General features: G+C 47.5%; 1 protein-coding gene across 1 annotated transcript; it reads right to left on the reverse strand.

The window, feature by feature from the left end:
• Nucleotides 1-14,689: 14,689 nt before the first annotated feature.
• On the reverse strand, nt 14,690-59,031 carry LOC149337312 (uncharacterized). Its single transcript, XM_089554856.1, has 11 exons — nt 58,785-59,031; nt 55,819-56,170; nt 54,410-54,590; nt 51,952-52,263; nt 37,416-37,661; nt 33,055-33,228; nt 30,784-30,899; nt 21,808-22,054; nt 19,647-20,192; nt 17,489-17,677; nt 14,690-14,761 (listed from the first exon to the last, which is right to left on the reverse strand). The coding sequence occupies exons 1-11, from the start codon at nt 59,029-59,031 to the stop codon at nt 14,690-14,692; spliced, it is 2,682 nt and encodes an 893-aa protein (XP_089410982.1).
• Between the last annotated feature and the right edge of the window lie 1,917 nt (nt 59,032-60,948).

Here is a 60,948-nt window from a genome sequence, read left to right on the forward strand (position 1 = left end):
CGAATTCCACCTAATCTCACAAAATCTTGGTATGAGCCAGGCGGTGGAGCATCTTAAGTAAAAGTATACGGAGCGCAAAGAACAGAGACAGGAAAGAAATCACAAACAACAGGACTGGCGCTGAACTAATGAATGAAATTTTATTTAAAACAGCAGAGCTTTAAATACAGACAGGCCATCACATGCCAAGTAGAAAGTGAATCGGCATAAGATTGTTTAACCAGCATCAAATCCACTGTTATCACAGAGGGCGTGACCAACATACAGCCCGAAACGCACGGGAAGGCATCTGTAGCTGCTAAAAAAGCGGATGACTCATGAAAAATAATCCAGCAAGAAATCAGAGACAGAGGATAAGACACGGAAGTCATTAAACGTAGAAAACGCGGAGTCAAACGAGTAAAAGCAAACAAACGAAATAACACCCGAAGAGACCCCCAGAAACAACAGAAGAAGTAGTAAAAACGTAGCAAAAGCAATGACAATGAAGTGAGAGAAAAGAGTGCGAGAAAACAAGGCAAAGAGTGAAAGAAATCCTAAAAGCACAAAGGCGGGGCTAGCCAATGCTACCGTCCAGAAGCCCTATTTCTTTCTTGGATAAGGCGATGAATGGCTTGTTAATGAACTATTCACCTCCCCTGGATGTGAGCCAGGCCTCGATCATCTCCCCCTTGCGTTGGTCCCTCGCTCTGGCCCTAATTTCGGACTTCCCAAACAGAGGCTCGCACTTGAAGTCGCAGTCCGATCCGCAGTCGTACTCGCAATAGTACTTCCTGCATTTCTTGCAGTGGTCCGACAGATGTCTGCCCGCATTACCATTCACAGACCATCCATGTTCCGCTAAACGTTCATTTAAGCATATGCCAGTCTTTTCTCTATGTAGGAACCAGCACAGAGAACCGGAATCTCGCACACAACTTCCGTAGTACATTTCATGGATTGCATTGCATGTTTTGTCCTGAAATCTTCACACTCTTTTCTCTTGGTCACCATTCTGCAAATGGTTGACAGCTTGCACGGCTCAGAAAGCACTAGACTAATCTTGTACCTGCTGCCTATTTCCTTTAGATTTTGCGAGAGCTTATGATGATACGGAACGACGCTCACAGGACTCCTATCTTGCTGCCTAACATGCTGTTTCTTGGGCTTGAGCTTTTGCAGGATGCCTTATGATAGACTTGAAATCACATTTGTTGATACCATGCACCCCTCAAACGCCTCACTCGGCCCTCAAAGCTTTCCTATGCACAATGCTCACAGGTTTTTCTCAAGGCTGACTGCAAGCTATTGGTAACAATCGCCCGTTTAACAAGTTTAGATTGGGCACAATGATAAGGAAGGGGGGCTTTTCTTGAGCGAGTGCTATATAATAAACAGGTGCGGCGTTCAGAAAAGTATATGATAAAAATCTAGGAACTGGATGTGGCTGTTCTGAATTGGCTCAGAAGTAAAAGTATGGCCATCAGATTTATCTTCCAGAAGGCTCATAATTTCTGGAATATCCAGTGCGCTTTCAACAATCATGAAAAATCGTCCACATACCGGAACAACTTAGCCACGCCCAAGCCAGAAAGGTGCTGTGCTATTCGTTGGTCCATCACTTCGAGATAGATGTTGCATAGGACAGATGCCAGGGACGACCCAATGCATATACCATCTTTCTGGCCATAGTACTTACCGTCGACGTGTAAGAACATGTATTAGGATGGCAAGTTAGGCGAGTTGGTGATGTTCTTTTTAGAGGACAAAACACAAGGCGATCAACGACGCAAGACGAAGAAAAGTCCACAGCACAGCCCATGTTTTATGCACTTTTTTCAGCCTTGGTGCATGTTCGCGTTTAGTTTTTTTTTTTTTCCTGCAAAATGAATGTCAGATGATGCTTGGTAAGAAATAACGGCTCACGAGGGAAATGAGAGAGTCTCTGCCTAAATAGAAACAGTAGCTTACAAGTGTAGAGGTGAGGGTTAATTGGTTGTTCATGCCAGCAACACAGCGCTAAAGGCACGGACGACGACACAGAGCAGGCGCACATGGTGCTTTCTCAGGCCCGTACCACTGAGTCGGAGCTAGCGCCATGTGTGCGCGTTTTTTCCCCGGTCCGTACGTTTTGCGCATGGCCGCAGAGCCTGAACAATCGGTTCTTTTAGGCACTTTGCGAACCTTGTGTATGCAGAATGACCTCAGTGCGTTTACAACGATTTAAAGTAACTGATAAGAACCAGTTAATGAGGTAATTGATAAGAACGCATTTTAAAGTATTCATTTCTAATTTCAATAAGTAAACGGGAATTCGCGATTTCGCGCAAGCGGCATGCTGTTTCCAGTCAGCACTAGAGACCGCACTTTTCAGGTCACCGGGCATTATGACTTTAAGAAATCTGCCCAAGGGGCGACATGAATACCTAATACATTTTAGAACAATCACTCGATTCTGGATGTATACCCGAAGACTGGAAAACAGCTCATGTTCTGCCAATACATAAATCTGGTGATAACACTGTCTTCAGTAACTACTGACCTATCTCGCTAACATCAGTTAGTTGCAAACTTCTTGAACATATTCTATACACTCACATTATGACCCATCTCAATCGAAATAATTTGCTTGCAAAGAACCAGCATGGTTTTCGCCCAAAGCTCTCATGCCAAACACAGCTTTATGAGTTGGTAACTGACCTTCATAATTCATAGCACCTTTCTCATTATGTAGATGGTATTTTTATTGATTTTTCAAAAGCCTTCGATCGTGTACCTCATAAACGACTAACACTGAAAATACGCAGCATCGAACTCGACGGCAATACAACTCGATGGCTTGAACAATTTTTAACAAATCGTTCTCAAGCGGTTAAATAAATGACAATATTTCCAGCCTAACCCTTTTCAAGTCTGGCATCCCTCAAGGGTCAGTAATAGGACCGCTTTTATTTTTAATATATATTAAAGATATAGCACTAAATATCAATTCGACAGTTCGCCTTTTTGCCGACGACTGTGTAATTTACAGAGACATATCTAGTCCTAACGACGTCATAGCTTTGCAATCTGACCTGAACAAGCTAACAGAGTGGTGCGAGAAATGGCAGATGCAAATAAATAGAGAAAAGACTAAACATTTGAAATTCACTTCTTTTTCAAAATCACAACCTAACACTTAAGTAATAAATGACAGCATAGTAGACTCAGTTTCATCGGTTAAATACCTCGGCATTCTGCTAAATTCTAGCTTAACATGGACAGACCAGATCGGAAATATTACATCTAAAGCACAAATAAAACTTGGCTTTCTGAAGCGGCGCCTATATCTAGCCGACAGGGACACCAGGCTTCAAGCATTCAATTCTCTTGTTCGCCCATCACTGGAATATGCGTCAATCATCTGGCATCCCTACCAAACCACCCTCACCAATATACTTGAAGCCGTCCAGAATAAAGCCGTCCGATTCATCATATCTTCGTACTCGAGATTTCAAAGCGTTTCATCTTTGAAGCAAGAGCTCAACATGCCGCCCCTCGCAATGCGCAGAAAATTTGCCAGATTATCTTTTTTTCACACTCTCTTTCACAGCAGTACATCATTTGCCCGGTCGCACATCTTACCGCCACCTCATACTTCACGCCGCACCGATCATATCAACAAAGTTAACCCCATCTTCGCTCATACGGAAAAGTACAAGAATTCGCCTTTAACCTTGTCAATAAAAGAATGGAATGAGTTGCCCTCCAGTATCGCTACCATAACCCAGTTTTCCTTATTTCAATCGGCATTGCTAACATATCTGGAATCCCAGCGCGTTCAGTAACCAGATTTTCTTTTATATCACTTACTTGAAAACTAGTATGTTCTCTTTCTTTGTTATTTGTGCATTTTTTTGTAACAGTTTTTGCGTTGTGTTCTTTCTCAAAATGACGTATTAACTACCTAAAGTGCTTTTTTGCCTTTGGAAATTGTGCTCTCATTTGTCCCCCCCCCCCCCCATGTAATGCCCCCAGTGGGCCCTTAGGGTATTTGAATAATAAATAAATAATAATAAATAAATTGAGGCTCTTAAAACTACCGTGTACGCCTACTGCCGGAGCATATTTCGTGAAACAAATCTGTTTTCGCACTAAGGAACTTTCAACAAACTGCCAAAGTGAGCAGCGAGGGGCGTATAATGTTTTTCGTACATGTATAGTCTTTTATGTACAATTTTAGACGCCTCTATTAGAAAAAAACGCCGACTTAAAAGCTATTTTTATGTGTACTCCGGGTGTCACGAAGGCAAAGTGAGATAAGGAAAAAATGGCTAGCAGCTAAGCATTAACAAGCATGAAATATTGGGCGAAAGCAGTTTTTTTCTGGTGGACAGCACCGCCACGTGCCTAAAAGCGCGATCTAGGTGTCCACTCCCCCATCGAGCCAGTTATGTGTGTCTTGAACTTTTTCATCAGTACCAGTTTACCTAAAGTAGGCCGGCAGCCTTTATACTCAGTGCGCATTTCTGGACCAGTGTGTTTAGTTCCAACAAGAATTCTTCTAGTGCAGTGTTTCTACAACAAGGTTGTCCACATCAACGCATGCAGTCCACATCTCTTTGTCACTACCACGTCGTAAATCAAAGTCGCAATTATTAGCTACATAGAAGTATTAGTGAATGAAGAGACGATGTGCAATGCGCAGCGAGAGAGTGCCTTGCAGATTAACGCGAGGCGTGTTCTACTGCGGCAGTAGCCTGGTGCTCTCACGCAGCGGCCTGCAAAGCTGATCTGTCGTGCCACCGGATTAGATTTTGTCAGAGTGGCGGATATTTATTTGATTTATTTTTTATTTATCCCCTTCACTTGACACAAACTAATTAGCACCACAATCATACAAGCACCCAGTAATCTGCGGGGGGTTTACTCATCGAAATAGTGCTTTCACACTCTAATTACTAAACATTCACAAGGATGCTGGAGAGGTTACGTGTTGGAAAAAAACCAGCGCGAAAGAAGAACGCGACAGAAGCAAGGGAACACCGACAAGCGCTATCCGTGTTCCCTTGCTTCCATCGCGTTCTTTTTTTCGCGCTGATTTGTTTTTTTTTTTCAAACTTACGGGGTATGGCTTCCTTAGACACTTCTCTGCCTTCCCAAGCTTCGAAAAGCTTTCGTCAAGTTGTGAGCAATCTAAATGAACGTATGTTGACTTTGGTTAAAGATTCACGAAATAACTGAGGATCGGCAAAAAATAACAAACATGAAGAATACACAATGCGAATCAATATCACTTGCGCTTGCGCAGTATAATCATATAGCTGCAGGGAGCATTCTGGGCTCAAGTTGTGCTCTAAGGCTTTCGCGATAGAGAAAGCAGTGAAAATACACCTTTCGTTCTTTTGAAACCGTCTGTTCTTCAAAAAAAGATAACAGGTTTTTTTTTTCTTATTTCGGCCTTTTCTTCTGCGCAGAAGCGACAACATACCTCTGTTTGTGCATCCTACAGATGCACAAACAGCCAGTGGAATGCCGAAAAGGATGATGACAGCTAAAACAGAGGATAAGGCATCTCGAGAAACCAGGTCTTCAGTTCATGTCTGCGATTATAAGGTTCTTATAGTTGTAGCTTCAATAACCTTCCTTTCTTGTTTGCTTCGTACTGCTCCCTATTCCTAGTCGTCGGCGAAAAAGCGTATCCTCCTGGGGGATTTGCTACTTTATTGCTTACAACGAAGAAAACACTACTAGCGCACATTTTGTGGCTTCGATTTCGGGGCACGATAATACTCCTCAAACAATAACCCTTTCTGTACTCGATCTCCTCCCTCATAAATATGGAGTATAGAGTAGACCATAGAATATAAGGGGCGTTGTCCTGTGGCCCTATATCGGAGCTGCTTATTTCGCTGCGCCGTAGCAAAATTACTATAGTGCAACAATCCTGTAGAGGAAAAAAGAAACAAAACCGAATACCTGGTACCCACCCGCACGCCTGTTTAGGTTGTATGATTGCAGGACTTAACAGGGAGATGAAAGCAGGAAAGGGGCTCTTTTAAATTTATATAAAGAGCTAAATTGCATTGTGCGCATCGCAAAAAATAAGGACTTTAATTCTGTTACAGAAAAATAACCCTCTGTAGAAAATTCATGACGGCCACTATATGAGAAGTGAGAGGCAAATGAAATATATTTCGTGAAGGGGTTGATAAAATAGGGGACAACATTGCGTATTACTTATTTTGCGCTCGACGGTTTGTTTTTTAGTCTGAATCTTGTATTTAGTCTTGTATTCTTAAGGTTCTTTGCTGTTGCCATTGTTCCGGTGTTGGCCTGCCCGTTATTTTACTAACAACGTAGTTTGGAGAAAAAAGCACCTCGATGACCCATCGATTCTTCTAGTGTCCGGCAGGGGACAGAACTCGTTTTAATTTCCTTTGAAATAAAGGTTGGCTTCATCGTAAGATTACAGCCTATTGGTAATGTTGCTATGGCTTTACTTGCAGTCTCTGACCAATTACCTCATTCCCCCGAAACAAACATGACAGAACACTGCTTCGCATTCGTAACAGACGATGGGAGCTTTCAGCGTGTTGTTTCGGGCACCAAAGAGGACGCTAGTAAAGTACAGGCTCAAGTCTACACTCTTACTTAAAATATCAATTGATTGATATGGTGCCTTGCATTCATATCACCGCATGACAGCGAATAAAGCAGCCGGTTTTAACTGTTGACTCGCCTCAACAAGAGCAACTAGAAAGCTGGTATCCCATCAACTTCCCACCGATTGCCCGACGGGTCACTTTGGGTTTTCAACGCCTGACGTTGCACTGCCAGCGATGATTTCTCGACGAAATGCTAGCCTATATATAATTTAAAACCATCTGCACTAAAACCGGTTCTAAATACGGCGGTGGAACTACGGCTACGTGAATGCATACGCAGCAACAAATTTTCTCCAATATCTACTGTACTTGTTTTCGTGTCTAATGCGCAAATATTTTTGGTTGTGTGTGGGTATGCAGGTATTTATTGTGAAGACTCCAAGGGAAATAAATTTATCTGATCAGTCTCTCCTCCTTCGACTTGTATTTCCTCCCGCGTACTCACTGGATAAGCTGCCCAATTTTTCCTTTTTTTTTTACAATCACGAAAGATGAGCTCTCATTACAAACGATTTAGCATAACGGAAACGAGCACTGCAAGCATGAATGAAAAAAAAAAAGTCTGATCCCGAATGAAAGGCGATTTTTGCAGTGCTGTGAGAGTGTTGTGATTTTTATTAAAGATTAACCGGGAAGTAGCTTCCACCTTTTTTTTTTCAGCGAGAGCAGTATGGACCTCTACTGTTGTATGCAGCGGCCCCGCCGCGGTGGCCCAGTGGTTACGGCGCTCGGCTGCTGACCCGAAAGACGCGGGTTCGATCCCGGCCGCGGCGGCTGAATTTCAATGAAGGCGAAATTCTAGAGGCCCGTGTACTGTGCGATGTCAGTGCATTTTAAAGAACCCCGGGTGGTTGAAATTTCCGGATCCCTTCCCTACGGCGTCTCTCATAGCCTCAGTCGCTTTGGGACGTTAAACCCCAATAAACCAAACCAAACCAAACCAAACCAGAATTTTGATATCTTTGCTAGCCATGCTGTCACGTGGTATGCATTGCCTGCCCACTCGGCTCAATCTTTTTCACTGCTACCAACTGCAGGCACCGTCATAGAGCGGGTAGTGCAACTGATGCACTCTGTGACACGAGCGCTGCGCTACTTTCGTCGCTGCATGAGTCCAGGAACAAAACAAGAAGCTCGAAACACACGTGACCAGACGCACGTAGAGTTCTGAAAACGCTTCGTTGACCCATAGCTGGCCAGATGTTTCCTCGGATAACTACGTTCCTGTGGACCACAAAATCGCAGAACCGCGTGCTCTGACGAAGATGTTAAACACCAACTAGGAGCACTCCCGTAGAGCCAGGTATCTTATTCATGTGGCCGACGTGCCACCAGCTGTCGTGGTTACTTCAACCACGATTAGTTATACCCCGTCCCTAAATTTGATAGTTGGCAGCAAGGGTCTTGACGAGGATTAAATAACCGCCCTAGATAGCCTGGAAAGAGCCGCTGCAGGCTCTGCTTTGCACAAGCAGGTGCGCTTAACGCAGTTTTATAAGAAATAAACGCCACATTTAGTGGTCTTAGTATTTTTGGCTGTTATACGGAGAGTCGACTTACAACGAACATCGGATATAACGAACGGAATTCGAGTGCCCGTGAGGTTCGTTATAAATGGGCTTGCCTGTAGTTTCAAACGGCCGGAAAAACCTTTTACACGCTTCAAACATGGACGTCACGCGTTGGGTCGTCCTTCGCGCCAAGGAGGCGTTTGCGCCGCCGTGGTCAGTGGTCTGTTGCCGGTGCGAGCAACGAGAAATATTCAGCAACAAAATGATCTTTTTGGCGTGATGCTGTGTATATCTTTTTCGGGGGGGGGGGGGGGGGGGCATACTTCAGCAGTCTCTTAAAAAAAAACATTGAGACCATGCACTTCACTATAACATATCTGTCTACGATGAAAGACTCCGGAATTCCATGCGAGCGCTTCTTGTGTATAGGACCACTTAGCGTGCTGAAAACCCGCATTATGGATGAACACGCAGAACTGCCGCGTTCAACCAGGTCAATATTTAGAGAACAGTGCTCTTTACCGCAAGAGAAATACGCTCTGCATGTTCAACTTCCTGACTGGTTCCGGAATCTTGATGTGCTGGCGGAGTAAGGGAGTCATGGTGGCGTAGGACTTATACCGAGATCTCTGAATTCGACGAGATCAAGCAAGGCACGTGGAGGGACAAAAAGGTTCCTAATATTCCATAGAACAAATATAACAGAAGCATCGGAGATAGCCAAGTCGCCTAAAGCATCTCTAAACGGAGCTTTTCTGTTGCGCCGCCACTGGTACAAATCCAGCTCGGAGAATGGACACCCTTTTGGTTGTTCTTTTTACTGCGTCATCAGTATGGCCTCATTCCCAAAAATAACCGCACTGTGTTCGAAAGGGCGGGAGGGTGGGGGGCGTGTGCGTGTGTGCGCGTGCGCACGTTCGTGTCGCCTACGCCCTTGATGCACACCACACCCATGTGGGCGCACATCCGGGTACTCGCTGGTAAAAATGCACTTTGAACAACCTTCACCGTCCCCCAAACTCCCATCGCCCACCTATGAGGCGGATTGTTTGACTAACTTTCTGCCGCCCCCTGCTACGCTTGCCGTCTCTTGGAATCCACTCTGTTAATCTTAAAGACCATCGGTTATCTTGCATGCGCATTACATACCCTGGTCAGGCTCATTTCTTCCTCTTGATTTCGACCAGGATGTCATTAACCCGCGTTTGTTTCCTCACACACTCCGCCCGCGTCCGATCTTGTAGTGTTACACCTATCATTATTCGTTCCATAGCTCAGTGCATTGTCCGTAAGCTGAACCTTCTTTGTTAGCCACCACGTTTCGGCCCCATAGCTGAGTACCGGTAAGATACAGCTGTTGATTTTATTGAGGGATATCGGTAAACTGTCATTCCTGATCTGAGAGATCCTGCCATATGCACTCCACCCCATTCGTATTCTTCTAGTTATTTCCCTCTCATGACCCGGATCAGCGGTCACTACCTAGCCTAAGTAGACATATTCCCTTACTACTGCCAGCCCCTCGCTACCGAGTGCGAACTGCTGTTCTATTGCTAGACTGTTGAACATTACTTTGTTTTTTTTTTTGCATGTTAATTTTTAGGCCCATCGTTCTGCTCTGCATGTCTCCATGCTTTGAAGTTCTTGTACTGAGTGACTTATCAAGGCAATGTCATCAGCAAATCGCATATCCCCAACTGTTCCCAATTCAGGCAACACCTCCTGTAAACAGGCGAATAGCATTGGCGAGATCCGGTATCCCTGACTGACACCCTTCCTTATTGGAATTTTATTGCTGACTTTATGGAGGACTATGGTATCTGTGCAATCGTTATAGATATCTTGCAGTATTTGCAAATAACTCTACTACACCCTGACTGCGCAATGCCTGCATGACAGTTGAAGTTTCCACTGAGATAAATGCTTTCGCAAATCAATGAAGGCTATATAAAGGGGTCGGTTATATTCTAGGCGTTTCACAATACAGTCTGTAATTTTTCAAGTTCTTGACGTGTCCTTTCTTATGAATTTTATTTTTTATTTATTTATTTTATTTTATTTATCACATACTGCGAACCAAATATGGTCCAAGCAGGAGAGGCACAGTTCAAAACACTCGGGTACAAAACTTCGGCCTTAAAAAAGAAAAAGAAAAAACATACATAACGACGAAACAAGTACTAAAAAAAGGCGACCAACGCTTATACGACGCTAAATAGGCGCAGGAAGAAAGAAGCAACACGCAGTGTCAACACAGCGCGTCACAGGCAGCGCCAACCGACGGTTGAAATTACTCAGTGGAGGCAAGCAAATGAGATAAGAATTAAGATAAGGAATTAAGATAATGTTAGCGTTTTTCCAAGCTTCTGGTACGCTCGAGGTCACAAGGCATTGCCTATACAGAGTGGCTAGCTTTTCTAGCATAACCTCCCCTTCGACCTTCAACAAATCCGCTGTTACTTGATCCTCACCAACTGCTTTCCCTCTTTTCATTGCTCCTAAGGCTAAGACCTCCAATAAGGCTAAGATTCCAATACGGAAAGATGTCAGGCAGGGAGGCACGATCTTGCCAATGCTCTTCACTGCCGCTTACAGGAGGTATTCTGGGGACTGGAATGGAAACAGTTGGGGATAAGAGTTAATAGAGAATACCTGAGTAATTTGCGATTCGCTCATGACATTGCCTTGCTAAGCCACTCAGGACAATAACTGCAAAGCATGATCAATCAGTTAGACAGACAGAACAGAACGGTGGGGCTAAGAATTAACATGCAGAAAACCAAAGTAATGTTCAACAGCCTAGCAAGGGAACAGCAGTTCGCAATTGGTAGCGAGGTGCTGGAAATAGTAAGAGAATATGTCTTCTTAGGGCAGGTAGTGACCGCAGATCCGGATCATGAGAGGGAAATAACTAGAAGAATAAGAATGGGGTGGAGCGCATATGGCAGGTTCTCTCACATCATGAATGGTAGCTTACCAATATCCCTGAAGAGAAAAGTATACAACAGCTGTATCCTGCCGGTACTCACCTATGGGGCAGAAACGTGGAGGCTAACAAAGAGGGTTCAGCTTAAGTTAAGAACAACGCAGCGAGCTATGGAAAGGAAAATGATAGGTGTAACGTTAAGAGATCGGAAGAGATCGGAAGAGGGCGAAGTGGGTGAGGGAACAAAGGCGAGTTAATGACATCTTAGTTGAAATCAAGAGGAATAAATGGGCTTCGGCAGGGCATGTAATGCGAAGGCAAGATAACCGCTGGTCCTTAAGGGTAACGGAGTGGATTCCAAGAGGAAGCAAACGTAGCAGGGGACGGCAGAAAGTTAGGTGGGCGGATGAGATTAAGAAGTTTGCGGGGATAGAGTGGCGGCAACTGACAAAGGACAGGGTTAATTGGAGAGACATGGGAGAGGCCTTTGTCCTGCAGTGGGTGTAGTCAAGCTGATGATGATGATGAAGGCTAAGACCACGTGACTAAGACCACGTGATTGGCCGCAGCTGCAGCCGCCACGCTAGGGTAGGCACGCCGCTGCTCCGACCGCGGTGAGCCAACCACCGCTTCACCAGATGTGGCCATGTGATTGTGCACGTGAGTCGCAGTTCGCTTAAGGAGGGGACGCCGCTTTCTCATGCAGTTTCGCCGTGGATGAGAGCGCGGCTGACAGTGTGCATGAAACGCCTGCGAGATGCTTCAGGCATGCAACCAAGCGTAGCCAAGTGTCATGGATCTTTCGCTCTATCTAACTGTGTTTAGAAGAGTCAAACCACTGCGACTGCCTTCACTACGCGGAGTGCGGAGGATTTCTCCGGGTCGGATGCAAGGCCACATCTGTGCATGCGCCGTTTCTATGGAAACCGGTTGGGCCCAGCCACAGGAGTTCGCCATGCGCCGTCGCCGCCGATGCGCCGGTCTCCTCCGCGTCGCCGCACGCGACGTCATCACTCAGCTCCTGCGCCCTACTGCGCGTGCGCCGCGCTTTTACCACGGTGGCGCGTGCAGCTGCACTTGCTTGTGAAGGTGATCGTGAGCTTGCGCTCGCTTGTCAGATGCTTAATAGATGAAGAGGTGGATTGCAAGCGTACGCACTCAGTACGGCATCAGCAAAGGTTACGAGTAGCTACGTCGACGTATCCCGAAGTCGTAACATGGTAGAAGGCCAGCCGAAACGAGAGAAGGAAGCGAGGAGGGCCTAGCTTGCGGCTGAGACACCCGAAGACCGGGTCGCTAAAAGACAACGGCAAAAAGAGGAGAAGCGACGACAACGAGCCGCGAACGAAGCCGTCACCTCGACGTCTGCTCAACAACAGCCGATGGAAACCAAGTCAGAGAGACGGACTAACCACGTGATTTGCTTCAGTGAACTGAGGAGTGCAGCGAGGCAGTTTCACCAGAAATTCACGGACAACCCTTTCGGTAGCGAGTGAGAAGGTTTTGTGTACACTCTAAGTTTAACCCAGCTAAACCATCAGCAATTTTCTTCAACGTGCGACACCGCACGCGCATTTTTGCATTTCGCCCCCATCGAAATGCGGCCCTCGAGTCCAGGCTCGAACCCGCAACCTTGGATCAGCAGCCGAGCTCCACAGCCACTCAGACATTTCTTTTATTGCGCCACTGACCCATTGTGAGGGGTTTTATTTAGTACCTGCTGTCGGACGGAGAAAACAAACGCTTTAAAAGTAAATATTGCTCTACCCACTGCGGTGGCTCAGTGTTTAGGGTGCTCTGCTACTTATTCGGTGTACCCGGGTTCGAACCCGGCGGCGTTTCGATGGAGGAAAAACGCAAAAGGCACCCGTGTGCTGTGCGGTGTCAGTGCACGTTAAAGATCTATAGTGGGTCTAAATTATTCCCCGCTCCCCCCCTCCCCCTACGGCAACCCCTTCTCTCTGACTCCCTCCTTCCTCCCTTCCCTTACGGCGCGGTTGAGAAGCCCGCTGAGAAGTGAGATTGTTACTGCGCTATTTCCTTTCCTGAAAAACCGCCGCAACAGTGTTGTTGGGGAGTTTCGCTAATGTAGCATCTATTTGTGGGACATGACGCAAAGAAAGAGAAGGTATTCGGTGTTTATAGTACTATGCACAACTAATTTCATTGCGCGTTTTATTTCTAATGATGCCCTAGGTAATAGAATACCTGGATCACCGTGTGGTATTCGCCTACGGCCGCTTAATGATTTAGAAAAGAATTTATTCCCTCATGCTGTTTCAGTTTCATGAACCGAATGATGCTGTAACGTGCAGCCGAGCTTTAGGTCCAGTGAGGAGCGGAAGAACCGTGACATAAACGCTGACACGTTGTTTTCACTAACTACTGCACATAAACCAGCCTGCTTCATAGGCTAGAATTTAAACTAGAATTAGTCATAATGACGTTTTTTTTTCGTGCCTCATGTAACCTGATTTCAACTACACGTCACAGCCATCACTCCGTTAATGAAACGAAAGGAGCGTCAAGAAGAAATTCAAATAAAATTTATTTCTTGTTCGTAGGGGAATACCACGGGGGGCTCCATGTACACCAATGTCGAAAGCATCGCTTGAAAGAAGAAAACACACAAGCCAAAATTTGGTGTTTATAGTCCTTTATGGCGTTAGATCAGTGCTAAAAATTTGATTAAAACCATACGCAAACATGTAAAGGTGGAAGAGTAATAACTCAAGATTTCACATAAACCTGAGGTACAATGCTTTAGAATTGGTGCTAGTACATTACAGAAGCGTCAATTAGGCTTCTTCCCAGACACCAGACTTCATTCAATTCTGTTTTCGCATATACTGGGAGCCATTTTCGCACTTTCTAGCGCAGACAGCTTCGGATGGGCAAACCTGCGCGCTAGATTATCTCAACTTGTCTGAAAAAAGAAGTGCCGGGTGTGCAAAAACAGTGGGGCTGAACCGCGTCCCGAACCGATTTGGAAAGGTTCCTTCGAATCGTTCCGGTTCCGGTTCAGCTCCAAGAAGGCGAAAAAAATATGGGTTGGGTTCGGTTCCGGGCGAAAACTTTGGTTCGGTTCCAGTTTCGGGTTCAGGTTAGGTTACGGTTCGACACCCTGATAGAAACAAAAGACGTGTGTTACACGCTTCACTTCTGACTGAGCAGCTATACAAATCAAACCCTTTCTGTAGAGTTCTTTCCTAAAGCCCATCTTCACTCTCGTGCTACAGCACTACATCAAGTTCGAGCCCATGAACCCCAAACTGATAGAAAGACAGTCCAGGCAACACGCCTGAGGTGCAATCTTCCCAGTTGCGAATAAGACATAGAACAGCGACAGTTGTTCTGGGAAACAGCAGTGGTTCTAGCGACGGCAAGGCAGCGCCATGCTCACGGGAGAGGCAACGATCGGATATAATTGGATGAGTCATGAGCACGGAATTGCCAAGGACAAAGAGCACGAAGGCAGCTGTGCCGTTTGGCTTTATGCGCTGATGACAAAAACCAACACACGCCAGCAAAGCGGGCACGAGTGGTGTCAAACAAAACCCCTTTCTCGGAAGAATGTAAACTGAACGTGTTCCTCGTTGTCCAGGCAGCACTGCGAGGGGCGGCATTTACCAGATTGCACATTTTTTAGGAGCATTCATGACGTCGTCGTCCTTGCAGTGGAACACAGAGGAAAAAGCCTGCGGCAAAAAGCGAACGAGAGATTGAATTCAAATCAGTGGAATACTGAGCACGGAAAGGTCTCAGAAGTACGAATTTTCATGCGGCGCTTCTCTATTAAATAACTTATTGCTTGACATGGACCATTTCCTTTAGTTTAACTTTATTTATTTTGACAAAAACCGCCGCTTGTGTAGGATAATACGCATTAACAACAGATTTTTACACTTCTTCTCTTAGATTGTTTAGCACAATTGTTAAGTTAGAAGCCTACGGCGCCGGTGGCACGTTTACCTTTCGCCGGTAACTGCCGTGTCCGTAGGGAAGTCGAGAGGGGTTAGAATGATGACAGTGGGTCGCGCGTTTCGGACGCTGTCCATGGCCATGGAAAATGGGAAATGAGACTGCGAACGGCCTTGTCAGTGTCGCGAAGGGCCGACCACCTTTTTCCGTTGAGGTTGAGGAGGACTAGCTCTCAAGTACGGGGGGAGGGGGGTCATTAGGTTCGGCGACTTCTCAAATGACTCGACTGTCCGGCTAAGTAGTGGTGCTTTGCTTACTTGCAGAAGTGACCGTGAAGCCGATGCAGCGGCTCCACGATGGGTAGCAGATGTAGCGAGATGCATATGCGAAACTGCGCGCCCTGCACTTTCCAGAGGGTGCGGGGTCCGCAGAGTCGGGTTCTCGAGCCCTGTGCTCCGCCTACTTGTATGTATGGCGTCATAGCACTGCTATTGGTCAAAATTGGGCAAGGGCAGATTTAGTAAAGCTCCACTCAATTTTCGAAGGGTCAAAACAAGCCGCAAACAAAGAGTTGACAGGAGCGCGCGAAGACTCGATCTCGGCCACTATTAAAACAGCCTTTTTTTTTAATCTACCATTTCTCGCTCTGCCTTGTATTTTAGTCACAGCCTTAATAAATCAGTTTTGTTTGTCAAGAAGTAGGAGTTGCTGCCCCAACCGGCAATGTGTTGCCTGATGAGAAGACGAAGACGTGAAGTGCTCTCGTATTGGAAACTGCCGTGTATCAATACCATCGTCATTCGTCACTCACGACGAGCAAGCGGTCATCCCAAACTGGCCATCCGGCATGTCCGAAAAAGTTAACTACAGTCGATGTTATAAAAATGCGGCCGCACGCCTATCAGCCTCGGATGGAACAGTGACCTTAGGCTAACGACGATTACTTGGATTTGCAGGTTTTAAATGGGATCTTAGTAAAGTACTACATGGCGACGAGACAGGTGTTTGTTAGTTTATTCTGTGAGTTCAGTGCCAAATAACGAAGAGTACAGTGCCAGCATTATCGCATTTCTTGAAATTCTCTCTTTGGCACGGAAACACGTTCGGAAAGAGAATCTTTTTGTCCCTTGCCTAACGCAGATGTGTTGTGTTCCTGTCATTTCGCTTTAACTCTCAGGAGTTGCTACCGGTATGGTTGGGTGGACATAAATAAAAGTGACAAAACTAAGACCACCTGAATCTCTAAACCGCATGCCATTTTCATCGAGGTTATCAACGGCGCTTTTACTCATCTTTTGTACACTTGCTTTCCGGGGATCTTTAAGGACGCCTCTCCTTCAAAGCTACCATACGCACCATACGCAAAGGTATACGCACGCAATATGTGAATGCAGAATCTATCGAAATAATGAAAATGGTAGCTCCTACATATTAAACCAGGCTTGATAATAAATTGCATGTGGCAGCCTCCGATGTGTGCAGCGGTAAGGACACCTACGGGGAAATCGACTGAATCGCGGATGACTCTCTGAAGATTGGGCCGAGTTCGGGAAGCACCACACCGTCATTGGTATTTAAACCAGTTCTGTCGAAGCTGGAATTAGTCTTTCGCTGGAAAGTATCTCTGCAATACACACTGTTCATCCTAGGACTGGCGGCCAGCCCCTTATTGACATCGTTAAGAGGCCGTGAGGCTACACTGCGGAGCACTGGATGATAGCAGTAATAAGTGTGACGAGTGGAGCATCTGGATTGCAGTGTCATGTATTGCTAAAAAAAAAAACTAAGGACGCACTTCCACTCGGCGTTGTGAAGGGAGCGGAAAAGACTATGCACAGCGGCCTACCAACGGGCATAAAAAAAATGCGATGGCTGAGTCCCTATGTCTACACGCAATTAGGCAACGCCGCTTGAAAGACGAAGAAATAAAAAATGAGTGGCATGAATATATAATACCAGCATTCTCGAATGGTCGAAGTGTTTGGAGGCAAGTGTGCTCGCCTTTCTCAGAAGCGAAAAGGATGCTGGATTGCTCAAAAGAAAACCTCAGGGAAACGAGATGCTTATGATAAAGTTAGTCCAAAACTGATTCCTGCAGAGACCTATTCCTGCGTCAGCCGTACACGGAAGTATTCTTAATTTTACCGCTTTTGATAACTACAGCAGGAGTTTGATTTGTGCCAAAGGTAGGATATGCATCATGAGGGTTTTGTGTTGCACTATACACATCTCACGGAGGTTTTAACAACCCCATTGCATACGCTGATTTGAAATATTTTGTGCTGCAATGATGTCAGGAATTTCAACATTTATGAGCTGATAACATGCGAGAGTTCTATCATTTATGGTCACGCCAGTGACCAGCAGCGAGGTAAAAAGTAAAGTACAGGGCAGAATAAAAGGTTTGCCAAACCTGACGTTCAGCTGCCAAAAAGTAGCAGAGCTTTTTGGTTGCTCTTTTTGTCGCTCATGCGAAACGAGTGCCGCGGAGCCGCGCTTCTTACCCGGGAGTTCATGAGGGCCACATTGAGACGCGCCGCCGGCGACAGCGTCCGTGCGCCGGAGGAACCACCTTCCTCTGTCGACCGCGGTGCGTGTTCGCAGTGGGCCACCGCGTAGTTGATGAAGAAGAGTTCCAGCGCATTCTTCCCGGGAAGCTCGGGGATGTTGGGGCCGTCTCGGAGCTCCGGATACTTGCGAGGCAAACATTCAAAACAGCGATCTTCAAAATAGCAGTGAGTGGAAAATTCAGGGGGGGCTTTGTTGACCTAAAGCACGGAGAGGCGAAAGCCTTAAACGCAGTGTTGCTGCTACTGTCACTGATGTGCGGTTACGGTGTTAAGCTTCGCCTCTGAGTGTGGAACGCGATAGCGTCTTGCAACGCTGCCAGGGAGTCCACAGAACGCCATCGCCCGTTCGGCTCTACGCCTTGCTTGTCGGTAAATTGGTTTTTAATGAAAGGAAATGTATCGGTCTCGCATATCTCGGTGGAAGGGAGGAAGATGGGAGTGAACGAAGACACCGTACTCACTAGACGCGGCTTTGTACATTCCAAACCATCGAGCTTGCATGGCGGAGTGGTAACCGTGCTCGTCTCGCACTCCGGAGACCCTGGTTCGATTCCCTAACTCTACGAAATTCCTTCTCGGTTTTATTTATCCGTTCTGACTAGAAAGCTTAATTAGGCTAATTGGTTAAGTAAGCATTTAACTAAAATCAGACCCTCTTAGTTGGAGCATCACTATACGATTCCTTTAATTGGTTCCATGCTTACTAGCCAAAGTACAATTGGGCCCGTTTGAAATTCGCGCACTGTGACGTCACGACCATTAACACCAATTCACAAGCGTGACATTTCTTTCGACAACTCTGCTTACAACGATGAGGCATTAAAGGATTCCTCCTTAAAAACAACAAGAGGGTTCTGACTGCTTTCAGGTCATCCTTCTCATGTCCAGCTTTCCTGGGCTTTCAGCAACTAGCATCCTCTGTTCGCCACCAGCAGAAAACACTGCGTAACATGATGGGGATAGTTTAAACTTCCAATTTTGACCAAACGTTTTAGTCGTAAGAGATACTGCGCCAACGCGGTGACTATCATGGCCGACGGTTCCTCATCGAAGCCGAATCTGACATATAGAAGTCTCGCTGCGCTTACACCTACTACTTCTCACAGCTATAAAAAGCTGAGATGGACGAACGATTCGTAATTGCCGCAGGGATTTTAAATGTACAGCGCCACGTGACTCGTGACGGCAGTCGTAGAAACTGTAGAAGCGTCTGTCGGGATTTCTTGGCCAGATCTTTTGCAAATTTCTTGGCCTGGTCTTTTGCAACATCTTCTGCTGGAAATAAATGAAATACAAGTTGGCGCTCCTAAAAGATTAAGTGTAGAAAAAAAAACAAAGAAAGTACCTAAATATGAAAAATTCGTGAGGGTGTGCAAAGCAAGCCCTGAATATCTTAAAATGACCATATCTGAAAATACATCGGCAGCATATGGCATGAACTCTTTCTGGCGTCCATGTTTCTTCATGCCCTGCTCTGCTTTTTGAAGTATGACCTGCTTAAACGCCTAGGAAGTCATTTCGCAGCATACCAATTCAGGCGGCGAGTTTTAGAAGCAGCGGGACTGCTTTCAAGTGCAAAGTAACTGGCCTGTGCTTTTTTGCTGAATGTTTGCCTACAAAAGTCGTGAAGCAGAAGCCTTAGAAAAGGCGCACTAGGTATCAAGGCAAGCAAAAATTCCAAGGGAGCCCGGTGTAGATAAGCCTGGTAACTTTTAGAATAAAAATTAGAAAACATGTCTCATGCATTGGGGCGAGAGTAATCCTGGGCGAATTCATTTCACTCGTTAATTTTTACTGCCACCTACCAAGCTGCGCCATTTCGTCACAATCCGGTGGGCTGGTTGGAATGACGTCGCAAGGTTACGTGAAATCGTGCATCTTCATCCTAGGTTGCTTCTATGGGGATTTTTTGCAGATTTTTCGTGAATGGTCAAGGACGGCGACGCCCGCCGACAGCGACGCCAGCTTTTCGGCGTCACGATTTCATTTACGCTATCACCTTAATATTTGGAGATCGTTTGATAACGTTCTTGTCGTTTTCGCTATGCACCAAATGAGCTAGAAAAAGTTTCGTTTCGCTCCAAGGCACTACCTTTTCAAGGTAGATCTTGTACAGCGCGAACAGGGGCTCCACGAGTGCTGACTCAAAGAACAGTTCATCGTGCAGACGTGGCCGCAGCTGTCGGTCACCCGTTAGGTTGACGTACTGCCCTTCTAGGCAGCGGGTCGCGTTCTCTCTTCCTTCTGCGAACATCCCACTGCTTCTTGCCTCTTGCCGAATGGCCGAGGCGTTGCGTGCTGCCGTTGAACCGCAGCTGCTGGTGACGACGCTTAGCAGGCCCCGGAAGATGTCGAAGCCGAGCACGGGCACCACCAGGGGGTCCACGCTCACCAGCATGGCCGACAGGAAGGACACCAGGCTGGGAGAGAGCAGCAGTGTGTTCCGGGCCTCGAAGTAGTCGGCACGAGGCTCGACGTGCAGCGGTGGCCACCGGTTCTCGAGGTTCTTTTCTGCCCGGTCCAGGTTGTTCCAGTAGAGGTCGTTGGTCTCTGTCTGCTGGAGGACGTACTCCTGAAGAAGTGTCGGCTTGGCCACCGTTGTGTGAGTAAGGGTGGCCACGTTTCCGGAACCGTTCGTCTGCGTTCGTAAAAGGCAGATGCTGGAATAAGATTACGCTTCATTTCTACAGTAGAGATTCTTGTCCGTGGAAAACGGTCCCCTTCATTTTTGGTGCGAAGTAACATTATTGCTCGGTTCTTCTTCCTCTCTTCAAAAATCTGCCTTCTCTGATTGAAGAAAAACACTTGCATTTCGAAGCTGTACCGCAATGCTCTACATCAGCTTATCTTCCGCAGTATTGATGAAGATTGGCAATCTGGTTAGTTCGTTAATCACGGAAAACCAAAGCAGCGAGATCAAAACGACGACGACAGAAGAAGACAAAAAGAAGTGCTGCCTCAACGTGTCCTTTGTTTTCTTCCTTGTCGTCATCGTTTTCTTTACACTGCTTAGGCTTTCCGTAATATGTTGCAAGAACAATAAGAAGGGGAAGTGTTCTTCATTGTGAGCATCAGCCAAGCTACGCTCAATGCAGGGTGAAGTCCGTTCTTGTTCATCTCCAATCAACCAACTCATCTGCCAGCTGCTGCAATCTTATCCCCAAAATCTTCATCTCATCTGTCAATCTCTCTCCTATCCCCAGCCATAATAACCTTCTCATGGAACCTACATTATTTTAAGGAACCATAGCTCATTTGCCTTCGCATTAGATGCCCTGTTCATGTCCGTTTCTTCCTCTTCTCAGATTAAAAACTGCTTCGAGTACACCGTAAATAACTGAACTATCTGATTTCGCGGCTCCTGCTACATATCTATTGGGAGCCAAATTGTCATTTTTCGGTGGACACCTCCACATGAGGCATTCGATGCGGCGGGGAGTGAAATGAGGAACAGGTACTTTAGTGCAACGGTCGGAAGTAATATCGACCACCTGGGCATCTTTAACTACCTTGCCATCGCACAGCACACGGGCGCTTTTTGTGGATTCAGCCCGGATCCTACGGCTCAGTGACAGTGCGCGTTAAACACTGAACTACCACGACAGGTTGCCGAAAAACTACATAGGTGATTGCCGGTTCTTTTTCGGGGTAGGAGAGACGGGGGGTTTCGATACGGCTTCCACACTCTCTGCTGCGATTAGTCCTCCGAAATCAGAAAAGTCAAAGTGCTTCCTCAGCTAGACGGTATGGTGTTTCCCTAAGGCATGTTAAATTGGCAAATGCGGGGATCTATTCGAATTTTCGGCCCGTTTCAGAGGAATAAACATGAAATTTCTGTTGGGTTGTCGCATGTCGACACAATGATTCTAACACTGTTTTAAGGGTCTCCGTTGCACATTTTTGAACCACCCCGCCTTACGAAGGTGTCACATAAGGATGTCGGGCATTACATGTCTATCGAAACGGTCACACAGGCAAAATAATTAATCAACAGCGCACACACATCACAGGCATGTTAGAGCTAACAAAAACGAGGAGGCATTGATGATAAAGAGAAATTCAGGGCAACTTCAGTGAACTAGTGTTCTCACCTAATATTGGCTCTGTGACTTTTCCTGAGTATGTACATCGTATGTACTCTTTCTGGGTGTGTACATCGACGAGTAACTGAAATTTTTATAAGTTATTTTTTAGGAGGGACTATAAATGTCCTCGAAAAGCGACAGTCCAGCGTGCCCACTTTTCTGCCTCACCGTCGCCGAGTCTCGCAGCCGTGCGTTTAAGGTCCCCTCGTTGACGCCGTTCAGCGCGGAGGCGTAGTAGCGCGACAGTCGCTCGGTGCTGTCCTCCGGTTCCCCGAGGAACACCACGCGCAGCGTGTCGAGCCTCTGCAGCGCCGTCCACAGCTCGGAGGCCGTCATCCACGCGGTGCCATTGCGCAACAGGGTGGCCAGCTGGTCGCGGGCGCCGTCCACCAGAGACCGCATCTCGCTTTCGTACCTGCAACAGATCGCAGGAATCTTTGCAACTGTACAGGCGCGCGCAAATAGCACAAACAGACGCGGACAGTAAATCGGACGACAGAAAATGAGGAAGCAAAATGGACGTTATGAGAAACTGATAGCTGTTCTTTTACAAGCGGAAGTGGTTCTACGTATTAACGGGTCTTGTGTAGTAAACACATCCACGATTCACTTTACTTTCTAAGCGCCCGTCCTGATAAGCACCTGGGTGCTATGCCAACCCCCAGTCAAGGCATTTTAGAATGCCATAGCATTACGGGACAGCTCATGGGACATTCACTTGCCAGCTCCACTCTCGCTAACGCCCAGCCTGTCACGCCTTTCCTCTACCTGCCAACCATCATCTCATCCCACCCCTCTCTCTGTCCCCTACGCATCAAAAGCCTCATTACGGAAAAAAGCCCGGCGCTGTGGCCTCTCCTAACATTCACTGATTGGTCGAGGCACATCGGCCAACCGTCCTCCTCACCCCTACTCCTTCCCTCCACCTGCCAACCGAGCGCAGCATGTACAAAATAACAGACACACCCGAGTTCTAGCCAGCTCCTGCGCATGCTATAGCATTATCACACGTAATGAGTGCCTAAGTGCCAACCTCATTTTTTTTTATTCCCTGCTTTGAGAAACGTTGCTTAAGTGTCTAGAGGAATACATCGACTAACTTGCTGTTGTGCCTCGCCAGAATTCCTCAGTAAAGTCTGTTAGGGGGCGCTTAGAACTTTAAAATTTTTATTTCAGCTCTACTTTTGCTAACCAAAAAAAAAAACGATTTTTCGCCATGAAAAGGACATCACATCGGTTCAAGCGGATTACTTTGAGCTAAATACGGCAAACTCCAGGACAGCCTTGAGAGACCCAGTGTTTTAAAAGTTTTTAGATTTGTTGATGCATTCGCTCTGGTTTTAAACAGCACCTCAGGGTATTACTAGCGTATTTTTTTAACCAACTTACCATTTTTTGAATGTGTCCTAATCCACTAACCCTGACGCACGAACTTCGATAATAAATAAATAAATAAATAAATAAATACCAAAAATTATCTTTTAAATGATCAAAATTCTATTCACTGACAGCCGCATACATTGGGCTTATGAAGCCCGCTTTCATGAGCCGTCACTGAAATTTCATTGAGCGCATTCGAAATCAGTAAAGACCACCATTATAAATTCACGCCGCCCCGGTGGCTCTGTGGTTATGGCGCTGGGCTGCTGACCTGACAGACGTGGATTGGAACTCGGCCGCGGTGGTCGAATTTATATGGAGACGAAATTCTAGAGGCCCGTGTACTGTGCGATGTAAGTGCACGTTAAAGAACACCAGGTGGTCGAAATTTCCGGAGCCCTTCACTACGGCTTCCCTCATGGCCTGAGTTGCTTTTAGACGCTTAACACCGACGGACCATAGACCACTGTAAATTTATGTTTCGAGAAGGCCCTAAAATTTAGAAGACGCTTGGTCGCCTAAAGCGAGCAATATGATAGCATGAGCGGAGCAGGCCGCATCTCGCGCGCCATCTTTCGGTGCTTCGACAAACTCCGCCACGTTCGTTGTTCCAGCGGCCACCTCATGCCGGTGGCACTGCGGTTTTTCAAGCGCTTTTGGGTATCTCGGACGCATTTTCTGTGTTAATTGGGCTTATCATTTGACGAAGCTAATGGGTAATTTTAATTTACTAAATATTGTTGCCGACTCTGTAGCCTACGCTGCAGCGCGAGACGCTCACACAAGACCTACTTGTATTGCACTCAACTAAAAGCTCCTGCAGCGGTCCGGCTCATGACCCGAGAGGCAGCAGTTCGAGTCCCGGCTCTATCACTTCCCTTTTAAGCGCAAATTCTTTTCTTTCCCTCCAGGTAATGTGGTTGCGGTGTCAAGGTCCTTTCGACCAATCGGAATCAGCGTCACACTGCCAGACCCCTGTTTGTGCCACAAAGGTACTTATAACATCACCTCGTTAAAAATCCTGCCAACACCCACTTCAGCGAAGATTCGTTCGATAATCACCTACACCTTCGGCTCTCGCCTATAGAAAGCAGATGCAGGTACGTGTTGATAACTGTTTCGTGCCTGTCTAATCTAGGATGACTCAATTAACTGAGGACTTCTTTTAGATGGGGTATATTGAAAGTTTATTACAGTCTGGGCTACATAGGTCTGATTAGGAGGAATACACGGCTGGGTCTGCTGCGTAGCTGTTCAAGTGGGGACGCCGTGGAATCCGAGTCGTCTGCCACTTGTATATAAGAGGGTGAGGAGGACGGCGGCCGTCGGGCCCCTGCGCTCGGCGGCTCGGCGCATCGCCTGCGGGAGTGGCTGGCTGCTTCTCCGACAGCGGAGGAAGCGGAGGGTGCGTTGCCGGTACAGCTGGCGCCATCTACAAGAGCGTCTTGTAACATCCTCCCTTTTTTGTAGCTTGCTGTCATCCAACCAGGTAATCGTGAAGTCGCTTTGGGAGCATTCTTGTTCTTTGAGGTCGTGCCAGCGTGCGAGTCACATCAGGGCGCTGCTGGGTTTCTTGCTGTTCAGTGTCATTGGTTTGGTTGTCTCCCGTTTCAGCATTTCCTTCTTCGGACTCAAGCTCTCTCTGTTCTTGTTCCTTGTTGCTGGTTGCACTCTTTGGTGGGCTTCTTATAAACACGCGGTTCCTTCTCAGAACGCTGTCTCCCCCGTTGACTTCATACGATCTGTCATCAACTCTTTTTGTCACGGTTCCTTTAGACCATGGTCCGCTTCTAATCGGTCGGACAGTCACACCTTGTCCTTCTTTCAGTGTTGGCAGGTCCTTGGCATGTTTGTCATGATAAAAGATTGTTCGTTGTCTTCTTGCCTGCCTCTTGCCGGTCACGTTTATCGTTTCGGGTTCAAGCAGCTTTGCTGTGGTCGGCAGTGTCGTTCTGGTGCGGCGACCCATGAGCAGTTGTGCCGGGCTGGCGTTTAATCCTTGCAGGGGTGTATTTCGAAAATCTAGGAATGCCAATTGCGGTTCTGACTTGCTTTCTTCCGCTTTTTTCAATAGCATTTTTGCCGTTTTTACCGCTGATTCGGCCATTCCATTCGAACGTGGATAACCTGGACTTGACGTTTTGTGTTCGAAGTTCCAGCTTTTAGCAAACCTCTCGAACTCCTCGCTCGCAAACTGGGGTCCGTTGTCGCTCACCAGAATTCTTGGAATCCCGTATCTAGCAAAGTGAGCTTTCAGCTTTAGGATCACTTGGGTTGAAGTTGTCGTCTTCAGCTGATCTACTTCCCAAAAGTTGCTGAGATAGTCGACTGTAACGAGAAAGTTTTTCCCCTTATACTCGAAGATGTCGCATCCGACTCTTTCCCACGGATAACTCGGTTCCGGATGAGGGATGAGTGTCTCTCGTTGTTGGGAATGCGCATGCTTCTGACACACTTCGCACCTTGCGATGTAATCCTTCAGTTCTGTGTTCATCCTGGGCCAGAATACACACTCGCGAGCACGCCGAAGACAGCTCTCAATTCCCATGTGCGATGCGTGAAGTTTCTCTTTGATCTCACGGCGCAGAGACAATGGGATGAGCAGTCGTAATCCCTTGTAGATGAGGTCCTCCTCCACTGTGAGTTCATCTCTGAATGGGTAGTAGACGCGCATGTCTCGCGGCACTTGGTGCTTTTCTTGTGGCCATCCTGACAATATGATTGACTTAAGCTTTTGCAGGAAGTCATCTTTCTCCGTCGCTTTGCGAATTTTTTCCAAGGTTTCCTTGCGCACTGGCAGGTAGTTCACAACGTTGATGCTTTCTAGTTCACTGTCACCGTCACGGTTGGGAAGGAATGCCCTCGACATCGTGTCAGCTAGAAGTAGTTCTTTCCCTGGTCTGTGCTCGATGTTGATGTTATATCTTTGCGTTTGCAGTATCATACCTTGCAGTCGTCTTGGCACTTGATCGAGTCTTTTTTTCATGATGGACTGAAGAGGCTTGTGATCACTGGTGATCGTTGTAGCTGTTCCGAAGGTGTACTGATGGAATTTCTGCAATGCAAATACGATCGCTAGCATTTCCTTCTCGATCTGGGCATAGCGACTTTCTGTCGGTGTTAGTGCTCTGCTGGCGAAAGATACAGGTTTTCCTTCTTGGATGAGAGCCGCTCCAAGTCCGAGGTCGCTGGAGTCACATTGTATTTCAACTGGCTTTCGCGTGTCGAAGTATGCTAGAATAGGAGCTCTTGTCACTGCATCTTTTGCCTTCTGGAACGCTTGTTCTTGTTCTTCTCCCCAGTGCCACGGTGTGTCTTTCACTGTGAGCTTCCTCAGTGGTTCCAACACTCGTGAAATTCCGGGCAGGAATCTGGACAGGTAATTGATCATTCCGCAAAACCGCTGTATGCCTTGGACATCAGTTGGTCGAGGCATTTCTTGAATTGCCTTTGTTTTCTCTGGATCCACTTTCAGTCCTTCTTTTGTCAGCACGTGTCCCATGAAGACTGTTGTGCTCATGCGAAGTTGCGTCTTGTTCTTGTTCAGACGTATTCCAGTCTGTCTGCATAGCTGCATTAGGTTTTCGAGCTTTCTGTCGTGATCTTCAAGAGCATCCTTTTCAGTTTCACCAACTCCATAGACGAGGATGTCGTCTGCTATGCACAGAACTCCGTTTAGTCCTTCAAGTGCCATTTGCAGTCTCTTCTGAAATATTTCACTGCTGACCGCTAACCCAAATGGTAGGCGCAGCCATCGATATCGGCCGTTGGGCGTTTGAAATGTGGTCTTTAGACTTGACTCTTCATCGAGGCAGCATTGCCAGTACCCTTCTCGTAGGTCTAGTTTTGAAAAGATCTTGGCTTTTGCAAGCTCTGGCAAGACGTCGTCGAGAATGGGCAATGTGTGGCGCTCTCGTTCTAACGCTTCATTTAGCGCTTGTGGGTCAATGCACACTCTCATGTCGCCATTTTTCTTCATCGCCACGACCATTCGGCTCACCCACTCGGTTGGCTCGGTGACACTTTTGATTACTCCTCTTCTCTCCATGCTTTGCAAGGTTTCTTCAAGCTGTGGTTTTATGCTGACAGGCACTCTGCAGCTTGTTATCGCTTTCGGGACTGCATCCTGTTTTTTTACCAGATGTACTGTTCCCGGCAGCGTCCCTAGTGCTTCTCCAAAGACGTCTGGGAATTTTTCCACTATGCGCTTTGTGAAGTCTTCCTCTGGAGCGTTAACTGTAGCTACCAGATCATAATCGATTGTTATGAGACCCATGGTTTCTGCTGTCTTCCTCCCAATGAGAGGTGTGAGCTCATCAGCAACAACTACGAATTCCAGGACATGCTTTTTTCCATTTTTGGCAGTGACCTCAAGCTGGGCTTTGCCTTTGGAGTAAACTTTGCTTCCGTTCCATGTCCGCAGTGTCGTTGCGCTCGCTCTCAGCTGCTGTGGCTGGACGTATTTGGCTGTAATCACATTAACTGCCGCTCCACTGTCTACTTGAAACTTTACTTTGTTTCCGTTCACTTCCAAGAGCGTGTAGACTGAGCTGGGCTTTTCGCTCTTAACTGCCAAAATGTCCCCTTCGTCGCTATCGACCTCCAGACTAGCCACTGCCCTGCTGCCTTTGCACACTGCTGCGAAGTGGTTTGGCTTTCTGCACTTAACGCACACTTGTTTCCAAGCTGGGCAGGCTGTTCTTTTGCGTTCGTGGCTCCTTCCGCAGTACTTGCATTTCGGAAGATTCGCCATCAACGGAGGTTTCCTCTCTTCTTTTAGACTTTTACTGGCATAGTTGCGACGGTGCTGCTTTTTCACAGTGTGAACTTCGCTGTTGCTTGCAGCTGATCCCTCTTTAAATGCTTTCAGTTGGTGTTTTGTAGCCTCATGAGCAAGACACACTTTGACAACTCTCTCGAGGGTTGGGTCATCGAGCTTTAGAATGTCCGCTCGCGCTCTCTCGTCGTAAATTCCACAGACGATCTGGTCGCGGATCAATTTGTCTCGTTCGTTCCCGAACCCGCAGTCGCGCGCTTTCAATTTCAGGTCGGTCAGAAAGTCATCGAACTGCTCTTCCTGTTGCTGCATTCGTGAGCGGAAGACGTATCGCGAGTACAGTTCGTTATGCTTCGGTAAGAAATGCGCGTCGAGAAGGCTTATCACATGCGTGTAGTCAAATTCTGGGTGTGGTCTTGCTCCTGTTGGTTTCCCGAAGTCCAAAGTGTTATATATGTCAAGAAGCGTGGAGCCTCCGACGGTCAAAAGAAGTGCTACTTGCCGGTCGGACGGTGCTTTGGCTGTGTTGGTTGCTTTGAGGTACAGCGTGAAGCTCTGCTTGAAGGCTCTCCATTGTTCCGCTGCGTTGCCAATGGTTTCGAATTTCGCAGGTGGCGGAATCTTCTCCATGTTGAGGCGTTGGCGGTAATTTTACACTTCTGACTCCATGTTTCGTGCCTGTCTAATCTAGGATGACTCAATTAACTGAGGACTTCTTTTAGATGGAAATTATTGAACGTTTTTTACAGTCTGGGCTACATAGGTCTGATTAGGAGGAATACACGGCTGGGTCTGCTGCGTAGCTGTTCAAGTGGGGACGCCGTGGAATCCGAGTCGTCTGCCACTTGTATATAAGAGGGTGAGGAGGACGGCGGCCGTCGGGCCCCTGCGCTCGGCGGCTCGGCGCATCGCCTGCGGGAGTGGCTGGCTGCTTCTCCGACAGCGGAGGAAGCGGAGGGTGCGTTGCCGGTACAGCTGGCGCCATCTACAAGAGCGTCTTGTAACAATAACAAAGTGATTAGAGACGCGTAACGTGGCCGTGAGCGCTTACCAAGATACGAGCGATTCAATTCCGCTGGTACGATTCCACTGGTACGAGCGATTCAATTTTGCTACATAGGAGCAAGCTTGGTGGGACATCGATAGGTGGCGGTCCTATTTGATTATTGCGCTTGTAGAACGCTCCTGCCGCGTCGCGTCTCTGGTGGTTCCGAGGACCACGGAGTCCGTGGTGCCGGACGCTTTCTCTACTCATTCTACTAGCCGGTGCATGGCCAGTTACATGTGTCACGGTTGTCTGTTTTGTTGCGCTGCGCTGGTATGTCAACAGCTGGCCGTCTTTTTTATTATAAATGCGAATGCACTACTTGTCTATGTCGACGATTTCTTGTCCGCAAAACGTGTCGGCAGCGATTTCTCCGTTAGTGTGACAGTTAAGCAATTAATTTTTTTCGTTTATATTGCCTTCAATTTACTTTTCACGGCCCCTGTACGTCGAAAAAACAAGGCTTTGTCTGAATCATTAATAATAAATAATAATAATAATCTCTTTATTTGTGTCGTAGGGTACACGGTCGACACTGGAGCCTTAATTATCGACTAAGGCTGTACAAAAACGATATGGTTAATGCCACACTGTTTCCACCCATTTCATTGCTCGCAGTGCACAAACAATCTCAAAAAAGAGTTCAAGCCTTTTTTCGTTAAGTGCAGTGGGTACCGATGACGAAAATGCCGCAAAATGAGGCAAAGCAATTAAGCACAAAAGACCGTCGCTCTGGGTGACCGATGCGCCAGTACCCTTTCCCCTGCTTTAGCGGGGAAGACACTTACGGCTTGCGCTTTTTGTCAAGCCATTGAAGAGGCAATTGGAATCCAATTCATTTATTGCTTGCTCATTGTATCTGTTTTTCTACCCGCCGCACATTGAGTCATGTCGATGGGAACAAATTTCAGCAATTTTAAGAAGCAGAGAAGGTTATCTCCGGGCCAATTTTTTAGGCATTCTTATTGAAGCGGAAAAAAAATATTTCGCTGTTTCATGCAGTGTGACTTGATTTGCATGCCTAACATGCCACGCACTAACCACAATACCCCTTGGAACATCTCGGCAGAGTGCATCTAGTGTGCGTAATAAGGTGAGCCGCTTCAGCTGTTACAACACATTGGGCCCCTTGCCGTAGTTAGTGAACGGCATCACTCGCGTTAGGTACCAAAAGTACTGCCCGGAACCCCAACCACATCACGTCTGCCTATTTCCAAGAGACGTATGTGGAATGCTCACGACAGCTGCGTATCAGAGGCTGCCCCTTCTGCATCGTGGTAACCACTATGCAGAGCTGATATATAAAGACTAAATTTGCGTTAAATTTTCACTCATGCCCATGAGTACCTTGGGGTGTGTGGAAGGTTCGCGCTTCATTTAAATGGCATCGGTGATGCAATACTTTCGTAACACACTGCCCATTCAATATATAATTTTTTCGCCTAGAGACAAGATGATTGTAAGCACTGCTATGACTAAATTACAAGACTTGTGTCAAGCTTAATTCCAAGGAACGAACGATAAAATTTCTGTCAGGGCCAAAGGATGCGCAATGCTATAAACAGTGTCACTCCACAGGAGTCACTGCGCCCTTTGGAAACGTGCATGTGTCTACACATACTGCTTCGATGTCCGCCACCCCTCTCCTGAAGAAATAACAAGATTGTAGTCTCTGCCTAAGGCATAGCGTGTTGAAATGGTCTCAGCTGCTTGAACTTAAACCTCGATATCACCAGCCGACATTCCTCTTTTCGAATCGCCACAATGACTCCAACACTTTGAACTGAATTGAGTGGGTTCGACTTCCTCCGACATTGCGGCTTCTGTGTGCTCAACTCATTTTTAGACGAGAAGGTTCTTCCGCCTCTGAAATTATTATTCTCTTTAAAACCCAGGGTGCAGTAATTTATCGCCCCCGAATATATATGCGCGAGAGACTGACTTGTAGCTATTCCCGTCGGTGGTGTCGCGGCTAACAGCCTGGCGGGCGAGGGAGAGGGCGCCGAAACGGTAGGTCCTGGCCAGCAGGTGGAAGCAGGCTTGAAGGTCCTCGGCCACCTGCGTTTTTTTTTAAATGCAATCCATGAGACTACTTCGCAAGGGTGGTAGCTTCGTAGAGGAGGTGAAACAATGGAACTGATACGTTAAGCGGTTCACAGGCGCGCCACGAGCTGCAAGCGAAGCTACTGGGTTGAGCTTAGGTTTCAAGGTTGCGGATTCCGACGTGGCATTGGATTCATAAGCTTTGTGAGAACATAAAACACACCGGATTTCTTTCTGGGTCGTACAGTCTGGCATGTTTTCAATCAATAGCGCCCCAAATGTCTGGAAGGAGAGAAGAACTCTGCTCCTCGTCCCTCCGGAGCTGAGGAGATCCAGGGGGCTTTGAGAACCTTGCTGAATCAAGTTTTGAGGAAACCCAGTGGAATGTGCATTTTTAGTAAGTGCTGTACACAACTCTGAACAGCTGCTACGCACTGGAGGCAATTCGAACTGACTTACTAGAGTAAATTTATTCGAATAAAAAATCCGTACAAAAACTGCACGCACTGACGCTTATCTCTTGACGTGAGTTGTGGTCACTGCTGTGTGCATACTTGTGATTGCTGCACAGACATTCAGATCGCAGATCACAAACGAGTGCACAAAAACGAGGAGAGAGAGAGAGAGAAGAAGACAAGTGCTGGTGGTGTCTGCGCCTCTCTGGCCTCATTTGTGTGGCCTTGTGAGCACCAACTGATCCAACAGTCTGCGCTCTTCAGGAGTATTGATATTCCGAATACATGGACACTAGCGCACCAGTCATGGACAGCTACGCAGTTGTCCATTTCGTCCAACTTGCAGCAACTATGGACATGATATACAGGGTTTTGCGCCTCGATTCAGTATCTGCTGCGCTGGCGGCATCAAACGTTATGCGCTCCAGTGCACTCAATGTCTTTCAGAGGTAGTAGTCATCGCAACCAGTGCGAGTGCCCGCCACAGCTCGTGCACGTCACGCATATGTGGTGGTGGGCACCAGCAAAAGTTATGTCTGTGCGCTGTTCGAGGCTCAATCTACGAACGGTATATGGATTAAATAATTCAAGATAGATGCACGCAGCGTTCGCAGACTGCCATCGACATTCACAAACGAGAAACTCGGGTGTTACACAGAGCTGTGATGGAAATAATCTAAAATATGAGCTAGCCTTAAAAGTTGGCCGATCACTGAATAGCCAAAAGTTTCCCGGCATCCAGCATTTTCTCGTGCTCCCTCACAGGGCCGCATTCACAGTTATATCTAAGTATATCCAACTAAATCAGCTGGCTTGGAATGCCCAAGGCGTCACATTTGCTTTGCAAAATCGAATACGAATGTAAATGGGGATGTTCCAGAACGGCACTCTTGTTCTCGGCGGCCACGCACAATTACCGGAAATCGCGGCAAACAAGACGCTAAAGATGAAGCCGAGCATCAGACCAAAAATCTCGAAACTTTGCACATTTCTTTCGAATGCCATGCAGCAAAATAATTTACCGGCACTATGTACCTCCCAATGATAGTCGAACTGCACGGGATCAGAGAGGCCAGTTATCTGCGAATGGCACAGACTGACTGCCTATCGCCGCAGTGTCTCATGCTACGTGTTCTCATTGGTATGATAGCGGCTAAATTGTCATCGTTCATCCCATCGTTTTCTCTCTTCCAAGAAGTTGGCGATAACAGGGCTCCACACTTCATAGCGCTGTGCCTCGGACGGGCTGGAGTTTAAAACATAGGACGGAATTAACATACAAAAAGATTGCCAAATCATAAGAAAGGGACACCGTACATCGGTGCGAGCTGGGCCCAGAAAACAAAAAGCAGGAAAAGCGAAAAAATAAGTATGCAGAAATAGCAAGGTTTTTCAGATGGCCTTCCTGCTCTCTTATTATTGCCTCTTCTCGTGTCTCTCCTCTCGTGCTACGCTACTCGCAAAACAAATGTTTAGCTGTCAGTCAGTGCCGGTACCGTGTCCCTGTCTTCTGCGTTGAACCGTCAGGAGTGCGCGGCCTTGCCTAAAACCTATTAGCTAACTTCAGACAAAAGATGTTGTTTCCAGTCAGATTACTGCACTATCTTTTATAGTAAATATGTCAGGAAACTCCAAGTAAAATGGCTGTCAAAATTTTGCCCTTCATCGAAGAAACGTTACCGCAACGGTGGTTTCGGGATGAGCTGATCACGCACCTGCGGCACATGTTCTCCATGGCTGAGCGGCAAAAGCTCTTGCACTGTTCCACCTTGAGGCAGAGCGGGTGACAAGAAAGCGGCCAGGGAGAAGCCCACGTAGTTGAGCAGTGCCGACTCGTCGTGGTTGCCCAGCAACGCCGAAAGCTTCCCCAGCTGCTCAGTGTTGTCCACCTGCGGAGGACGCACTCTAATTATGAGCCCTTCATGATATTCTTTTTTTGGAGCGCCTACTCACTCTAAAGACGAATACGCCTATATGGGAGTAAAAATGGGGTAAGAGCACACATCGTTTTATAAAAAGACGGCGCTAGAGCACAGCTTGCTTTATTCTTCTTCCTAGCTGTTTAGAGCGTACAGTCTCCATATAATGCGGTTTAGGAGGCGCTGTTGTTCATTATCAATGGAAAACCGTTTTGTGAGGTGGTTCCGTTGGAATTTTTGCTATCAAAGACGAGGTTTCATGACCGTATTGAAAGCCTTCACTTGTCAGCGCCACATGGAATATCGGTTATTTGTGCGCGTTAGGGTTAGAGGCGAACTTGTTGTTTCACGAAGCCTACTTGAATGTGTGCAGGTGATGCGCCTTTGTGCGCTTTCTTCGTGTGCTTTGTTCTCAGTACACCCAAGACGGCTCCCTGAAGACACGGGTCACCCTGGTGAAGTGACCGTCCAGTACGGTCCCTTCAGTGCACTTGGTACAACACGACGGTCAAGAGACATCTAACTGTGCTGCTGAGTTTGACTGGTTAAGAAGAGCTGACTGCAAAATAGCACGGGGCTGACATACTAGCGCTATCGTTTTGCAACAAATGAAACCGCTGACATACTGATTTCCGTTATATAAGCCAGCAAGGCTCCAAATTGCAAGCCGCAAGCTGTGCTTTCGGAAGAAAACACGGAGCAACAAAAAATTGGTTCTGAAGTAGACAAACAAAACGAACGAAAAGTAAAAGGAGCAAAGACAGGAGGATACTTCGATAATAACACCATCATTATACTAGAGTATCACTTACACTACGCGTTTCAAGAATTCAAGCGCAACAAAGGCACTACACAGAAAGGAGAACGACGGGGCATGCGCTACTTGCAAAGATTAATTCACTTCAGAAACAGCTCCTTCAATAGCCTCGGGAAGAGCGTGGAAACAACGGGTAATTGCTCATGCGTGTCTTCTAGAAGCCGGCCAAACCAGGGACACAGGTGAATCAGCGGAAACTAAAACATATCCGAAAACTTACATTCTTTCTCATGCATAATCATCGAAGAGATGCTAACACATGCACTCCAACTCATTCCAATTTGGTGCGCCTATATGAGTTCACGCGTTATTGCGTCTTACTCTTGTTGGCAATGCTGGCTTCTGGAAGGCTTCGTACACATGTGTTATTTTCTTCTTTCCTGCAATACTTGAAGTGAAGCGGAAGATTTCAACCTGTTCCATTCCTCAGTGACAGTTTGTGCTCTCTCAAAAGATTATTCATGCAACGGCCTGCTTTACTGATGTAAATGTTTCCCTACAGCATTGGGATACTCTACACAACACCGGCCCCACACTCTGAAAGGGTTAGCATTTTTTTTTCACACATTTTATTATAGATTACCGAGGTAATCGAGAGGCACATTGTTGCGACTCTCCTGGGGGCAGAGAAAACGACGGGAATTTGATACTCACGGCAGCGTGCTTCAGATTAGCATCCACTTTATGGGTGCACGGAATTACCACAGGTCTGATTCTCTCTTCTGAGCATTCTGAGGAAAAGGGATCACTTTGCTGAGGAAAAGTGATCTCTTTTTCGGTAAAAGTGATGAAGATGAATTCTCAGAAAGAAAACCAGACCAGTAGTAATCCCGTACACTGATAAAGTGATATACAATCTTCGACATCGCGTAGCAGACGGGCGTCTAGAATTTCGCCTTCATCGAAATTCGACTACCACGGCCAGGATCGAACCCGCGTCTTTTGGGTCAGCATGCGAGCGTCCTAACCACTCAGCCACCGTGGCAGCTTTATGGAACCATGTACCAAGATGAGTACTAATAAACAGTAAAAGGTTAAAAAATTGTTTGGCTTATACTAAGTCCAAATTCCACGACATATTATCTTCTATAGGACGTCCGAGTTCGTTTAAAACAAATATTGATGAGTTCAGTAGAATTTCGGTTAAGCGCTTGCGCCTTAACATACAATGTACTTAGAACTGCGGACTTCCTCTTGGTCAACAGGATAGCTAAGCGGGCGAGTTGGTGATACATTATGCAAAAAACAGCGCGAACAAACGGGGACAAAAGGAAGAATACACAGGACCAAGCGCTGACTCTCAAGTAAAGTTTAATCACAGGAAACACGATCATAAAAGGAAACAGAAAACAAAAAAACACCAAAACCAGAAAGCACGTGCTACTAATTGATAACCAGATATGCAACCTCACAGTCACGCAGGAGCAGGAATGGTTTGCTGACACACAGTCTTGCTTTATTTGCCATATTATACACCTCGATGATTTCCCCGGTCAACTGGTCAGGGTGTTTGCACAAAATGTTGGTAAAATGCAAGGACGGAAAACAGGATTGACACTCTCGGCAATTATCAACTAGATTAGTGGAGCGATTAGATTCTAATGAATGGAGATGTTCTGCACGTCGTGTGTTAATACAACGTCCCGTTTGCCCAATGTATACCTGACCACAGGGCAGGGGGACTTTATAAACTGCCCCTTTGGAGCACGGCACAAATATTTTATCGTGCTTAACACCACAAGACGCTAGAGATTTCTTGGGATTGCGGTACTTATTTCCTACCTCTGAACAAACTTTATTCAGGTTGCATATCTGGATATCACTTAGTAGCACGTGCGTTCTGGTTTTGGTGTGTTTTGTTTTCTGATTCCTTTTATAAACGTGTTTCCTGTGATTAACATTTAGTTGAGAGTCAGCGCTTGTTCCTGTGTATTCTTCATTTCGTCCCCGTTTGTTTGCGCTGTTTTTTTTTGCATAATGTTCCTCTTTGTACCAGTGCAGATACGCACAGATTTGGTGATCCCAATCACGCCACATCGCGCGCCACCAAGCAAGAGTCACCAGAGTGGGACACACCACTTTCGCATGGGCAAATCATGTAGTGGAGCTGCTGAAAAGCCCTAGTTCCATGTTTCTGTTACTGTGCGGCACAAATGGTCCGATTATCGCCTTTACTTCCAAATGTCTTTTGCAACGCCTGCGCTATTTCTTCGTGCAAAGTCAGGACTAGGTTAACAAATAAGTTGACCTTAAAGCGAATCGTTTGTCGTGTTTAAAAACTGTGTAAATGCATGAAATCAAGTTCGGAAACAACTGAAGCGCGATAACTTCTCGAGTGTATTGTACAATGTAAACGTATGGATTCGGTATTGAGAAGAAATATATAATGATGGGGGGGGGGGGGGGGGGGGGGGCATTAGAAAGCGGCGCAATGCCGTATTATGTGATGCGTAAATGGTCGAAAAGCTGGGCCTACAAGTATTCGCTTACTGTACGTAGCATTTCAAAGATAAGCTTCCGAAAAAAAACAGGGTCAATCCCTTTCCAGCCGAAATCAAGGGACAAGTTTGAAATTCCATCGTCAGCGTGACAATATAGCGAATAGCTAGTGCCACAGCCATGAAACGTTCAAAGAACTTTTACACCGAAAACACTCAATTTGCGAGCCAATAGGGATTAGTGTAGGTTGTAAAGACTACAGTGATACCACTAAGTCAGTAGGAATGCACTAAAGCATCGATAAATGTTTTAAGTGCGGTATATTCGGTGTTTTTATCATGCAGATGTTATTCACGCCTAAGAAATATTTCAGAGCCTGGGCACGCTAGCAAAGCAGGCGCCCGTTATGAGTCTGGCGTTATGTTTAGGCTCAACAAATACAATTTTAGAAGTTGAAAGCTGTTATTTCAAGTAAAGCACCCAAACGTCCCCATGAAAACCATGACATTTGCTTCTGCAAGTACCTTGGGGAGGAAGCTTAATACAACTGAATAGGCGTTTATATATTGTATTCCTTTTCGGCGGACTCCGTGGGTCTGAACAGTGCTAGTAATTGCAGAAGTTCTTTTTTTCCTTTTCAGCATTTAGAACGACAAATGCCATCACAAAGAATATACCACAATTGCACCACCAAAAGGTGCACTTCGAAATATAGTCCAAAATGTATTTGCGCAAAACAGTTGTTGTCTATTAACGTTAGGCGCAGAACAATTGGTACCCAGGACAAGGGATGTTATTTCTTTGTTCGCGCGCAAAGAAAAACCCATGACTTAAAGAAATCTTGTTGCAATTATTCTTTTTATGGCTACTCCCAGCTATAGCACTGGCACTTTCCAAATACCTGCACAAGAACCCATGGTTTTCTGGTGATGTGCTTCTCCAAGGCGATGTCTCCCAGGAGGAGTTTAGTGTACGCCTCCCACGACCACTTGGCGGCGCTGAAGTCTTCGACCAGTTTGCGAACGCTCATGAGCGCCGCGGGGCCAGAGCCTGCCGACGAAACAGCGCCCTCTGGGAAATGTCCGAGGGGAGGTGTCAGGCTGTCCGTTTCAACGATAGCAGAGAGCTCCCGGTCGATGGCCATGACCTGGAATAGCGACCTGTCATGAATATTTGACTCGTTCCAGCTAGTATACAGGTTGCGCGAAAGCTGAACGATGCGGTGGGATAGACGGTGATAGCGTTGCTTCTATACCATTCGTCCAAGGAAGAAAGACACTTTATGACACGCGAATTCTTTCTGATGAGATATATTCGGCGTCCAAATAAGAATCAGTAATTCATTAATACCGATTAGATTGTTTCTGAAAGTGTTTGCAAGTGTTAGGTGTCCAAAGAAATGCTGAGCTTCGATATGAGACCAGATGTTTAGAAGGAAAGTCCTGCTGGGACTCTTGTTCCTCTATCATCAATTAAGCACAGCATTGTAAAATGTGACAGAAACCTGAGCTGAATGTACCGCGTGCTTTCATATTTCATAACCGGTTTAAGTGTGGCGGTGTATTTTATTTATAGTATGCTACAGTTATACCAAGAAAAGCGAAGAGCTTTTTGGTAACGTGCAATGTTAATCTATCGGGGAATCGAACAGGCAATATATCTTAATTTTAAACTGAGATCTAAGGCTTCTGTAAGGTTATTACAATCGGCTATCCAAATGCATTTCTTACCGGCCGCATAGGTAAAAAATTACCGTGATCGTGTAGACTGATGCTGCTGCTCAAGGCCCATCAGAGTTTTTTATGTACTTGAGCGCATTTTATGAAGAACATAGTTATAAAACTTTACCATTCATATCGCACTGTTGTACGCGGGAGGGGGGGGGGCGTGGTACAGTGAAGTTAATGCTTTTTCATAACTTCACCAGGGAACGTACGGGACACCAGGTGTCTCGTACTTTCGCTGGTGAAGTTATGTCTGATGTACACCAACTAGTCCACATGGGTACCTTGTTACAGTTCATGCTTTTGACTTCAATTGATTGAATATGCAGCGTAACAGTGCTAAGTACTTGTAACTCGACATGTCCGCACCAAACCGTGTGTAACTGCATGAAAATTTTGTTTCCGAATAATGACCACTACGGAATATATACACCCTCTGTTCTTTACCTGGCATATTTAGCACCTATCAATTTTAAAGGGATACAATTTATGTTGTATGTATGGATAGAAACAGCCTCCCAGGAAGATTGAGTGCGATTGGGGATGGGGGGTTCTGCCTTTGGGGAAGGACATTCCCAAAGGTAGTGGAAAAGTGTGGATCTGGGCACGCCACAGGTGGTACAATCAGGAGGAAAGGTGGGGTGAAAGCATGACAGACGTTAGGTTGAAATAAAGCAGCCTGTCTGTAATTGTCGCCCTGTGGCGTTGGATAAGGCCGACAAGGTACTGAGGGGTAGTGGCAATGGCATGCGGCTGATTTAGTAGAATGTCGTGATGTACTGATATTGTCACATAGTCGTAACTGCACTCCGGCGAGCACGAAAACAGCCAGAATGGCTTCTATATGAAACTCTTTATTTGGGCTGACTTGCACCCGCAAAGAACTGAATCACTCAGCGGCGGCGTAGCAACAAGTGTGCTCGGCATTCGTCGAACAGAATGCCGGCTGCTCTCGGCCATGCTCTTTTTAAAGCTGATAGCGAACTTTCGAGACAAAGCTTGGGAAGTTTCTAGATGCGATCAATCGAGATAAATATTGTTGCGGGAAAGAATATATTTACAAACATTTACAAATAGAAAAGAACAGCTGTGAGCGGCACCGAGAACACAGTCCGAACTTCGTTGTCGTCTTCTACTCTTCCCACTCGTGCCATCCCTCTTTGTCGTCGTCGTCGTCTACCCGCTTCAGGACCCCCGGTTGCTGAAACGCCGTCTCGGCGTTAGGGCGGCGACGTATGAGCGTCGTGATAAGGTTTAAGGCGACAGACGTGGACGATGTCGGTGGTGGCGCCAGAGGACGATGGCGAGGTTTCAAGGGGAGCAATTTCATAGTTCACGTCGGTAACACGGCGCACGACACGGTAAGGGCCACGGTAGTGCGAAAGGAGCTTCTCGGAGAGACCGACGCTGCGAGAGGGCGTCCAGAGAAAGACGAGTGATCCTGGGGTAAATTCGACGGCCTGGTGACGGCGGTCGTAGGCTGACTTCTGGCAAATTTGAGAGGCTTGGAGCCTACTACGTGCTATTTGGCGCGCCAGCGTGGCCTGGGAGATGGCGTCCCGAGCGTAAGTAGTGGTGGGGGCTGAAGAAGGCGGCATGAGTGTGTCCAAAGGCAAGGTGGGATGCCTACCAAACAAAAGGTAGAAAGCAGAATAGCCTGTTCTGTCATGAAGTGAAGCGTTATATGCAAATGTCGCATAAGGCAAGGCTGCGTCCCAATCTCGGTGGTCTGGCGATACGTACATGGCTAACATGTCGGTGAGCGTGCGGTTGAACCTTTCCGTAAGCCCATTGGTTTGTGGGTGGTAAGCTGTCGCGAGCTGGTGCTGCGTGTCACACGAACGAAGAATGTCGTGCACTACTCTGGATAGAAAATAACGACCGCGGTCGGTGAGCAGTTGACGAGGGGCGCCGTGGTGAAGGATGACGTCTTGCAGAAGAAAATCGGCGACATCGGTAGCGCAGCTGGACGGCAAAGCACGCGTGATGGCGTACCGAGTCGTATAATCAGTTGCGACAGCGATCCACTTGTTGCCGGAGAGGGACGTCGGAAAAGGGCCAAGAAGGTCGAGGCCAACACGGTGAAAAGGTTCCGGAGGTATGTCCATGGGTTGCAGAAGACCGGCAGGCAAAGTGGAGGGCCTTTTCCGACGTTGACACAGGTCGCAAGCGGCCACGTAACGCTTGACGGAACGATAGAGACCAGGCCAAATGAAGCGATGCCGCACCAGAGCGTACGTGCGGGACACGCCAAGGTGACCGGCTGTCGGCAGATCGTGCAGTTCTTCAAGGACAGAAGAGCGTAGACGTTGGGGTATCACGAGCAGGAGCGGAGGGCCGTCGGAGCGTAGGTTTCGGCGATACAAAATGCCGTTCTGTAGCACATAAACTACAGAGACGGAGATCGGTTTGCAGAACGGATGCCATCAAAGATAGGACGTAAATATGAGTCGTGGCGCTGATCGTTGGCAATATCGACAAGATCATAGATAGCTAAGAGGCAGGGCATTGTCTCAGCGTCCTCTAGGTCAGGTGGTTCCACAGGGTATCGGGATAAACAGTCAGCGTCCTGGTGATGGCGCCCTGACTTGTACACGACGGAGTATGAGTATTCTTGGAGGCGCAATGCCCAGCGACCAAGGCGACCGGTGGGATCTTTTAGTGAAGACAGCCAACAGAGAGCGTGGTGATCTGTGACAACAGCGAATGAACAGCCGAATAGGTAGGGTCTGAATTTAGCTGCTGCCCAGACAAGGGCGAGACACTCGCGCTCAGTAATGGTGTAGTTTTGCTCTGCGGCTGAAAGTAGGCGGCTGGCATAAGCGATGACTCGATCTTGATACTGTTGACGTTGGGCTAGGACGGCGCCGATGCCATATCCGGAGGCGTCGGTGCGAACCTCTGTGGGAGACGACGGGTCAAAATGTGCTAAGATGGGCGGAGTGGTCAGCAAAGGGACGAGGGATGAAAATGACTTCTCTTGAGCAGGGCCCCAGGTAAAGGGGGTGTCATTCTTCAGAAGATCGGTGAGGGGACGAGCGATGCCGGCGAAATCTTTGATAAAACGGCGAAAATACGAGCACAAGGCGACAAAGCTGCGCACATCTTTCGACGACCTTGGAAGAGGAAAGTCCTTCACAGCTTGAATTTTGATGGGATCTGGGCGTACACCAGAAGCGTCAACGAGGTGTCCGAGAATAGTGAGTTGGCGACGACCGAACTTGCATTTCGATGAGTTCAGCTGAAGTCCGGCGGTACGAAACACTGTCAGAATATTGGAGAGGCGCTCGAGGTGCGTGGCAAAAGTAGGCGAGAAAACCACAACATCGTCTAGGTAACAGAGGCAAGTGGACCATTTAAAGCCACGAAGAAGGGAGTCCATCATTCGTTCGAAGGTAGCCGGGGCGTTACAGAGGCCGAACGGCATGACTTTAAACTGGTATAAGCCATCAGGCGTCACGAAGGCGGTCTTCTCGCGGTCCTTTTCATCAACGGCAATTTGCCAGTACCGCGATCGAAGATCAATTGAAGAGAAATATTTGGCGCCGTGGAGGCAATCTAATGCATCATCGATCCTTGGGAGTGGATATACGTCTTTTTTTGTGATGCGGTTGAGGTGCCGATAATCAACGCAGAAGCGCCAGCTGCCGTCCTTCTTTTTCATCAGTACGACTGGTGAAGCCCAAGGACTTGACGAGGGCTCGATGATGTCTTTTGCGAGCATCTTGTCCACCTCTTGATTTATGACGGTGCGTTCGGCGCTGGACACTCGGTACGGACGTCTGCGGAGAGGAGCGGAATCACCGGTGTTTATGTGATGCGTCACCAAAGAGGTCCGAGCCAAAACACGGCTATCAAAGTCGAAGATGTCGCGGAAAGATGATAAGAGGCACCTAAGATCGCGAGCTTGCATCGGCGGTTGGTCAGAAGCGATCATGTCGGCGTAGTCGTCCGTTGGGTTCGCTGTTGATGGGGCCGCAGGCAACCGGCATTGCTGAGCGGAAAGTAAGCAGCTCTCCACCACTGATATCACACATTCGGCAGCAGGGCACAGCGTGGCGAGTGAGATGCCTTGCGGGAGCGGTTGGATGGATGAACCAAAGTTCAGGACCGGAAGGTACGCTCGGTTGGCCGACATTGTAAATACAATGTGTGGAAGCGCAATGCTGCGCGTCAGGGCGACGTCAAGTTCCGGAGTGACTACGTAGTGACCATCAGGTACAGGGGGAACAGATGAGAAATAAATGTAAGTTGCGGCTTGAGGCGGTAGACGGACAAAGTCGACAGCACAAAGACGGTGTATAACTGGGGACGGCGACTCAGCAGAAAGAGGAAGGTCAAGCTGAACAACATTAGTGGCGCAGTCAATGAGGGCTGAATGCTCAGACAGGAAATCGAGGCCAAGAATGACTTTATGAGGGCACTGATCCAGAACAGAGAACAGAACGGATGTATGGCGGCCGGATATAGTCACACGGGCTGTGCATAGTCCAACAACATGAGGCGTTCCGCCGTCGGCAACGCGGAGAACGGCTTTGGGTGCAGGGGTCAGTACTTTTTGGAGGCGGCGTCGTAGGGCTGAACTCATGACGGATACGTGCGCGCCTGTATCGATCAGGGCTCTCACAGGCACTCCATCGACATGAATGGCGAGCAAATTATGGTGCGCGCGAAGGGCTAATCGAGGATTTTGGGACTGGGGCTGTACTGCAGCATAACCTCCAGACACTGCAGCGTCTAGTTTTCCGCTTGCGAGCGTCCGTATGGGCCAGGAGAGGAGCGACGGCGTTGGGGCGAACGAGACTGTCGACGCAGGAGGGACGGGGAGCGGCTTGGGCGGGGAATCTGGCCGTCGACTGTGGCACTGTGCTGGGCTGGAGGGGGCGTGTAGTGGCTGGGCTGTTCGTCGTCGCGGTGGGAGCTGAGAGGACGGTATGTGCTGCGACGGGACCAATAATTTCGACAGTGGCGGGAGATGTGACCAATGCGGTGGCAATGGAAACAAATGGGCCTGTCGTCGGTTGTCCGCCAGTCGTTAGGATTTCGGCGCCGTGGAGTGAAGTACGAAGGTCGTCCAGGAGCAATCGCAGTGATTTCGGGTGGTGGTGAAGACCGTACGGGGCTGACGGGCTGGAAACCAAGGTTTGCAAGCTCTTGGCGGACGGCAGCTTGTACCAGAGAGATGGTAGGCAAGCGGTTGTCGCCATCATGTAGATGCAGGGGGGCAGGGGACATAGCTTCGAGCTCGCGTCGGATGATGCGGGTCACATTTTCTGGGGGCGCTGGAGTTTCCCGGTGTCGCAGGTCTTCACATGAAGAAGTCGCAGCCGTGTTGGGGAGGCGTGTGTACGGCTGGCTAATACGCCTGCTTTTGGCTTGCTCGAAGCATCGACATTCCTTAATAATTCCGTCGACTGTAGTGCAGTTCTTGTATACGAGCAAGCTGAAGGTATCGTCGGCGATACCCTTCAACACGTGGCCGACTTTGTCAGACTCGGGCATGTTGACGCCAACTTTGTGACAGAGGGCCAGCACATCTTGAATGTACGACACATAGGACTCCGTAGATGTTTGAGCTCGGGAGGCGAGGTCCTTCTTAGCGTCAAGCGTTCGGCCGAGCGGCCGTCCAAACAATTCGCGGAGTTTCTCTTTGCACACGTCCCAGCTGGTCAGATGGTCTTCGTGGGTCTTATACCAGACCCGGGCGGTGTCTTTTAGATAGAATATTACATTTGCGAGCATAAGGGTCGGATCCCAGCGGTTGTAGGTACTCACTCGCTCGTACATGTTGATCCAGACGTCGACGTCAGTGTTGTCGGTAGCAGAAAATGTCCCAGGGTCACGAGGGGGAGAAAGAACGAGTGATGTCATGGCCGGGGCTGAGGTTTGCTGGGAGGCGTCTTGGGTCATGATGAGGGAAGGCAACTGGCGGCCGCTGCGGAGCTCCGTCGTCGGTAGACGTAGGGGAAATCCGCACCTCCACCAAATATGTTGCGGGAAAGAATATATTTACAAATATTTACAAATAGAAAAGAACAGCTGTGAGCGGCACCGAGAACACAGTCCGAACTTCGTTGTCGTCTTCTACTCTTCCCACTCGTGCCATCCCTCTTTGTCGTCGTCGTCTACCCGCTTCAATATAGACGCGTCTTGCATCACAAACAGAGCGATAAATCGGCGTGCTGGCAGCTTTGAAGAATGAACAAACAAACACTACAAACATTCGCGGCATTATGTAGAAAGGACCGATGGAGCCTCATGCGCAGGGTTGGGTGCCTGATCGTCCGGGTCCCGGAGGAGAGTTCTCGGGCCAGCACATGAACGTGCTCATTACCGGGGATCGAGGCGTGCCCAGGGATCCACGACAGAGCAACCGTTCGGTAGAAAGATGTGGCTGTAGCAAGAATACGGTGTGTGGCCGCCGCCGCCACGCCATTTAGGTAATGACGGTATGCGGCATTGTAATCTGCAAATTACGGTTATGTGTTTGTCAATGGTGGAGTGTGCCGGCGCAAGCACGATGGCGACTCCTTCCGCCTCTGCAGGCGAATTTGTTCGGATAGTGGCGGCGGCCCCCACTGTGCCGTCTTCACAGGCTGCGACTGCCGTGAAAAATCCTATTTTTGAATTGTCTGCCGCGTCGACATAAAGGATATTGGAGCGGTTGCTGGATGTCTTCGTATAATAGCTTGCTTGAGCCTGCCGCCTACCCTGGTGGAGGCTTGTGCTCATACTGCGCGGTAGGGGCTTTCGATCTATGTGATCCTGTGTGCGCAGAGAGATCATGTAAGGTGTAGGACTTGTTGGGGTGGCAATGGGTGGATTGAGACGTAGCCGTCGCAGAAGGCGTTGTCCTGTCTCCGTGCGACTCAGGCGGAATAATTGGATAGTGCGTTGAACATCTATTAATTCGATCGCGGTATTGTGGGTACCGATGGCCAGGAGATTTTCATGCTAACCATCCGTGGAAGATGTAGGGCGGAGGTGTCAGCCGTGTGTATTGAGATATCTGCCTGTTGTGTTTGACGCTGAGTGCGTATGGGGTATGGGAGGTGGTATGTAATGCAGCTAATGATTTGAGCATTTGTCATATTGAGGGCCTCGCGCCCAGACAGCCCGCGTTCAGACAGCCCATGATTGCGTGCTGCCACATGCCTGATAAGTGCAGCGACCCGTTTGGTCTGTCTTTGCAGGAGCTGAAGGGCGGCGGTTGCATCGTGTGTGTTGTTAATGAGAGGGCCGAGAATCTTCACCCGAGGCACAATGGGCACTGGATTGCCGTACATGTGTAGTTCGATCTGGGGATCACTGGGGAGGGGCTTCAGTTGCAGGAGTTCAGATTTATTTGGAGAGCAACGGAGGCATGTGTTTGCTAAATGAGTGGTGGTGATGTCTATGGCAGATTGCAGGATATCCTGGGCTGTTCCAAGGGATCCTTCCGTTGTCCAGAGGGTTATATCATCTGCGTATATGGATATGTGGAGCCCTGGGATAGCAGCAAGGGCCTTTGCCAGTGGCACTAGGGCAATGTTAAAAAGTAATGATGATAGGACCACCCCTTGTGGGGTTGCCCGGTTAGGCAGTGGGACAGGCTGGGAGGCGATATCCCCAAGGTAGAATTCTGCCGTGCGTCCCTGAAGGATGGCCCGAATATATTAAGGCGGAAGCCTTTAATGCCTCATCGTTGTAAGCAGGAGTTGTCGACAGAAAATGTCACGCTTTTCAATTGGTCGAAATGCTCGTGACGTCACAGTGCGCGAATTTCAAATGGGGCCAATTGCACTTTGGCTAGTAACCATGCAACCAATCAAAGGGATCGTATAGTGATGCTCCAACTAAGTTGGACTGAGTTTAGTTAATTGCTTAATTAATCAATTAGCCTAATTAAGATAGAGGAGAATGAAGAGGTCGGAAGAAAGAGGTAAAGAAAAGAAAGACGCTCGCCGCAGCGACAACAGCGTCCGCGGAAGGAGACGCCGCTGAAAAAAAAAGATAAGTACGAAGCCGCGTTCGGTCCACCACCACGCACTTCCCCACTCAGTTCGACGTTGCTCGTTTCATATACGTTGTGTCGAACATCCTAGACAGTTCCAACAATTGACAGGTGAATGACAGAACACGATGGTTAGAAATATAATAATATAAATATGAAATAGCCTAATTAACCTTTCTAGTTAGACCGCATAAATCAATAAAACCGAGAACGAAATTGGTCGAGTTGGGGAATCGAACCAGGGTCTCCGGAGTGCGATACGAGCACGCTAGCTACTCCGTAATGCCAGCTGAATGATTTGGAATGAACAAAGGCGCGTCTAGCTAATACGGCGTCTTTCTTCACTCCCATCTTCCCCCTTTCCCTTACGGCGAGGTGCAGGTGTCCACCCAGATATGCGAGAGAGATACATTTCCTTTCCTCAAAAAATAAATTTACCGTCCAGCAAGGCGTACAGCCGAATTGGCGATGGCGTTCTGTGGACTCCCTGGCAGCGTTGCAAGACGCTGTCGCGTTCCACTCTTGCATGCGAAGCTTAACATGTTAACCACACATCAGTAACACACGCAGACAGCCAATGGACGCATCATTCGCTGGCAGCACTTGAATCATCATTCACAACCACATTCGTGACAGAATGCTGTACTAAGGCTTTCGCCTTGCACCACTTTAGTCGCCAAAGTGACTCCTAATTTTTGCCATATGCGGGTGCCGCAGCCCGTGGTGGCTAATGTCGTGAGGACATGGTCATGGATTATTGTGTCAAAAACCTTATGAATATCCAGGGCCAGTATGGCTTGCGTAGCGGCTGTAGGCGCTTAGTGCAAAAGAGGGACTCTTTAAGGGCGAGAAGTACGTCTTGCGCCGAGATGTTTGGGCGGAAGCCAAATTGAACGTTAGAGAGAAAGCCTGTTTTTTCTAGGAATGATCGCAGGCGATTGGGAACGACATGATCGAAGAGCTTGCCGACACAGCTCGTTAAGTAGATCGGGCGCAAATTTTGAAGGGTGACGGGTTTGCCCGGTTAGGGTATAAATCGCATGGCTGATGGGAGCGTCCCAGTGTACCAGTGGCTGTTGAAGAGCTCCGTGAGTTCCTGGAGGGAGACTTCTTCCAGATTGAGTAGTGGCTTGTACGTTATGCCATCCGGCCCCGGAGCCCTAGAGCGGCGAATACTAAACAGTGCTCGGCGCACTTCATTTAATGTGATGTCGGCATTAAATTCTGGGTTACCTGGAGGCAGATTGGGTGGATCTGCTGACTGAAGGGATGTGTGTATACAAATGTCATTTAGTTGGCCAATTACGTCGGTGCCCTTTTAGAGCTTATTTGTATTAGATGTTGTGTGTTTACTTGTTTCTGAGATTTAGTGGTTTTTGGATCTAAGGGAGCGCGTAGGAGGGACCACGTGCGTTTAGTGCTTAATGCACCCGTGAGGTCGTTACAAAAGGTTGCCCAGTTGGCCCGGGCTAGCTTGTTCGCGTATTCTTCTGCCTTACGAGTGAGAGCGGTTGTAGCATTTAGGTTGTCGTAATGCAAAAACGAACAGGGCTTGTCTGTAACAAAATACTGTGACTGGACGAGAGGGCCATGGCATCATCAGCACTACCAATTTTGAAAATATTACAATTGGAATGTTCGAGCGCCCTCCATTGCATTATCATATCAAATTATAGTAAGCCGGTCCACTAAGCAGTGTGAGACCACCCACTACTCCACTCTAATTTACGTTAATCCATCTACTACGCCACACTAATCCATCTTAATCCACCCAACCATTCTCACTAAAACATATTTATTCTTTTCCTGGGGTGGTCCACTTCGAAAAGGTTTGGGGTTCGTTCGGAATTTTTGAAAGCCATCTTCCAAATGCACTCGCATTTGCTTTAAGAATGTAGTTAAGGCCCCCAATTTTTAAACTACCACTGTGTACTGTACTGGCACCGCTTTTGTTCTGCAGCGGACGTTTGATACTAAGTCGCTAGCACAATGCGATTCTTAGTGGTTGTTGCAATCAACACTTTCAACACGAAAACATTCACGACGATGCCCGCCGCATCAAGAAAGATGGTGGGGTATTAAGGTAGTTAAACTGAGTAGACGTGCGAAAGCATATATTGAGCCTGGTAGGCTCATAGATTTGCTTTGATGGGTCATCGGCACGTCTACGGCGATGTTACTCAGGCCAAGCTCTGATTAAGGTTACGCAGATCTGATTTGTTCGCACCGCATATAGAAGATGATGAAGACAAAGATGTGCAATGCACAGAGCGAGTGTGCGTTGCAGTTTAACACGAGACGTATCGTGACCGGCTGCGGCAATAGCATAGGACAATCGTGGAGAGACCAATGAAACTGATCTGTTGACGGCGCCGCAGCTTCGAAACCCTTTCGCGGAAATTATTTATTCCTGCTCCTTCAAGGGCATGCAAGCCGCAAGTCTCTTTGTTGGGTTTCACCCCGTGAGGCAGTGCTCTCTCACAAATGTACTACTCTCCTAAACCCTCTGGTCACAGCTGAGCACTTGACGGCTTCAACTACTTTTTGCTTGGTAGAAGGAACAGCGTGTTTGCTCTCAAGGCGTTCATTCACTCCCACGTCCCAGAAACAAAAATTTCCACATTTCCAGGGGCGTATCGCTAGAATTCTGAGTATGTGGTCGTCCGTGTTGCGACGGCCGATGTGCTGATACCGCGCCCCCATTAAACAGAAGTCATGTGGCACTGCCATTGTCGCTTCAAAATGCACACACAGCTCTTCGAAGAGTTTGTATGTCCCGGTTTTTGTGACATGCTTTAATTTAGTACGTCGAATCAGCATGTCGTATGCGCTCCCTTTACATACTTTGTTTTTATTTTTGTTCTAGAATGTTGGGAACTGGCTTAGCTTTAAGCTGCGCTATAGCGGTGGGTAAGAAGTCTTATGCTCGTATTTTGGCAAACCATTCCCATTTTAGGCGAGCTCTGCCCCGTAGCCACAAAAATTCAGAGGACACTTTGGCTCTCTAAAGTGCTGCAAGGCGAAAGCGTTTCCTGACGCACTGTTTGTTTTCATTTAGTTTTATTTTTCATATATTTATTATTTTTTATTTTTGCTCCTTTTCTTATCTTTATTGTTTTTTATTTTCATGTCTGATTTTTTATTTGGCTTTTATTTTTTTATTTTCTTATTTTTATTTTTCCTTTTCCTGACTTATTCCTTTTATTTTATTTACGAAACCAATGCACTCATTAGATGCGCCTTTATTCATGCTCGAACCTTGAGCCTTCGTGGCGGAGTGGTAGCGTTTCCGCCTCAAATGCCAAAGGCCCTGGTTTGACTCCCACCCTCCGCGCAGTTTCTTTTTAAGCAGTGACGCCGAAGAGCGAACAAATCTGCCGACGCGTCTGTCAACACGGCTGCCGACGCGTCTGTCGACACCGCTACCGACGCGTCTGTCGACACCGCTGCCGACGCGTCTGTCGACACGGCTGCCGACGCACCTGCTAACGACACTATGAGGCATTAAAGGCTTTCGCCTTAATAAAATATAATGTAATGCAGACATCTTTTAACCGTGAAACACCCGAGGAATTCTCGTCGCATACGACCGCATCTCAGCAGTTTCTTCACTAGAACAGATGGCAGGGCCACAGCAGGGCTAGGAAAGCTATGGTAAGCCATGACTGTTATGAAACAATATCAAACATATTGAAGCTGGGGCGCCGGACGATGCTTTTTTGACCCAATTTTCTGATTGAAAGTTTGGCAACTACAATCGTTATCTGTCCCAGTGAGCGAGAGATGTGACGACAATGAACAAGAGTGTAGAGCATTCAGTGGAGCTTATGCAGTTAGGACGCCGATGTCATGCCCTGGAAACTAAACATTTAGTTGAGCATCGTCATTTCCATGGTAGATTGTCACATTTCAAGAAGCTTGGGTGGAAAGCTTGTAAAAGAACTTATGCGTGTAAAGCGACCTCTGAAGTTTGGAAAATAAGGCCTTTGTTAATTCCGTGAATATTTTTATTGCAGTAGAAGCGCTTGTTAGATGTTTACCAGCCACATTGGAGAAGCTTAGCGCCTAATATAAAGAAATGTGTCTAACAATAATATTTAATTATTTAAAAGAAAAAGCTCGTTTGTCCACTCGAGATAAGCGGAGGGTGAGGCATAACGTTCATTGGTGGCTCTTTGAAAGTTTCGAGTTTTGACAGATACGGGGAACGCCACAGAAAAATGCCGAGCAAAGAGCTCGAGGCCATTCAGCCCTTTTCATAGAGGCAAACGTCGGTAAAAAATAAAATACACTCAAACTTCATTCAATACGCAGAGGCATTCCTATCTGTAGAACAAAACAAGCCTTAAGGCGATTTTTTTAAACCTTTAAAGATTTTGATTTTAGAAACTAGGAGAGATACGTAGGCGCAGTCTGTTGGGCTCGACTGTACTGCAAGGCGGATTTTATGCATGCCTCATCTAGATCAATAAATTAGGCAGATAATTAACTTAAACTACCTAATCAACTTGTGTATTTCGATTCTGGGGGCAAGGCTATATTGAAAAATCGATTGCCATCAAAAAATTACCTACCCTCTTTAACTCTATCGAAACTCCAGGCATAATATATTCTGGCCTTATCACCTATCAAATTAAAATCCTTCCTACATTTAAACTTTTTTTAAACTTTTTTGCTGCAAAACAAAGGTCATAAGCTTTAACAATCTTGATTAATGTCATCATTTTGTGAACTTGTGTTTCAATAAGATGTAGTGTCTAAACCTCTGCTTCGCAGTATTTTATAATATTTTTGGTGGAATTTACATTCACCATTGTGAATTTATTTTAATGACGAGTGTGTATGTTCTGGAAAGTTGTCTAGTCAAAAAAGGAGGAAAATGGACAAAAAATAACAGTGTTGCCATCGCCATTGAGATGATGCGTGCATAGGTTCTGTGCTGTTGTTTGTAGAGCAGGTCGAGAGCTCCTCAAGCTGCTCCCATGGAGCTTTTTTCGTTGGCCTCGTCGATATATTGTATTAAAATGAAATACTTAAAACAAAATTGAACTGAATCGGAAACGCATAGGCATTCCGCAAAGGTTAACACTTGTGTACGGCATGCGTTTATTTCTCTTGCTTTCTAATTTTCTTTTCGTTGCCGTACTGTAGCGTTATATTAAGATGCTGAAACAAACTATGTTGCTGGGCGACTTGGTTGGTAATTCTGACAAAGGCAGAGCTGGCAGACACAAAAGGAGGACAAGGAAAGGCCACAATTGATCTGATTGTGAGCGCATTTTGTGCACTTCTTGTTCTTGAGGTTCGACCGCCAGGAATGCGTTTATCAGAATTAAAATGCTCGCTATATTTATTTTTTTTCGCTTAACAAACCACGACTTTGTGTGCGTATTAGGTACAGCCCTTGTCAAAAGTTTGGAGCCCAGGGGGATTGCTCCTGAGCCACACAGCGTGGTTCGTAATGCATCTCCAGCGCTCCAAATTTCCTCTGGGTAAGAAGATTTCAGGTTCAGCCTCCTTCAATGGGTAGGACTTAGACTTCAGGAGTCCCACTGCAAGGCTAAGAAGGCTAAGGAGTCCCACTGCAAGGCTAAGTTTAGGGCCCCCTGGGCCCTAAACTTTTGACAAGGATTGTACATTGTAGTGGAGCGACCGCAGAAACAAAGTGAAACGAAAAAGCCTGGCTGATTCCCGATCAAAAACTTATCGCAAAAACCTACCTGCTGTGCTTCGTCATCTATTTTCCGACCAGGCTTTTTGAGAAGCGCGAAGCCGGCCGCGATCTTCTGCAGCAGCGCCTCCTTGTCCACCCTTCCGACGGCGCCACGGAGGCGCAGAGATGGCGTCGACTCTGGCGGGTCGAGGAAGAGCACCACGGTGCCCTTACCCTGCCTACGGCGACGCGCGGTCGTCAGGGAGGGCCGGAAGAGGGCTCCGAGGCCCAGCTCACGGTCCAGCATCCCCACGACACGGGTCAGGTTGGGCAGGCTGGATGACAGCGTGCTGTTTGCGGATACGCTGTACGGGTAGCGCTGGGTGAAGAGGAACGAATTTCGTTTGTCTGGCGGTTTCTCTGGAGGGCTGGCAAGAAGGCGGCGCCGGCCTTCGTGTCAGCCTTCTTACTTGCTGGTTTAGTTTAGTTTATGGGGTTTAACGTCCCAAAGCGACTAAGTCTATGAGAGACGCCGTAGTGGAGGGCTCCGGGAATATCGACCACCTGGGGTTCTTTAACGTGCACTGACATCGCACAGCACACGGGCCTCTGGAATTTCTCCTCCAAAGAAATTCAACTGCCGCGGCCGGGATCGAACCCGCGTCTTTCGGGGCAGCAGCCGGGCACCATAACCACTGAGCAACCAAAGCGGCCTTCTTACTTGCAGTGCTAAACCGTTGCATCCCTTTCAGGCTCCCTTTTTCGTTGCGATTCAATTTATTTATTTATTTATTTATTTATTTATTTATTTATTTATTTATTTATTTATTTATTTATTTATTTATTTATTTATTTATTTATTTATTTATTTATTTATTTATTTATTTATTTATTTATTTATTTATACAGTACTGCTAGCCTCCAGGTGAGGCTTTAAGCAGGAGCCGGAGATAGGAAGAAAAAAACATAAATGACATGCGCAAAACAAATCAAGGTACAACAAGCTGCTTTCACAACCAATGAGATGCACTCAGGAGCAAAAATAGATGTTGAAAAGTTGCGTGCAAAAAACAGAAAGCAATCGCAAGAACGCGCCGTAATCGTCGGTTACAACTTGAGAGCATTCGTAAATGCTTCAGTAGAAGGGCATTCTACAATGCTGGCCGGAAGCCAGTTCCACCCACGGAGCGTATTCGGCAAAAAAGAGTGAGCGAAGGTTTGAGTGTGACAGAAAAAATCTTCTCTGCTGTTTTCTTCTATCATGCGATCGCGCGGTTTGTCGGTGTACAGGCTCTATATACTTGTGTTTTCGGGTACCTAGTTTTTCATGAAACAGCAAGTGCATGTATTTTAATCGATCATACTGACGCAGTTTTTTCCGTTTTTGTTTTCTTGGCATAAAAAGGTTCACTAGGTCCCAGGAAATGAAATTTAATAGTTTTAAAAAGGAAAACATATATGGTTGATTTCTTAGACAGGCATAAAAATTCATACCTTCAATGGTGGTTGGAAACAAGCATTCGGAAAATCAATACACTGGGGAATGTGACATCCTTCTGTGGTATTGAAGATGGGCAAGAAGCACAAATCCAGAAAAAAACTCATTAGCTCCGATGGAAAGATCTGTCACCAAGAAAATTGCGGGATATATGCTTTGTTGAATTGTTTTGACTAAAGATGACTAAAGAAAAAAATTCCCATTTGCCATTGTCGAGAATGGTTTATTCTGCTGAAAAGAAAAAAAGAACAATGCCAGCTAGAGCACACTGCGAAAAGCTTCGAGCTCGTATTGTTCACAATCAGTTGTGTGGAAAGCGTCCTAACTGGCCGATCAATTAACGCTTTTAATAGGGTGGTGACAGTTTATGACCGAAGGGGCTACCCTAGTCGACGAAGACTGACGAGGTAGTGGAGCCTCTCAGTGTACATCCCCAATTATTTAAAATGGAGGATCAATAAACCAAAACGTACAGGTGCACCACTTCATCCAATCCTTCCAATGCTTCACCTGCCCGTCGTTTCAGCACTTCTCAATTCTCTATTGTAACCCATTGCAACACGCACTCAGTAATCAGCGAGCTGTGGCGTAAATATCAATACAACGAACCTTTTTCTGTTAGAGCCGCCTTTCAAAAAAATAATTCAGGACAGGTTTCGTACAGTAAATAATATGTGCTTCGTACTCGTCTTTGTGAGTGGTACGAAATTATGTTGGATGATTCTAAAAACAGAATATAGTCGTTCACACATTGCCCAGTACCCCCAATTTTACTCAAAATGGGCGGTGGGACTAATCGCTCTATGCTTTGTACAATGTACGCTGTGCCTATTGTACTAAAAATTTTCCACCACAAGTATATTTGTTGAAAGTTTTCATGGCATGTCAGTTCAAGGCGTTGGATTGCCTAGCGCTCATCTCTCAAGATTTCTCTAACTATGCTAACATAAACACTCACCTCCAATTTTCTAAACATAGAATCCGACAACGATGGTTACAAAAGTAAAAACGCCCTTGTTGATCTCACCTCTAGACTGTAGTGGCGGAAGAGGTCAATTAGGTCCGGCCAAGGGCCGCGGCTTCTTTCCTTGGAGACGCAGCGCAGGAAGAAGCTAGCGGCCCTCGACATGAAGCTGGCGTTCCGGTTGTTTGCTTCGCTGCCGGTGTCTGCTTGACGGAACTCGTGGAACATGTTCTCCAGTCGATACCTGCGGAGCATGGATAAAAAAGATGTGTAGCTGGGAACTTGTCGGCCAAGGTGGCTGAACTGAAAAAGAATGCTGTAAAATTCGACTCCCGTAAGGAACGCAGACGAATCGGTGTCCACACGGTTAAGCCCTTTGGGGAGGGACGTGCGTTTCGTCGCGTGCTAGATACCTCCTTCCCCCCTTTTCACATTTGCACAGCACCCGGGGACATGAAGCGCTAGGTAAAGTGGCCAGCTGTTAGTTCGGCAAGCGTTATCAAAACACGTTGAGGGTGCCTTAGTTAAACCGTGCCTTCTTTCCGTGGTCAGCCTTTTCAATTATTTTCATCGACCGCAGCGATGTTGCGGCTTTTTCCATTCCTGGATCATTTTTTTCGCTCACTTCGAACTATTTTGCGTTGTTTTTATGGTTCCACGATAATTGTTGCCTCCGTGCTGCGCGGTTCCCTTTCTTTACCTCATATTCAACGGCACGCAATGCTTCTTCTACTCGCAGGTGGCGTCATCTAAATCAAAAACAATGCGCGAAGCGCGAAAAGCCACACGGAAGCAACACCGACGAAAGTCACGCAGAAATAGAAAACAATGAAGAACATGGCCGGACTCGGACCGGTCGTGGTGAGATTGTGTGATTGCACTCATGGCATGCAAGTTGCCTGGGTTCGAACCCCAATGCCAACAGATTTATTTTTCGAATGAGGTCACGTAAGAGGTAGAACTTCCCGTGGAACCATTTTGTACACAATTAGCCGATAAGTGCAGCGTAAAGGGATGCGTAAGGCGTGAGGCGAAATAAACAAACTCTAGGACTGAGTAGAAGTGGTTTGAGGTTTGATTTCTTGTAATTGCGATGTTCCGGTAACACTTTTGTTTTGTTACACTTTATTATGTTTTCTTTTTTCTTTCTTTCGGTTCTTGTACTTTATTTCTACTAAATGATTGTACAATGCTGTTGCCACGTTCTTGAAATGTGTTTTCTGACATACGTTGTTTAACTTGTGTTGTTTGCCTGCTGTAATTTCAGTGCTAAGGATGTTGTATAAATCTTTAATTATTGTTGTAAATTAGATGTAATATGTCTGTTTTAAATATATTATGATGTTACTGATACTGCAATGTAACGGTCTTCTTTGCCTTAGTCAAGCTGCTTCAGCGGCTTTTAGCCAAGAAGACCCTGCAGGCACTTTCTAGAAAAAATAAACATCGAATTTACAAACACCGCCTCTCACATGAGCTGTCCAGCCGCGTAGACTCTGTAAGGCATGGCCGCGAGGGTGTCCTGGTGGAACCATCGGCTGGGACACGCGTAGCTGTAGAAGTCCACGCAGGGGTCCACCGTCTCGTCCAGCTTGCCCCCGAGGTACTCGCCCTGCCAGCGGCACACCGTCGAGCGGCAGCCCTCCACCTGGCGGATGAACTCGGGCTCACCGGTGCCCGCGTCCAGCTGCCGTTCGTCGGCTGACAGTGCGGGGCGCAGGGCCCCCTTCGGCAGGCGTGCCGAGCCACGTCTGGCAACGGAGCGCCGAAGTGCTTTGGCCTGGTTCGCCCGCCTGTTGGCCGAGGGAGGCAACAGGAAGACGACTTGCTTAAAACTGGGAAATGATTTTATGCGGAAGCAGTTGAAATGCGAATGTCCTTTTGAAAAAGAGGAACAGCAGCAAAAATGGCTTGCTCGTTGTGGCGCCTGAAGAACGGATTGAGGGAAGGGAGAAAAGAGGGAGTAGAGGAGAAGGAACAGCGCAGTTGGAAGGCCGCGGGTCAATTTTGACACCTTGAACTCTGTAACCTGAACTAACATCGCACAGCATAGGGCCATCAGCACTCTTACTTCATCGAATGCGGCCGAACAGTTCTACGGATGCGCCGCCGCGCTGGCTCAGTGGATATGGCGCTCGGCTGCAGGCTCCGAAAAACGCGGGTTCGTTTCCGGCCGCCGGTGGTCGAATTTCGATGGAGGCGATATTCTAAAGGCCCGTGTACTGTGCGATGTCAGTGCACGTGGGCGAAATTTCCGCAGCTCTCCACTACGGCGTTCCTGATAGCGCGAGTTGTTATAGGACGTTAAACCCTACTGAACAAAACCAAACCAGTTTTACGGATGCCAGAACTAACTGCAGAATGTAGGAACCAACGTGATCAGTTGGTTTCTGAACACATTTGTGCAACATTGCTGGCTCGAAGCCAGTAATGTTTTTAGGGTAGCGGTGCCAATCGCTTCCCTGCAATGTGCCGCTGTCATGGATGAAAAAATATATTTTGGTACTGGCACTAACTTACTAAATATCTTCCTAAAGAAGACCTGGATGTGCGGTGCAAATTTTTGAGTCATTTTCTATGTGCCGCCATGCCGAAGGTGCTTACTTAAGCAATTAGATCATGGCGGCATAGGAATGCGACTCAGCCCCGAATTGCGCAGATGCCTCCTATCTGAGCAGTGATGCTGAGTAATGATGCACTGGAACTTACGGGAAAAAAATATATGCCACTATCGCATACTGAGGTACGTCTGTTAGGAAAAGACGCCTGACATGTCGCTGCATGGGGCCACTGATTTCGCTAGCACAGGAAGGGCTTTCCCTCGACGGTACAGAAAACGTTTTGCGAGAGCTGTAACGCTTAGTACTTAATGTAGGGAATCTGAAATATTACCCACTTCAGCCGCGTCTATTTCGTCAGAATCAGAAAAATAAAAAATGCCCATAAAATCGACCTGCGGCCGCGGAAATTAAACTGCTCTGTAAGTATAATGGATGTGCAGTGGCTTCTTGCAAACAATGCATGATGCATGATCGGGCTCTGGTGTTGAAGGTTCTAGATCCGGATCCCAGTCATACAAGTAACGCTCCAATTTATCGCAGAGCCACATAGAATCAGAGCAGATGCTCTCATTTTCAGGGGTTAAACGCTAGGAAACATTGTGACCCGGTATGTGACTAAGGTTATTTTATGGCCTAAAGGTATGTTGCAAAACTTGAGGAAATGTTTCGGCCGGGGTTCCAGTAACCCCATAATGTGAGATGATGGGGATATTGATTATACATAAATAGAGCTGCAACTAGATTTTGCGATGGCGCTTACCTTTGGCAGAGGTTTCGTTTGTATCTAGTGAGATGTGCGTCGGTCTTTCTTTATAATATGTCTGCCATTTAAAATTCTTAAAGCAAGACAAGCAACAGCCTCTTCGAAACAGAGCGCTCTCGCAACTGGCAGCGATCAGTAAGCTTTCAAACCCCGCGACAGGTGCCGCGGATTATAATGGTGGTTCAGACACTTCTCCACGCGACACCTAGTGGACTGAATATACACTAGCTAGCACGTACAAGTACGGACAAAAGTAAACTGAACATTATTTCCACCGTTGTCTAATTGAGACTGCCAGATGTTGTAAGTGCAGGCTGATAGTGGCTACTAGGGCGCTTCCTCATGGACAAATAATGCTTCATGTCCGATAATGAGGCGTATTTGCAATACAGCGGAATGGCGGGTTCCTTTTAAATATTCGCACATACCCCAACAATGCCAACTCTCTTGAGGAACCTGCGCACCAAACAAAAACAAATCGTCGAGAGGAGGCAGCCTCCTGGCGCCAAATTCCCAGTAACTCTTTACCCCATCTTGGGCTTTGATACACATTTTATCTCACCCGCTGCCAACAAATTGCCGTTTTTGTGGGGCACATCCAAACCACTATCATTCAACATGGGAATGCCCCAGTCCTTCGTCAGTGCCCCAGACGCCACCGCTCACACTCCCGGCAGGAAGCCGTCCTCTCTAGCGCAGCCCTGGACGACCAGCGTGACCTGTTCGCCCGCACCACCCAGATAGCTAAAACGAATGGGGCTCTGGAATAAGGGCTCACCCTCTGCGGGCCTTACTCAATCCTTTATTTATATCTAAAAAAAATCATCTCTCGTTTACTTATCTCCGCACCTATACGTACTAAGCGCACATCTAAGCCCGCTTCCTAGTTACTTTTTGCTCATGCAACAAGAGTAGTTTGCCCTGCCATTAGCCACCTTTACAAGGACGTCAACTATTTATCCTGTGTGTAAAGGTTTGAGATGCTCTAAAGGGCAAACAGCATGTGCCACTTTTCTAGTTACACACGCAGGGCCTCTGCAGAGCACTCACATGTTCGGCTGCCTGAACTTGTCGCCGCCCAGCTGCCCGTCGACCGGAGAGGGCGCTGCAGGACTCTCTGGAGCGGCTGCGGCTCCTCCTCTGCCTCGTGCATGTCCCAACCACCGCGAGTTGGCGCTGGCGCTGCGGCTGCTGGAGGTGGCCATCATGGAAGAGACCACCAGAATGCCAGCGAGGGCGGCAACCGTCCAGAGGTAGGAGCGAGATCCGATGGCGGCCGACACGTGTTCCGAGAAGGTGGACGGCTTGCTGGCCGCCGCCTCTGCCGGGACACGCGCTTCCTCAGACAGCGCGTGCGACATCCTGCGGGAAGGCCACAAAGTTAGAGGGCGTATTTACTGGCAAGATCGGCCCAGTACAATTAAATGAGCGTTAAAAAAATTAGCCGCCGATTACGCTCTTCGGTAATGCGATTTTTCAGCGCAGCTGCTTCGGTACTCGGACCGTAGGCGACCCCATACGGCACACGCAATGCCGAATGAAGGAAGCCGTGGCTTTGGACTTGGGCAGCGCACAAAGCTTTCAGCCGCCCATTGGTCTCGCGTCGGGCTAACTCCCAGCGCTCTCTTCTCTACTCTTCACGCTGCCGTCGTTCCCTCCTCATCCGTTTCCTCTTCTCCTTACCATCTCTTTTCTATCGCCATAGTCGGAGAGAGCCGGCGGAACTTGGCGCAAGTTCCATAATTGATAACCTCATCATCGTTCACTGCTCGATTTCATTAGATCAGCGAACCTTTACTCGTTTATTTAGGCATCCTCATTTATCATTACATGCCGTTTATGCCCTGAGGCAATCAACATCGCATTAAAAAAAATAACCACTTCAGTGGGGGCATCACTGGCGAGCGATGCATACCTTATTGGTGACGTCATCGGCAAGCAGACTATTATGCAGAAGTTTTAAAGGCTTTGCTCTTCACGCTGTCGCCGCGCCCTCCTCTTCCTTCTAGCTCTCTTGGCAGTCGCACTTTTTCGTCCTCAGCTGATGGTGGAAAAAAAAAAACATTTATCAACTGTTGAATATTTGGAGAGGTGACTGGAGTAGGGCTCTATTGGGCCCTTCCCCTCCCAGTACTAGGTGGAGCCCTTATTTCGGAGTGCCGTTGGGAAGCAACGCTGCCCGAGTCCTTTGAGCAAAGGTATTTTGGGCCTTGACATCTTGATAGCTGAGCAGGGCCGCCTCTCAGTTCTCTCTTGTGGGGTTGCGGTTGGAGGATGGTAGATGGGCTTGACTAGGCACTCCCAAACATTGGGGAAAGTGTCAACCACCGCCCCACAGAACTGCCTCATGCCATCAAAGGATAGGTTTAAATGTTTAAGCACCACCGGGCACAGTACAGTGTTGTTGAGAATTTTGATGAGGAGAGCACGTCAGCGTGATCCAGTCGCTTAGAAGAGGCCGGGTTCGGTCCGAGCTGCTCCTTGTAGTAATCGGGGATGTGTTTAAATGTAAGGGCGAGATTGTCTAATTGAGAGTACACTTCCAATGACAACGAGATAACCCGCGGAGAGAGTGCGCGGCCGGCCTGATCGGCCTGTTCGTTTTCCTGGAGTCCCTGCAGACCGGGTCCCAAATCAGGTTACTCTGAGTAGGGGCCGCGTATCGGCAGCTGGACTGTATTATGCGCCAGGCAAGCGGTGGAGCCCATCCCAGCTAGTTCCGACAGGTCTCTCGCTAGTCGGTGATGGTGTGTTTCGACTTGGGTGTAGTGAGAGCCAGAGCAATGTCAATCTCCTCTGCGTGTGTTGCACTGTAGGGTTTGAAAGGGATTCCGTTGACTGTGTACGTGTTGTGTACGACTGCTGCTGTGTACCACTCCCCGTGGTGTGGGCCAGCAACGTCCAACTAATACACGTGTTGCTGGTGAGCATAGTACTGCGCCAACGCTTTTGCGCGCGCCTGGCGACGACCGCTATGGTCTCCTCTGCACATGTTGCGCGGAAGGGGTCAGACACGGGAGGTGCGTCTCCAGGGTTCTGGCACTCTGTCCATTTCATCAGTGTGGTAGTCGTGTTTGATGTGTAGCCGATCCAAGAGGCGGCGTCCAGACGTGGTCTGTGCACGACGCGTGTATTGGTTGACTAAGTGCGCTTCTCGAAGCTCCCGGAAGGTGTTCGCCACGCCAAGGACCAAAAGTCTGCGCTGTGGGCTCGCTCTCTGTTATCCTGCGATGCAATGGTTCGCTCGGTTACGCCGAGGCACTCGGATAGATGCAGGA

Source organism: Amblyomma mixtum, chromosome 7 (assembly GCF_055824585.1).
Source record: "Amblyomma mixtum isolate Tamu chromosome 7, ASM5582458v1, whole genome shotgun sequence".
In the NCBI taxonomy this organism is placed as follows: Eukaryota; Metazoa; Arthropoda; class Arachnida; order Ixodida; family Ixodidae; genus Amblyomma; species Amblyomma mixtum.

Excerpts from the sequence above, each read along its gene's own strand:
- LOC149337312 (XM_089554856.1), bottom strand. The coding sequence starts at position 59,031 with ATGTCGCACGCGCTGTCTGAGGAAGCGCGTGTCCCGGCAGAGGCGGCG. Across the intron at positions 54,591-55,818 it reads TACGCGGCTGGACAGCTCAT|GTATCGACTGGAGAACATGT; the intron begins GTGAGAGGCGGT and ends CATGCTCCGCAG. Across the intron at positions 33,229-37,415 it reads AACCATGGGTTCTTGTGCAG|GTGGACAACACTGAGCAGCT; the intron begins GTATTTGGAAAG and ends CGTCCTCCGCAG.